Source organism: Camellia sinensis, chromosome 14 (assembly GCF_055761805.1).
Source record: "Camellia sinensis isolate YWXY chromosome 14, ASM5576180v1, whole genome shotgun sequence".
Taxonomy (NCBI): Eukaryota; Viridiplantae; Streptophyta; class Magnoliopsida; order Ericales; family Theaceae; genus Camellia; species Camellia sinensis.
The window spans coordinates 97,483,106-97,549,212 of record NC_138974.1 but is presented as its reverse complement, the minus strand read 5'-3'; the positions used below and the strand labels follow the sequence as shown (position 1 = coordinate 97,549,212).

Here is a 66,107-nt window from a genome sequence, read left to right as displayed (position 1 = left end):
AGAAAAGTTGACGGATGACGTTTGCCGATGCGAGAACCGTGGGTTTAAGCACGGATGGACCAAGGTTTTGTAAGCCGCTGGTATCGACTCGGCGTCGCCGTTGTACCAAAGCTACAAGTTTCCCTTCGAAGCTTATGACACCAAAAAGATTGATGATGAAGAAGAAGATCTTAATCTAGAGAAGGCCTAAATAACAAGAAAAACTTGTATTGTACTTTTTATTCTAACAGAATCCATGTATTTATATTTGTAGCAAGAAACCATGTACCGCTCGAAATAAATATACATTGTGTTTGTTTATTTGATATTGTAATTTGATTACTAAATTTTTCTAATTTTGGCAATTTTGAATTCTAAGATTTATTCCGTCAATCATGCGCAGCATGAAGGACGCTCTGAGTTTGGAGGCTTATTCGGCCAATCGTGTAAAGCACGAGGGCTCCGAATTCAAAGTCTTTGTAATTGTCAAACATGATCAAGCACGAAGGGCACTTCGAATTCGAAGGCTTATTCGACCAATCGTGTCGAGCACGAGGGGCGCTTTGAATTCGGAGTCTTTGTAATGGCCAAACGTGATTAAGCACAAAGGGCACTCCGAATTCGAAGGCTTATTCGGCCAATCGTGCCGAGCACGAGGAGCGCTCCAAATTCAGATTCTTTGTATAATTGTGAGTGTATGTGCTAATATGTTATTAAATAAATAATAATAAATACAGAATTTAATTTGGCGTTGGATTATCAAATATGAGATTAATTAGGCATTATTATTTGGGGCCAAATTAACAGAAATATGAAATTATAATACTAGTTGGGTCAAATTAAAATTAAAGATAGTAAATAAATAAATATAAAAGTAAGAGTAAATAAATAATAATATTGATAACAATAATGATAATAATATTAATACTAATGGAAGTGATAGTAAAATAAAATAATTAATTTTATGTCGGTATGTGATAAAGTGTCATTTAATTACGGATTAATTTGTGTTTTTATCAAACGAATGGGGAATATAATTATTTTAAAGAATTGTGGCCAAAATATAATTACCTCAAGTTAATAAGATAATTATAGATCTAACAAGATTTTAATCCAAATCTTAGGAAAATTGTTATGGACACGTGGAGGGTAAAGGAAAGGCCTGCCTCCTTATAAATGGGGAGGAGATCAAGATCAAAGAAGAAGAAAAGGAAAAAAAAAGGAAAAGAAAAGAGAAGAAAAACGCAAGGGTAGTGGAGATAGGAAACTAAGAAGTAAGAAGGTTTGTGATAGTGAAAAGTAAAGGCTAAGAATCAATTTTAAGATGAGTTATATTATATCTTGAATTAGCATAATATATTTTACGTACGTTTTGACTTACCATAAATTATTTTATACAAGTTGTATTTTATTAGTTATATTAATACATGTTATGTTTTATAAATATTTCAGTTACGTGGATTAATTTCTGAACTCCATTTGTTTAAAATGAAACTCATGAATACGTTTGTTTAAATTTTAAAGAATATTTAACTATGACCTTATAAATAATTATGTTTTGTAAGTATCACCACGGGAGTCTCATGCCTTGGAGGACTTAAATAACTATTGGCTTTTGTTTGGCCACTTTGTGGTCCTCTGTTCGTCATGGATCCATTGACCTCTGTTCTGATTGTCACTTCTGTGAGTTCTGTTCTGTTTTGTTCTGTTCTGTTTTGTTCTGTACCGTGGTTATGGTCATTTATTTATATAATTTTTGTATTTCAGTTTTCTGCCATTTAAGTGATTTATTTACCAAATTAAGTTATGTAAATGTTTTGGCTTAACTATCCATGGTTATTTTGTATTCCCTATATTCTTGACATAATATTTGTTACTCTGCTGTGTGCTTATAGCTGTTACCCTTTCAGGTGATGAGATGTAAGGAAGACCCATAACCTCGTGTAGTGGAACTAGGGATGGCAATTTGAAACCGACCCGACGGGAATCCCCGACCCTGACCCCGATTTGAGCGGTTTTTCTTCGAAAAATACCCCCGACGAGGAGAAAACGATATTTGAAAATCAATCCTCGATTTGTTTCGGGCCGGGGACGGTGATCAGTGTTCAAGCCCCGCCCCAGCCCGGCCCCGGTCCCATCCTCGAATTTCTCCGAAATTAAATTACTTTTATACCCCTTATATATATATATATATATAATAAACCAAACCCTAAACTCGTGCGTCACTGGGTCTCTCATTCTCTCACTCTCGTTCTTCTCTCTCTCTCAACTCTCTCATTCTCGCTCTCACTCTCACAGTCGCCTCTCGTTCTTCTCTCACTCTCACTCTCACTCTCACAGCCACCGACGATCTCACTCTCAACTCTCACTCTCACCGATGCTCCTCCCTTACCGCTGCTGTGCTCCCTCACCGCCGATTGTCCTACTCTCTCTCACACATACGACGGCGACGGCGATGGCTCATCCTCACTTTATCACCGGTATCGCGACAGCAACTCCTCTCCCTCTCACGGTATCCCCTCTCCTCTTTCTCATGATATCTCCTCCTCACTACTCTCTCTCTCTCTCTTTGATTTTTGTTTTTGTTCTTCAGATCTGGAAAATAACGAAGATGAAGATGTTAAGCTCAGATCTGTTTTTGATCAGCGAAGCTCAAATCTCTCAACTCTGTTTTTGATCAGTGACGTTCCTCCCTTACGGTATCTCCTCACCGATCTGCTTTTTTTTTTTGATCAGCGAAGCTCAGATTTGCTTAATGTGTTAAATGATGAAGATGATGATGTAGTTGTTGTCAATGATGTTGATGTTGTAGTTGATGTTCTTGTATTTTTTGATGTTGATTTTTTTTTTTTTTTTGGCCGGGGAGTTTTCGGGGTCGGGGAAACCCGATCCCCGTTAGGGGCGGGGGCGGTGATAGGTTCCCCGTCGGGGATCGGGGCTAGGGCCGGAGAAATTTCCACAATCGGGGATCGGGGACGGGGAGTGTGATCCCCGGCCCCGCCCTGTCCCGTTGCCATTCTTAAGTGGAACCTGTGCAAGAAATTGATGCAGATCCGTTAAATTATTTTTCTTTTCTTTTCTTCCTGTCGTTTTTGTCCGATGGTCAGTCGTTGCATAATAAAAAAATAAAAGCCTATGGATGTATTTTTTTTTAAAATAGTATAATGAAGTAATTTCCTGTTTAATTTTTTCTTATTTCTGCTTGCTCAGTTTAATTTGTTACAAATAGAATAAGTTAGTAAGTTGCGATTCTAACCCTAAGCCCCTGGGGTTGGATCGTGACAAAGGTGGTATCAGAACAATGGTTCAAAAAAAAATACTATTTTAATTTAATCAGGAGGTTCGAAAAGTTATAAATAAATAAAACTATATAGCTAAATAAACATAATAAAATAAAATAAAATAATAAAATAAAATAATAATAAATAAATATTTACCTGCAACATTAGTCATTTTGTGTAAAATCTCATGTTTATTCTGGTGATATAGGAATGTCAGATATTAACCTTGATGATGCACTTTGGAATGAGCTCGGGGCCATTAATTTAGATGAAATTTTAGCAGAGCACACCGCCCCCGTCTCACTTGAGGGTTTGGGAGATTGGGGAGATTCAGGGGACATAATCAGAGGACTTCATCCAGGCCTTGCCCAATTAATGGGTCGGCCAATCTATATACAGGTTGACCCTACCGACGTCCCACATTTACTATGGAGGCAAAGTCGTGCCGATACGCATAGACGTTTTCTTTGATCCACTCGTGTCCTTGGCATTACTCCGGGACATGACCGTCCGCACTATATCATAGGCCCTCTATCCCTAGATTTTGTGGCAAGAAGGGGGAACGTGTACCCCGAGGACTATATTTTTACCACTGTCCCTAACTCGCTGGAGATAATTAATATTCAAAATGTTGACTTTAATAATGACCTATCATATATCGAGACACCTCGCTGGATTGTTGATCGAGCATTTTTGGGATATATACAATCCGTCTCCATTTTCACGGTCCAAGCAGCGTGGATGTGTTTTGGTGTAGTCCAGTTAGGATAGGAATTTGAGTTTTTTATGCAACAATATTTCCTATGGTTGTTTGGCCCGTTTGACCCACTACTCTAGATTTGGTAGAAGAAAACCCTTTTTAGTGCGCTAACCATGAAATGCTCTAATCCTTGTTTTTTTTGTTTTTTGTTTTTTTTGTACTATAGGGATGAGACCCTAACATATTTTGACTTTTGAACAAAGATGTACTATGAATTGTAAAAGTAGTAAAGTTGGTATTTTATATATATATATATATATATATTGTGTTATACATATATATGCTGTGTTATGGATGTAATGTCTCGTTTATTACTTTATAGAATGGCCAATAATGGTAACGGAAGTGAGTCAGCAGTCAGTGATACTGAATCGATGGAAAGAATCATGGAAAGAGCGGTTACTAGCTTTTTGCAAGCCTTGCAAACTAAATCAACAATGGGATTCCGGAACGGCAAGAAGAGCCGGTTACCATAAAACAGTTGCAGTATTTGAAACCCACCATATTTACCGACGGCTCAGACCCAATGATAGCAGACGCTTGGGTTAAAGATATGGAAAAGATTTTTCACGCCCTACGCTGCACCAAAAGATAGAAGGTAACTTTCGCCACTTTCACTTTCAAAGATAATGCACAGGAATGGTGGCTTCTCACTCGGGAGAAAGAAGAAATTGCGACTTGGGTAAGATTCTTGGAAGTATTCTACGAAAAATACTTCTCAGATTCATTGCGGGAACAGGAGACATCTGAATTCATACATCTAAAGCAAGGAACCATGACGGTGACCGAATACGAGAGCAAGTTCACTTAACTCACTCGGTTTGCTACATACCTCATCCTCACCGAAACTCGAAAAGCAAGAAAATTCGAAGTAAGATTGGATACTGAAATTAAATATAGGCTCGAGATCTTGAAACTGCCAGCCTATATAGAAATGGTAGACCGAGCGTACATCGCAGACAAGGGGATTAAAGCCTCGCGTTCCGGAGAACCAAGCCAAAAGAAGCGATTCTGGGAAAGAGACAACAGAAGACCCGATGTTGCGCCTCTTAAAAAGGTGAACACGGGCAAAATCGGTTTAGGCCATTAAGGTCCTACCAACCCCAAGGTGGCACTATTCCAATTTGTCCCATTTGTGGAAAGGCTTATTGGAGACAATACCATCGAGACACGAGAGCATGTTTTAAATGCGATTAAGTTGGCTACTTGCTGAGGGATTGTCCAAAGCTGACTAATCCTACAGCCAGTTTCTCTGGCCCAGTCAGAAAACCCGCAAGACCTGGATGAGAGAGGAAGGACCAAAAATGCCAAGGAAGGGCTTTTGTCTTGGTGCTTGGAAAACCAGAAGTTACCGAAACGTTGTGTCAGGTACACTTTCTGTCAGTGGTCATTTAGCTCATGTCCTTATTGACTCTAGGTCAACTCATTCTTTTGTTGCACCACACTTTGCTACCAAGTTAGCATCAACACCCGAACCATTAGGATATATATTTTTTGTGTCTTTTCCTTCTGGTAAGTCTGCATGTAGTATTGATGTGTATAGATCTTGTGCTATATTCTTAAAAGGAAAAACCTTATATGTAGACTTGATTCCCCTCCATTGGAAACTTTGATGTGATCTTAGGTATGGATTGGCTGGCTGCCAACCACGCCTCCATTGATTGTAAGGCCAAAAAGGTCTCCCTCAAGTTACCAAACTAACCCGAGCTTTTCGTTAATGGGACTTGAGTTTCTAACCCTCCTTGTATTATATCCTCTATGACCGCCTAACGACTTTTAAGAAAGGGTTGTGGTAGTTATATTTGTTATGTGATCGATACACAAAAAGAGGCCCCCATCGTGGATGTGATCCCTGTAGTACGAGAATTCTCGGATGTTTTTCTTGAAGATCTACCCGGTATCTCGGTTGATTAGGACTTGAGTTTCTAACCCTCCTTGTATTATATCCTCTATGACCGCCTAACGACTTTTAAGAAAGGGTTGTGGTAGTTATATTTGTTATGTGATCGATACACAAAAAGAGGCCCCCACCGTGGATGTGATCCCTGTAGTACGAGAATTCTCGGATGTTTTTCTTGAAGATCTACCCGGTATCTCGGTTGATTGGGAAATTGAGTTCACCATTGAAACCCAACCTGGCACACAACCAATATCAAAAGCTCTTTATCGCATGTCAATGGCAGAATTAAAAGAGCTGAGGACTCAACTCCAGGAACTATTGGACAAAGGTTTCATTTGACCTAGTATCTCATCCTAGGGAGCTCCAGTATTGTTCGTGAAGAAAAAGGATGGCACGATGAGATTATGCATCGATTACCGGGAGCTGAACAAGGTCACCATAAAAAATCGGTACCCTTTGCCGCGAATCGATGACCTGCTCGATCAACTTCAAGGCGCCTAAATATTCTCCAAAATTGAATTGCGTTCTGGCTACCATTAACTAAAAGTCAAAACGAAAAGTATCGAAAAGACTTCATTCAGAACCCGTTACGGGCACTACGAGTTTCTTGTCGTGTTTTTTGGTGTCACAAATGCCCCAGCAGCCTTCATGGACCTCATGAATTGAGTGTTCAAACCTTATCTTGACAAGTTCGTCATCGTCTTTATTGATGACATCCTCATGTACTCCAAGTCACCAGAGGCCCATGAGCAGCACTTGTGCACGGTTCTACAAACACTACGTGATCACAAACTTTATGCAAAGTTGAAGAAATGCGAATTCTGGATCACTAGTGTACACTTTCTCGGTCACGTCATTAACAAAGATGGCATCTCGGTTGACCCCCAAAAAGTTACAGCAATCGTGAATTGGCCACAACCTACCAATGTGTCAGAAATTCGAAGTTTCTTGGGTCTAGCTGGTTATTACCGACGCTTTGTGCAAGATTTCTCAAAAATAGCATCACCTTTGACCCAGCTAACTCAGAAGAACACACCTTTTGAATGGACTGACAAACAAGAGTGTTGTTTTCAAGAATTAAAAAGTTGACTTGTGTCAGCCCCTATACTAGCACTCCTACAAGAGCAGATGGGTTCGTAATTTATAGTGATGCCTCATACAATAGTTTGGGTTGCGTTCTCATGCAAAACAAAAAAGTCATTGCTTATGCGTCGCGAAAATTAAAGACTCACGAGAAGAACTACCCGACTTATGATTTGGAATTGGCTGCGGTAATATTTGCTCTCAAAATCTGGCGTCATTATCTCTACGGTGCAACCTGCGAGATTTACACTGATCACAAGAGTTTTAAATATCTGTTCACACAGAAGGAACTGAATATGAAACAACGGCGGTGGCTAGAATTTATGAAAGACTATGATGTAGAGATCTATCACCATCCAGGCAAAGCCAACGTGGTGGCAGACGCACTGAGCCGAAAGACGGCTAGAAGTTTGGCATGTACTCTCGTTTCCCGCAAGATCAATGGACTGCGTGCCAACATAACCGTGGAACCTGCATTAATTGAAGAAATTAAAGCGCGCCAATGGGAAGATAAACTTTTGAAGAAAAAGTACGAGGAGTAAAGGAAAATGCTTGATCTTGATTTCACTATAAGCAATGGGATACTGAAATTCTGAAATCGAATTTGCATACCTGACATCCTGGAACTCAAGAAGAAGATACTGGTGGAAGCTCATAAGTCGAGATTTGTAGTCCACTCTGGCAACACAAAGATGTACCATGATCTGAAGGAACACTACTGATGGACAGGAATGAAAAGAGACATAGCAAGCCATGTCTCCAAATGTCTGCATTGTCAGCGTGTTAAAGTAGAACATCAGAGACCTGCAGGACTACTGCAACCACTCCCTATTCCTGAATGGAAATGGGAGCACATCTGTATGGACTTCGTGGTCGGGCTACCACAGTCATTTTCGAAGAATGATGCAATATGGGTTATAGTAGACCGATTAATGAAGTCGGCGCATTTTCTACCAATCAAAATCATGTACTCCCTTAGTAAGTTTGCCACCTTGTACATCAAAGAAATTATTCGTTTGCGTGGTACCCCAGTTTCAACCGTGTCTGACCGAGACTCTTGCTTCCTGTCTCACTTCTGGAACAAATTACAGGAGGCTTTGGGGACTACACTGAAGTTTAGTACGACTTTTCATCCACAAACTGATGGCAATTCGAAAGAACAATCCACACGTTGGAAGACATGTTGCGTATATACGTGTTGAACCTCAAAGGTAACTGGGATGAGCACCTGCCTTTAGTGGAATTCGCCTATAACAACTATCAAGCAAGCATTAGAATGACGCCGTACGAAGCTTTGTATAGAAGGAGATGTCGATCACTTCTATGCTGGACGGAAGTCAAGGACAGGAAATTGTTAGGCCCCGAGATCGTGCAAGTCACAAGTGAGAATATCCAACTCATCCAACAGCGAATTCGCACTGCTTAGAGCCGCTTGAAAAGTTATGCAGATACAAGGAGACGGGACTTGGAATTTCAAGTAAGGGATCATGTGTTCCTCAAGATCTCACCAGAAAGAGGAGTTATCTGATTTGAAAAGTGAGGAAAGTTAAACCCATGTTACATCGGGCCATTCGAGATACTGGAAAGAATTGGCCCTGTAGCCTTTCGCCTTGCACTACCACTTGAACTATCCAATGTCCACAATGTGTTTTACGTTTCAATGCTTCAACGGTATCTTCGAGATCTAGAATATGTTGTTGATTATGAGGACTTGGAAGTTCGAGAGGACTTCTCTTATGAAGAGTAACCAGTGCCGATTCTCGATCGTTGTGATCAAGTTCTCCGAAATAAGACCATGCCGCTGGTAAAAGTTTTATGGAGAAATCATCGTATCGAAGAAGCTATGTAGGAAACAAAATGTCAAATGCGAGCCAAATACCCACACCTCTTCAAAAATTAAGGTACGTCAAGTTTGAGGACAAACTTCTATTTAGAAGGGGAGAAATGTGACACCCTGAACGTTTAATTAAATATCACATAAATATTTATAGTTATATATAATTGTGAGTGTATGTGATAATATATTATTAAATAAATAATAATAAACACGAAATCTAATTTGGCGTTGGATTATCAAATATGAGATTAATTAGGGATTATTATTTGGGGAGAAATTAACAGAAATATGGAATTATTATACTAGTTTGGCCAAATTAAAGTTAAAGATAGTAAATAAATAAATATAAAAGTAAGAGTAAATAAATAATAATATTGATAACAATAATGATAATAATATTAATACTAGTGAGAGTGATAGTAAAATAAAATAATTAATTTTCTGTCAGTATGCGATGAAGTGTCATTTAATTACGGATTAATTTGTGTTTTTATCAAACGAAGGGGGAATATAATTATTTTAAAGAATTGTGGCCAAAATATAATTACCTCAGGTTAATAAGATAACTATAGATCTAACAAGATTTCAATCCAAATCTTAGGCAAATTGCTATGGACACGTGGAGGGTAAAAGAAAGGCCTGTCTCCTTATAAATGGGGAGGAGATCAAGATCAAAGAAGAAGAAAAGGAAAAAAAGAAAAGAGAAGAAAAGAAAAACGCAAGGGTAGTGGAGATAGGAAACTAAGATGTAAGAATGTTTGTGATAGTGAAAAGTAAAGGCAAATGGTCAATTTTAAGGTGAGTTATATTATATCTTGAGTTACCATAATATATTTTACGTACGTTTTGACTTATCATAAATTATTTTATACAAGTTGTATTTTATTAGTTATATTAATACATGTTATGTTTTATAAATATTTCAGCTATGTAGATTAATTTTTGAACTCCATTTGTCTAAAATGAAACTCATGAATATGTTTGTTTAAATTTTAAAGAATATTTAACTATGACCTTATAAACAATTATGTTTTGTAAGTACCACCACGGGAGTCTCATGCCTTGGAGAACTTAAATAACAATTGGCTTTTGTTTGGCCACTTTGTTATTCTCTGTTTGTCATGGATCCATTGACCTCTGTTCTGACTATCACTTCTGTGAGCTCTGTTCTGTTCTGTACTGTGGTTATGGTTATTTATTTATATAATTTATGTATTTTAGTTTTCTGCCACTTAAATGATTTATTTACTAAATTAAGTTATGTAAATGTTTTGGCTTAACTATCCATGGTTATTTTGTATTCTCTATATTCTTGGCATAATATTTCTTACTCTGTTGTGTGCTTATAGCTGTTACCCTTTCAGGTGATGAGATGTAAGGAAGACCCATAACCTCGTGTAGTGGAATCTGTGCAAGAAATTGATACAGATCTGTTAAATTATTTTTCTTTTCTTTTCTTCCTGTCGTTTTTTTTCTGATGGTCGGTCGTTGCATAATAAAAAAATAAAAGCCTATGGATGTATTGTTTTAAAAAAAATAGTAAAATGAAGTAATTTTCTGTTTAATTTTTTCTTATTTCTGCTTGCTCAGTTTAATTTGTTACGAATAGAATAAGTTAGTAAGTTGCGATTCTAACCCTAAACCCTAGGGTTGGGTTGTGACAAATTAACATGAGAATTACACATAATTAATTAAAATTAATAAGTGATTAATTAAGCTAAGGAATAATTAGTAGAATAATATTATATGTACCAATTGATATACTAACTAGTGTACCAATTGATGATGTAGCATAATTTAAGAAATTTTTAGAATTTGTAATGTGATTAATGAGTGTGGTCAATAATAATGTCATAACTAGTGATAATACACTAGTTAGTAACTAATTGGTACATGTAGCACTACCGTAATTCGTATGTTAATCTAATATGAGTCAATTTAATGAAAGATAAAGAAATTTAATAAAGTCAATTTTATGAGTAGAGTTATTATTTTAGATCAGAAATTAAAAGTTGAGATGATTCAAGAAATCACGAGCTTAATTGAATCAATTTAATACGTTGAACTTTATAAGAGTTTAATTAAAAATTTGATTCAGATTAATAAAGTTGAGAATGATTAAATTAAGTCTTGATTGAGATTAATTATATTAATTAAGTCATATGGTAATTATAATTAATTACGACTAGGTGAGATCTGTATAAATTTGAAATAATTAAATTAAGAAATTAAGCTTAATGAAATTAATTAAAGGGGGCATTTACATAAAAGTCCTAATTTATGAACTTATATTTCATTTAGTCCTAATTAAGATATTTTTGGATCTTCAAGTTCCATTAAATTTTTAATAGTCGGAATTGCTATTCAAATAGTGATTGTTCACTTTCAAACAATGATTGTTCATTATTTACGATTATCTATAAAGGAACATGATGATTTGACATTTATTTTGATTTTCAAAATTTTAAAATATCAACTTTTAATTTTTTTTTGAAAAATTTGAAAAAACTAAATTATTTTTTTGTGCAAAACTAAAAAATTTGTGTCTATAAAAGAGCATGATTATAGAACATTGATGTGCAAAATTGGAAAAAAAAAATTAAAAATGAAAAAATTGATAATGTTCTCGATTTTATTGAATAGTTAAATCAAACCAATAAGTAAAAGGGCAAAAACGTTTAATCTCATACTTTATTTTTTTATCAATTAGCGAAATAATTATCTGAAACATTACTATACAAAATTAATAATGTTCTTAGTTTTAAAAATTAAAAAAACTGATAATATTCACAATTTTACTAAATAGGACTTATTGATTCTAAAAATCTTACATAGCACCTGAATTACCATAACACTTGTAAATAAGACTTTAAGTAATTAACTCATAATTTTAAATCAAGTGTTAACTATAATTAATTAAAATTAAAATGACAATTCTACCCTTATTAATTTTTGACTTTCAATAAATTCTTGTAAATAGTACGAACTTTTTGATTTTTTAATAATTTTTTAATTTTTTAATTTTTTAATTTTTTGAGACTTTTTTTAACTACACGGAAAATGTGTGTATATTTCGGAGGGTACATTCTCGAGAATTTGAGAAGTGAAGGTGTGTGTATTCAATTAATTAACTCTTTTGTTGGGAAAACCTGAGGGAGAGAGAGAGAACCGAGAGGGGGCATCGATCGAGAGAGAGAGAGAGAACTCATGGTGCTGAAGAAGAACAAAGAAGAGAAAAGGAAGACTTCAAGTTTTGTGCTGAAAAATTGAAGGAAGAACTCAAGTGATTCAACAAATTAAAGTTCTAGGTAAGAAATCCAAGCCTAATTCTTGCAAGAAATTTATGTGATAGTTGAATTTAAGAAGTAATTGGGTTCAATTACATGAAAATAGAAAGAAATTAGGAAAAGCATGAGGAAATTTCAACTAATTTAGGTACAAAGAACTGGGTTTAGAAATTGATTATTTGAGTTTGATTTCGGTCATTCTTCATGAATTTCAACTCAATCTCTACATACTTCATGATGTTTGCAAGTTTTGAGACTTTAATTTCATGATCAAAAGAAGAAGAATTTGGAAAATATTAAGTTCATGGAATTTTAAGTTTAAATTTTGGAATTAATAAGATTTTGATGCAAAAGAATTTGGAATATGTCATGTTCTTATGTTTATTAATGGAATCCCAAGTTTTGGATGAAGTTTTGCATGAACCCTAGCTATGGAATCAAGTTTGAGAAGTTGAATTTTTAGGAATTTCGAATCTGTAAAGTCTCAGACCGCTAGAGCGAAGATGTTTGACATCCAGTATTTTCATTTTACAGACCTGAGTTCTGAGAAACTAAGTTCACCGCTCTATCACCGCTCAAGGAGACATCCTATACCAGCCAGATTTTGAAAATTTCCTTATGTTCATATTTTCTTTCTTTTCTTTTTCCTAGCATCTTTAGACATAAATTACATCTAATTAAGTGTTAAATAAGCTAGAAATTAACATAAGTTAATTGATTAGGAAAATAAAGTAAGAATTTAATTAAATTAATTAGAAAGGAAGAGTAGGTTCAATTAATTGTAATTTGTTACTGACGTTTATGTGTATATGCATCATGTAGGTCAGACCATCAGAATGCATTATTGGAATCAAGCCCATTGTGAGTAGTATAGTAAACTTATGTTTCTTAAAATTATGATTCGAAATGCAAACATATTATATGTTTATGAAAGCTAAGATATTATTTTTGTTATGAATAGACATCTTATATTTTTGTGTCATGTATTAAGATGACATCTTGGATTATGTTAGTTATTGGGAATTATGCCAATAACTCTTGTACTAACTGAGTTCTTTGCTACCTGTTGTGGAATATGTTCCATTCCGAAATGCTTTGAGAATGTTATCGCTATGTATATGCTTGCAAGTTCAATTTTATTATCATATGCAAATTATATTATGTTCAAAATGAGCTTGCGCTTGATTTTAATAAAGTTTATCGGTGTTCATTCATTTTCAGTTTACTGTATTACTATTCACTGGCTTTAGCTCACCTCTTTTCCCTATATATATATATATATGTAGGTGAGTAACACGAAGGGCAACATTAGAGTTGCATTTGAAGATTCTTAAGATAGCCTTCTTGGAGTTGTCACTTGGGTGGAGTCTACATTATGAAATTGTGTCTTGTGAATGGTTGTATTTAATTTACTTGTGCGGGTAATGTAAACATGATATATATGTAATATTTTCATGTTAGTTACGCACTGCTCAATGGATAGGTTTGTTTTCTGATTAGTTGTTGTAAAATAAAAAAAAAGACACTTCCGCTTGTGGTCCCAGTATTCTATCAAACATTTGTGTTTTGTCAAAATAGGCCTTTAGTAATCTCAGATTACTGGCCGGTTATCTCTCTAACTCTTAGGGGCAGGTTGGGGACGTGACAGGAGACCTCCTTATATAGAGGAGATTGGAATATGTTGACTCAAAGAAGATTGATGTGTTGTGAACCAAGCTTTTTGCTGGTGAAGAAACCCATCAAATGTAGTCTGAAAGTGCTTTATATTTTGGTCTGAATTTTTTAGGAATAACTTAAAAAATATTTGAATCTAATTATGCCTTTCCCTTTGTATAATTGGTTATCATTACATGGTGCATACATTGGGTTGGTGGCCTTCCTTGGGATTGAAATTTTCTATTTTTATGGTTGTAAACATTGGTCTTCCATAAATAAATATGATCGATATTTAACTCATTTGTCAAATTACCCATTTTTTTTATTACCTAAGGATGTCAGGGGATGGGTGATGTGGGAGTCGATGAGCCATGATATGTTTGGCCAATTCAGGATTGGGAGTAGGCATCTTATGGGTTTATGTGATCATATAAGTGTTTTTTTTTTTTTTTTTCAAAAAATTGAAATATATTTTTTAAATAAATAAATAAATTGTAGTTTATGTGATCATATTCTAACATCTTATCTTCGTTATTTCAGAGTAATAAAAGTAAAATGAAGAAATACGGTTTGCAACTTAGGGTTCCACCATCCCAGCAAAAGAAGCATCCAGCAAGACCTCCCCTCCCACCTCCTCTTGGCTTCCGTGATGACGATGATGATGACATTGAGAAAGAGATTTCTCGCCAGGCCAGCAAGAACAAGGCTCTCAAGGATGTGAGCTGTGTAGAAATAGATATCTATTTTCAAACTGATTTCTTTTTTTCCCCCTATGTAATGTTTGTTTTCTCTCTTTCACTAGATTGAGGAGCAACATAAGAAAGCCTTGGAAGAGGACCCATCTGTGTTTGATTATGACGGAGTATATGATGAAATGAAAGAGAAAGCGGTTCGTCCTTTGGTGCATGATCGTCAAGAGAAAAAGGTAATCTTTTCATATAAGCACTTATCAGAAGCATACCGCATTTGTACTTTTCATAATTTAAACTGAATATTTGGTTAATATTTTAGAATTTAGATCACAAAATCTTGGGAATTGATTTTGAAGAATTAAATCATAATCAATTTGAAAAGTATCCTGAAGTTAATAGGCAGATTCATGATTACTCATTACTTCATTTTGTTTTAATTTCCTAAGTTCTTCATCCTTTTGTTTTGCAACGGAAGTGGGGAGATGGCATGATGATGAATCATTACTCTATTAAGGCGGTGTTTGGGAACAAATTTTTTAGGTTTTTTTTTGTTGTTTTTTTCCACTAAAAGACAAATTGGTTACAAAACCAAAAAAAAAAAATCCAAACAAAATATCACATCAAACTCCATAATCATTTCACTTTTTCTCTTATAAACATCACATCCAACCACAAAAAAACCCAACTATCTTCCCAAACACAAATTTTTTTTTCTCCAATAATATCCTACAACTAAAAAAACCTACAAAAAAATCCACTTCCCAAACACCCACTAAGTTGGTAATGTAGTACGTTACAATTTGTCCAGTTATAATTAAATTTGATGAGAGACATAATAAATTTGACATGTGTAACCTTAGTACCATTATTACAACGACAAACCTGCTCAAAAATTGATGTCTCAACTCACCTCAACTCAACAAGCATTTGTCCCAGTTATTTTAGGCTGGCTACATGGATCCATTTCCTCTGGTTGGTTCTACTCAGAGTCATATCTTCAGTTAAGTTTTTGAGATGAACATGTCAATTTTTATGACTTCAACCAAGCAGTCATTCCTCTATTTCCTTGAGCACCCTCATGTGACTCTTCCTCACAGTGTTAATTGATCTAAGATGCACATGGCCATATCTCTTTCTCTTAGAAGGGGCAAAATCTTTGTACAAAAGCTATAAGTTGTCAAAAAGGCTCAACAACAAAATTGAGCTCTTCTATAAAATCTACAATAGAAAAGGAAGATTAAAAAAGAAAAATCTTGTACACTAAAACTGAAATGTATGCAACAAACACATTTTGAGTGTATGTATTCCCAAATCCTTGTCTTCAAATGTGTATCTGTTTCTTTCTCCCCACAAGCACCACATGATTCCTAGCGGTGCCACCATCCAAGCTTTTGTCTTGCTTCTCAACCTACAACCACTACCTCAACACTCTAGCAGCCTCATAATTGTTGCGGGAATCACCCAACAGACCTAAAAAATTGAGAACAATAAATTCCATAGTTCCTTGGTAAGATCACGATGAAGCAACAAGCTGTCCACTGTCACCTCCGCCTATCTTCAATTGGTGTGTTACTTCTAACTTCTTCCTAATGAATCCATTTCTTATTTTATATTTTCTTGCAACACCGTTCATCTGTAGCATTCTAATATGAATACACTCATTTCAACCACTACATGTACTATTGTTCTTTATAAAAAATTAAACTTGGACATGCTTCGGACACTTGGAGGACACATTCACGTGTCAGTTGCTTAGACATACAAAATAGATTACAAAGTTTGAACAAAATAACTTAGAACTAATGAATAAAAAAAATAACATAGGTTTATATGCATTGATACATCCTCCTTGAAACTTAAGAAATTTGTGTTGTGTTGTGTTGTATTTTTTTTTTTTTTGGTTTTACTTTGAATGAAATATTTATAGATATGACATAAATATAATAAATATATAAAACACTATGGGTTCGTTTGGTTTGTGTTTGTGAAAAATTTTTGGAAAATTTTCTTTACAAATAAATTTTTAAAAGTAATCAAACCAAACAAATTTTTTCAAAAAAATTTCTCAAAACTTATAAACCAAACAAGTTTTCCAAACAAATCTCTCTTTCACACACATCAAATCAATTACTTTTTTCAAAACTCTCTCTCAAAATAATTTTCCAAAACATCTTTTGAAAAAAACCAAACCAAACAACTTTTCGTACTTTTTATCTCTAAAACATATCTCTCAAACACAAACCAAACATACCCTATGTTTTGGGCATAGCCCTTGCGTGTCTGCCATGCTTTTTTTTAAAACTTGTCGTGTTGGCATGTCCAGGTTGTCATGTTATGCGTTCATGTTCTACTTTTAACTTATCTTCATCTTCTTCTCTTTCTTCTTTGTAATTCTCTATATATGTATGCCTTTGAACTCTGTAGTCAGATCTGTTTTAGTTCCTAATTCAACCCTCAAGCATCATAGTTCCTCAACCCTGGCACTCTGACTTGTGAACATAAAAGCTGCAAGGATACTGTTCACAGTGCTCATAACAGGCCCCAAACAGTATCAAAACCTTGTGATTTTATTCTAAAACCTGTATATGCTTTTGTGAACCTAATACAAACCCTTCAAACTCATATTGTTACTACTTTTTCAACTACAAAACCCAACGAAAACCAGCCCCCCAAACCTAGTTTTTCTGCTAATGAACATTAATTTTGGGACTACTAGTGGGAGAGAGTTCCCCTTAATTGTCTTGCAGTTACATCATAATTTCTCTAATGGGAATGCAACTCTCACTGGTGGGTGATCAATCTGATGTAAGATAAATGGTGATATGGGCTATTTGGTATTCAGTTCTTTCTTCTATTTTTCTTTTTCCCGTGTGAGGAAAAGAAGCAAGCTGTGAGTTTGTTTCTTTTTTATTCACTGTCCTTTGATACTTACCAAGAAAAATAAAATTAAAAATTGATGAGCCCTTGATTTTCTGTTGCAGCCGAAGTATATTCAAGCACTGATTGATAAAGCAAAAAAACGCGAGCGAGAACAAGAGATAATATATGAGAGAAAACTTGCTAAAGAGAGAAATAAAGAAGACCACCTCTATGCAGACAAGGACAAGTTTGTTACTAGTGCTTACAAAAAGAAACTTGCAGAGCAAGCTAAGTGGATGGAGGAGGAACGTCGGCGTCAACTTCGAGAAGAGAAAGAGGATGTATGTGTAACTTTCTGTTTGGTCTTCTTGTGATCTAACTTGCAGTTATTTTGCTGATCAACTAGCTACATGATCTTCTGCATGTTTTCATGTCTGGTTGAGTTTAAAGGAACTTATATGTTAATCTGTGGTAAATTTTAATTTTGTTTTAGATCTGTTTTTGTAGGGATTGGTTATCTAGTACATTGCATGAACATTTGAGAGTAAAGAATACGTTTTTTTATGGGAAATTTGATTATCTGGGCTGAACTTTACAATAGCTGAAATCCTATGTACCTGAGAAGTTTTTACACAAATTGAATGTTCTAGGGTCATTAGGCTTGCTGCTTGGTTATCTTCATTTGTTTTTATGATAGTAAATTTGGAGAAAGGAAGATAGATTTCTAACTGCAAAGCATTTGTGTTGCTCTTACGAAGGTTAGAAAATCATTTTAAAGCACTAATACATTGATATTGTGTGTTTGGAACTTAGAACAGACTTCACTATTTGTCCACTGGGTTGAGTAGAAAGTTTTACATGTTACCTGGTGTAACAGGATTGGGCTAGACTTGTGTACATGTATTATTACTATTACTACAAAAGAACAAACTTTCTCCATTTAAAATTTTGTACACTTCTTTTAGATTGGCATATTGTATAAATCCAAGTAGCATGTGCACACCTGAGGGTAAGTCTTTGCTTATGCTGAGCATGGTTCTGATGTGTTCACTAATTCAAAATATATAAAAGTTAGAACAAGTTGCTAGGGTGGCACCCCCTTGCGCTAAACTTAATGGATATCATGCTTCCTTTTTTCATTCATGATAATAAACAGTTACCTTTACCTTTAAGAATTAGTTCAAAATTGTATGAAAACATTGATTTGTAAAGCTTGCTTTTTACAGTAACTTCCATGGTGGATGAAGATACAAATGTTTTTCTCGCTTTCTCATGGGTGTGAATTTTGTTTTTTGTTTTTTATAGTGCGTGTGTGTGTGTGTTGGGGTTGAGGGAGATGTTGAAATTAAAATGCACCACTTTTTCTCTGCTCATCTTTAAAGATTAGCATGCTGAATTTGTTCTGTGTGTCTTGTACGTCTCCTGTTCTGGTTCTTCATATATATATATATATATAAATGTTCATCATGTACGTAGGTCCCCTTTTTGGTGCTTTAAATATGTCTTTTTTGAGCCCATATCAATTTTGAGAATTTTTTTAGGAAGTTATGGGGGAAATGGTCTTGAGGTTTACAATTTCAGCTTCAATAGAGTACTATAAAGATGATTGGTTTTGTGTCATATGCAGTTATCATTGATGGTCAATGATGGAGTTTGTTAATCTATTTTTAAGTTGAAATGTTAACAAAGCAACATAACTGCAAGCAATCTCACATTCTTGTAAAACTATTACCAGAGTAAGAATGAAATCAGGGAAAACAAAAACATACATACATACATATATATATATATATATAGAGAGAGAGAGAGAGAGAGAGGGGGAAGAACTCAAGACTTTATTCTGTGTGAACTGCAACGAGATAAGGGAAGGTATTTTTTGCCTGGAAGATCTTTAGGATTCTTTTTTCTGCATAGTTGTCTTGGTGACTTCTATGTGAATTCTGTAGACGGGGATTTTCTTATAGTCCACATTATTCCCTTGAAAGTACTTGCCGATCTTTGTGAGAGAACTAAGTTATTGGTAATCTCAGTGGTTAAAATCTATAGCAAGCAAGAGTTAGGATGGGTTCCTCAAAAAAAACTCTGCATTCATATAGATGTAGGCACACACATCCATTATGACTTGTGCTGAGAATTGTGTTCATGTGGATTCGTGATCATGGCATGCTAGTGGGTATAGTGGATTTGAATAGTTTCAAGGAATATTGAACATACGGATTTAAGGTCAGAACAACAAAACTGGCTATAGATTTGAATAGGTGTGATCTTTGTTTCAGTCTTGTGTTCTTGTAAACTTGGTTTGTTAGCTAGTGGATGATTGTAAGTATTTTCCCCATTCTAATTAATTGTCTTCTACATGTGTGATTGCTTATTAGTTATTACATCGTGGATGAATTCTCTTACTCCTTGCAAGTTTAAAGTTTCAATTAATTTAAATGCTCATGCCTTTATCAAAATCAAGCGTCTGGTCATCGTTTCTTGAGTTAAAATTTATTTTTTATTCTAAAATAATTCACCACACTATATTTGCACATTTCACAGTGTTGGCTTCTCTTTATGTCCAATTTTTTTTTTTCTTTCTTTTTTTTTTCTTTTTTTTTTTTTTGGGAAGCCTGGTAATTTTGTTATATTGTCTTTGTTCTGTAGACTTCTCGTCTGTTTTTTAACAATATATTTTCTATTTTCTGTCTGAAAGGTTACCAAGAAGAAAGACATGACCGACTTCTACTTCAACCTATCAAAAAATGTTGCTTTTGGTGCCCAAGATGCTGAAACAAGCAAATCCGAGAAGCAGCAAAAAGAAGAGACTCTTAATGCATCTGAAGAAGGACCTCAATTAACTAAGTTGCCCTTGGAGTCTACCAAACTAAGAGAGGAATATCAAGGTGAGGCTTCTAGCCAGCCTGAGGAGAGATCCGAGTCCTTAGTCGCAAAGCCAGTTCTCGATGCTTCCACAGAAGCTGTACCTGAACAGCCCTCGACAGAGCAACCAAAACGCGATCATCATAAGAGAAACGAAGATGCAGTCGCTGCAGCTAAAGAACGGTTTTTGGCACGGAAGAGGGCAAAGTAACAGTAGTTGCCGGTTTATTGTCCCGAAAACAGAGGAAGCTACCTTTTACTCTCTAGCAGGTAATTTTTAATGCCTTTGGGCCATTGTAAGAGTCTCTAGTCATCTAAAACTTAAAAGTCATGAAATCAATTTTTACTTTGTAAAATGTAGTGTTTTTTCTTAATACCAAATTTGTCTTGATATACCTTCTGTGCCAAACTGTGTGCTTAATCTATAACAACTGCAAACAGGGGGACCCGCCAGATATATATGATTTATGATTATCGGGGTCAATACAATTTTTTTAATAATAATCTGTGAATATTGATAAAATAAATGATTTAAATTAGAAATTTAATGAAAACCCAATTGCGGTGTGTGAAATGTGGACAAGTCAAAACTTGGGTCTTGAGAACACTAACCAAGAGTAGCAAGTAGTAGTAGTAAGCAGTAGCAGAAGAGACTGGAGCAGGTGGTCCCCAGCTTGGAATGAAAATGACTGTTAATGTGCCCAGACTGAACCATGTGCCAATTCTCCTCCCAACAAAAAATAAGTGTGGGGAGGGGCCCCATATACACTCACACCCCTCCCTCCCTCCCTCTCTCTCTCTCTCTCTCTCTATATATATATATATATATATGTTGATTGAAATCAAGTGATCATCAAAGTTCCAAAGACTTTTTAATAGTTTTTTGAAGGGAAAAAGACAAATGGAAAAAGAGAATATATATATATATATATATTTCATTTCTTCTCATATCATTTTTTTATATGGTTTTAAATATCATTGCGCTCAAGATATTTGATACATCCTAGTATATTGTTTCATGACTCTATACAGTTGGTTTGATTTGATTGTTATAAAACTCTTTTGCAAATTGCAACAAATAATTTTAAAAAAAATTCAGGTCTTTCCAATACGATATTGTTACACTCTATTGATACCAATTTGTCTCTACATTTTGTTATTTTAAATTTCTTTTCACCTCTCCTTTACTTTTCCTCTATAATTTCTCTATAAATTTAACGTTCAAATATAACTTAAAATAATCTCTGCCAATAAAATTCCACAAGACTCGTGAAAGCTTCTTTTCTTTTTGGTCTGGTTGTTCAAGTTCATTCAATTTTTAATTAATTGCGAGTAGTTCAATTTACCAGAATCCTTGCTAATACCATAATGATAATATTTTGTTATACCATATTGGGTTTATTATTTCATTTATTATCAATATAGTGATGATAGATCACACAATAAACTAAATATTTATTTAAACATTCAGTTAGGTAAAGAGAGAAAGACTGCTTCTTATGAAATACATAGGTCAGATATAACAACCGGCGATTATTGTCAACCTTCTAATTGGTACCAAGCTTTGGCAACCCTAGCGACACTCTAGCCACGAAACTCTAATGATCACCTTAGGCCACCCTATCAACGACCGTCACATTCATCCACCCTTCACTCCAGTTACTATACGTCACAATTCACCAAATGTATTTAATTTCAAACTATTTTTTGTATGTCAAATTTTTGTTTTATTTTGTATAATTTAAAAATAGAAAACTTTTACAACATCATTAGAACGAAACCTTAGCCATGGTTTGGTATAAACTAAAATGAGACTTTTTGGCTGAAATGAGGTTTTTTGATTAAAATAATTACAAAAAAAACAAAATAAACTTTTTAATTTAATAAGACAAAATGTCACATCCAAACCATAATTATTTTATTTTTTCTCTCACAAAACTTAAAAAAACCAAAAAACTTATTCCAAATGAGATTTTTTTACTCCAAATTAAAATAGTTAAAATGTTAAAAAGTCATCTTTCATACCAAACGAACCATTAATTTCTTTCAATAATCCTTCGCAGCTCGAATCTCTCTTCCCCGAATCCCCCAACTGTTCAAAACGGCAGTTTTTTTTTTTTTTTTTCCTTCTTTTCTTTTCTTTCTTCCTTCCTTATGTCTGAAACAGATAGAAGAGTGAAGAAGAGAAAGACAAGAGAGGGGAAGAGGGAATGGAGAGAGAGAGAGTCGATCGCCTCCGCCTCCGCCTCCGCATCTCTCTTTCGAGCTGAATTTCTTTATCAAAGCAAGTGTAGGTGAGATGAAGATGACATAACAAAGGTTGACATCACTTCATTAGTACCAAAGCTTAACGTGACTTCTGTCAACTTTAGTGTCTCTCGGTCTTACAAGCGAAGTCACAAAATTAAGAGCTGCCACACACAATAATGCATATTAGATCAGAGCTATCATTGGAGCTGGAAAGGTGAATTTCTGGACCAAAATGCCAAAAGAGAGGGTCCACAACTGCATACACAGAACAGTGGCCTAATTAATAACATTGCAATTACTAATGTTGGTGGTGATATGTGGCTGTATTGTAGGTGCATTTAACCTTATATATATATTATATATATTCATCATCATCATCACATGAGCCTTGCTTTGATCTTTTTGGAAATATTACACACCCACAGACACAATCACATCATCATCACATGAGTGCTAGGGGCTCACTTGTTAATGTTTATGTCTTATTAGTACACATTTAATAACTCGTTATCAATAACCAAATACACTATATAATAATTGGTTGATTATTCTGTGAAATGATTATCCAAACAACCGTGATATATTCCTTAAAATTAGAATTTTAATTGAGCTTTAATAATGTAAAAAAAAAAAATTAAAAATCAAAAAATCAAAATATCACACCAAATAAAATCTACACACAAATTAGTTGTTTGGTTTGGTTTTTGAGAAATAAATTTTGAAGAAAATTTTTTAAAATTTTGTTTGGCTTAGTGATTTTGGAAAAATAATTTCTAAAATTACTTTCTATCTCTTACACATCAATCAATCACTTTTCCTTTCTCATCTCTTCTTCTCAATCACTTTTTCTCTCACGCACATCTACTCAACTAGAACAAAAATATCAAATCATTCCAAACTCGTATACTCCAAAACTATTTCTAAAATATACAACCCAAACAAACCAAAAAAATTTATAAACCCTTTCTCCAATTTTTTTTTTAAAAATTATCTCCAAAATCAAACCAAACACACCCTAAAACTCTCCCTTAAGCTCTCAAACATTTCTTCTCCAAAATAAATAAAGAGCCGTGCTTCAGACTCCCAGTGGGAGTCGCACCCCAGTGACGTGGCAGCATGGAATTGACAGAAATCATTAAAAAATAAATAAATAAATATTTTTTTTGGACCAATCACACGCGACTCCAGTGCCGCGCTGGGGCCGAAGCTTTTTCCATAAATAAATGACTGAGGTGTCATTTCCTCAGTCATAGGCCATGTGAATTGAAAAATAAATAAATAAATTACACTCAGCTTAAAATTGTGAAAAAAATATAATTAATTTTATAATTTTAATATAATCATATTAATATCTCTTTTAATAAAATTAAATCGACTGAAACTAATATAAATGATGAGTAAATATAAAAATAAATATATATTTTAATAGACAAGAGATGATAATATTATTTTTTTATTCATGTAATTAATGAATTATTAATAAAAAAATAACTTAACAGTTTTGTAAATTAAAATCATAAATAAATTCAATATAATTATATAAAAATTATAACGCTAATCATACGTTTTTTAAACATTTAAGAAAGGTGAATGTAATTAAAAAAAGAAAAAAAAAGACTATCATCCATCACAAAAAGTTCATAAAGTCTAGGGAGAAAGCTCACAGTGGCGTCAAAGGAACTATGGTCCCCTTGATTTTCATTTTAATTTTTTTTTTAAATATAAATAATAATTTTTTTTTTAGAAAAAGAATAATTTATTTTATTTGAGATAAAAAAAGTACTTTCACTATATTAAAATTTGTTTAATTTGATATTTATGAATTATTTTTAAATAAATTTTCATTTATCTTTACGGAATAAAATGTGCGCGATGATTATAGGATCATTTCACAACATATATATGGTCCCTTGACTTTTCAAAAGATTGGCACTGCCTGCTTATATTTTATCTAATTCTCACTTTACAAAATTACATGCATCACTTTTTCTTCTCTTTGCATCAATTTCTTTTTTCATTTTGTCTCTTTCATAGCCTCCATCAATTTAAAAATGGCTACAATTGCACATTTTCAACTTGTCTCATATTCATAATTTAACCCCAGAAAAAGAAAAAAGATAGACGAATTCCGTGATCACGAATCAGTTCGATTGATAAATTATTTGATATGTATTAAAAAATAAATTTTCAAAAGTATTTAAATATAACAATAATGTAGACCACTAAAAAATACACCACTAATAACACTAATATATTGGGCATGACAAAAAAAAAAAAAAGACATAGAAAGTGGGCGGGGTCCACTGTCACATCATTAGTATTCCCGCTAGTGCTTCCAAACATTTTTCATTCAAATAACCGTGAAGTGAGATTTCAATTTCAATCAATAAAATGATATTTTCTTCTTAATTTTTAATTTATCATACAGGAAGAATTGTTCAAATAATGTAAACAAGTACATATTAAATAATTTAAATGTGTACAGATAAAATAATTCAAACAAGTCACATTGCATCAATTTCACTTATAAAGTTAGGATAAACAAATAATAAGTTTAAATGCATAGAAAATTAAACATAGAATAAAATATGTCGACAATGTGCAACTTATATGTGCACATAGAATGAGACACAAATATTCCACAAGAGGTGAGACCTGCATGATGTGGGACTTACTTGTGGGATTCATCATTTGTGAAACATCTATGTCTCATTCTATATTTAGTTTTTGTATTCTGCGTTCCTAACATTGCTCTTTACAAATCAAAACCCGATTAATTATACAAAATTTTTACTAGTCATATTTATGCTATATATTTTTTTGAGCAATGCTACATCGCCTGAATTTTGGCTTACCTAAATCACTTGAATTTTAACTTTTCAGCCGTCCAACCGATCATCTAGTAACAAGGTGACAACTGCGATCGATAAGGTTGAGAACTGCGATAGATAAGTGTTTCACCGATCATTCAGGTAGTCATCTGGCCAGTCGACCGGCATGTACAAATTCAAACGTTCGGACAAACTCAAATTCGAGCTACCAATCATTTTTAATTTTTTTTTGTTACCCCCTATTTTTAATTAATTTACAAACTTACCCCGTCAATCTCATTCACCGTCAAAGCCCATCTCTGGAAACCACTCTGCAGCACATGCACACAAAGGACAGTTGTGTTGCTTCACGATGGCACTGTTTCATTTCCATCAACATCACCCCCAACCCCCCAATCCAATCTCGCATTGTCCCATCCGATGCTCTCTCTCTCTCTCTCTCTGTCTCTCTCTAATTAAAAACACAACTAACTCGAATGCACAAACAGTCGCAACAATACTCTTTTTCAATAAAAAAAAGTCGCAATAATACTCTTCAGTCTCACACAAAAGACCATGGCTTTTTCTTCTTCTACTTCAACTTCTTTACTCTGTTTTCTCTTTATACTTTCTGTCTCCTCAATCACTTCCTCATCACCGACCACCACCACCACCACCACCACCATCCCTCTCTCCCATTTTCACCCACACCAATCTCCACCAGATCCATACTCAAAACTCAGCCACCTAGTAACCCAGTCCATTTCCAGAGCCCATCACCTCAAACATCCCCAAATTGCCCCTTCCACCACCACGCCTATCTCCGCCCACAGCTATGGAGCCTACTCCATCCCTCTCAGCTTCGGCACCCCTCCCCAAACCCTACAGTTCATCATGGACACTGGAAGCGACGTCGTTTGGTTCCCCTGTACCCACCGATACCAATGCAATAATTGCTCCTTCCCTGGCTCCGACCCATCTGGGTTTCCTCTCTTCATTCCCAAATTGTCCTCCTCCGTCAAAATTCTTGGATGTTCCAACCCCAAATGCGGTTGGATTCACAACACCAATGTCACTAACTGCCAAGATTGCAAACCCAATTCCAAAAACTGTACCCAGATCTGCTCACCCTACTTGATTTTCTACGGTAGCGGCACCACCGGAGGATTCGCTCTCGTCGACACCCTCGATTTGCCAGACAAGAAGGTCCCGGGCTTCGTCGTCGGCTGCTCACTATTCTCCTCCCGCCAACCCGCCGGAATCGCCGGCTTCGGCCGAAGTCCGGCGTCGCTGCCGAGTCAACTCGGTCTCAACAAATTCTCTTACTGTCTTCTCTCTAGAAAATTCGACGACTCCACCGCAACCACCGGACTCATTTTGGAAAGTGGGTCAGATTCCGCAGAAAAAACCGCCGGCGTCAGCTACACTCCGTTCGTCAAAAACCCAATTGTCGCCGGAAAAGCTGCTTTCTCTGTCTACTACTACGTGGGTCTCCGGAAAATCACCATCGGAGGCAAAAAAGTGAAGATTCCGTACGAGTATTTATCACCTGGACTCGACGGTAATGGAGGAACCGTCGTCGATTCTGGGTCGACCTTCACGTACATGTCGAGCAAAGTCTTCGATCCCGTTCTGACCCAGTTCGTAATTCAAACAAAGGGGTATTCGAGGGTGTTAGAGATTGAGTCTATGATCGGTCTCAGACCGTGTTTCAATGTCTCCGACACACAGAAGGTGAAGCTGCCGGAAATGATGCTTCACTTCAAGGGCGGAGCAGAGGTGGCGCTGCCGCTGGAGAATTACTTCGTGCTGGCCGGAAATACTGCGGTGTGTTTGGCGGTGGTGACGGACGGCGTGACTGGTCCGGCAGGGGAAGGAGGTCCGGCGATGATTTTGGGGAATTTTCAAATGCAGAATTTTTATGTGGAGTATGATTTGAAGAATGAGAGGTTTGGGTTGAGACAACAAGATTCTTGCAGTTGAAAGTAATTATTGGGAGTTTGGGAAAATTCACAATAACATATTTATCAATTTGAACCCTTTATTTTAATTGGGAATAAATTTTGCAGATCGTTAATTCGTATGAAGATTGTGATTTGTGTAATCTAGGAGAGTTCTGCAACAATGCTAACGCTGAAATGACTACTCCATCTGTTTATTATGTTTTAATTATCATGGAAAGATTATGATACACGCTTTCAGATGATATATGTGCTATATAATTAAAAAATAAAATGATATAATTTTATATTTTTTAAATTATAATTAAAAAAATAATCATAATAAAATATCACATAAGGTATAATTAAAAATTTTATAAATTATAAATAAAATATTATCATAATTAAAAAAACAAAATGACATAGCTAAAAATGTATATAATATATAGGGATTTAAAATATCATAATTATAACTTTTTTGTATTTGATTATCATTTTTTTTATAATTATGATTCAAAAAAGTAAAAAATTATGTCATTTTTTATATAATTATAAGTACATACACCACAGACCTTTTGCATCCGTTTGGGAAGTGGATTGACTTTTTGACTTTTTAGTTTTTTTGATTATTTTAGCCTAAGCTAAAAAGCTTGGTTTGGAAATGGCTCTTTGACTTTTTTGACTTGTTTTATGAGAGAAGAGTGTAATGATTATGGGTTGGATATAATATTTTGTTTGTTATGCCTAAAATAGCCTATTTTATTTTTTGTGACTATTTTAGCCACAAACTAACCTGCCAAACACCTTATGCCACATCCTCTCCCTAATGGTGTTACTTATACATTTAGGGCTTTGGTCTCGTTTGGAAATAATTTTTTTTAGTAATTTTTTAGTTTTTTAATTAAAATATGATATAAAAATTAAAAAAAAAATTAGAAACTTTTTAGTTTTTTTAACTAAAATATGATGCAAAAAAAAAAATTTAATTTTTACGAAAAAAATGTGCAAAAAGTAAAGAAGAAAGGAAATCTTTGAATTTTTTGTATAAGTTATTATTTTTTTAATTTTTTTAGTGACTTTTAAACTTTTAGACTAAAAAATAATATTGCCAAACGAAGCCTTAGGACTGTTTAGATCTCCCAAATAAGTCACCTTTTTCTTTTTAATATATATATATATATATATATTTTAAATATATCATTTTTTAAAAAAAATTCTGATCTGTTTTATGTAGACAAATCTACAAAAGTATAATTTTTTCAAACAATTCTATAAAAAAAAATTTAAAAGTCAAAAAATAAGTCAACAAAATTTACTATTTTTTGTTTATTTTTATCTTTTCTAAATTATTTTGAATTTTTTTTTTAAATTTAGATTTTGGTTCATCTAATCGAATAAAATCTAAAAAGTTTAAACTTCCTAAAAATTTGAAGAAAAAAATTCACACAAAAATAAGGTAACAAAAAAGTCACTATCAAAGCAAACCACAAACACCACTGGTTATATGTCAAGTAAGTTGGACAATATTGGATATTTTTTATTATACTATTTTCATGTGTACAATTCTGTTAAATTTTTTACTATGTTTTCAAATACAATAGTTAGGACCCAATTTTTTCTATATATATTTTTTTAATTAGACTTTTTTCTTTCAGTAACACTAGCTACTAAAAGTTTCATTTTTTTTAAAAAAAGGATAAATTACAAATATACCTCTTGAGATTTGCTTAAAATACGAATTGTCTCCTGTGATTTGGAAAATTATAAATATCTCCCTTTCAGAATTTTTTATTTAGCAGAATTAATTGAAAAAAGTAAAATTTCTATCTGTTCATCTATACAATAATAACATTATTTGAATTATTAATTAAAATAAAATTTTAACATTATTAAAAACTGTTAATTAACTTGATAATTTATTAATAAACCGACCTATTTGTTAAGAAATTAGAAACCTTAGGGGCATAATGTAATTTCTAGAACCACAAGAAGTAATTTGTAATTTAAATAAATCTCAGGAGATGTGTTTATAATTTACCCTAAAAGAAATGTGTGGATCTAATTATTTACTTTTGGGGAACTCACCAATAGGTATAAAATTCAAAATCTATTTAATTTCAAAACAAAATATTTGTACTAATTAGTTTTATATATTTTTAATTGTTATTAAAAAAAATTAAAAAATTAAAGACGCTGTTGCATCTCACTATTGCTGTACTTCTGCCAGACGGTCACTAGAGACTCACCGGAAAGTTCAATATCATTGGGAAATTGTTAGAGTATCGCTGGTAGGAATGGTCACAAGTCAGGTTTGAGACGGGTTTATAAAATCTGCCCTTGCCTTGTATCATATACGAGGCGTGGCAAATTGGGGGTGATGGATGCTGGGTGAAAAGCAGGTTAATTTTATAAGTTGAAAAATGAAAAAGTTAATAAAAATTATAAATAATTTAATATATTACAAATAATAATTTATAATTAATGAGAATTATATTATATAAAATAAAAAATAAAATGAATAAAAATTAATATTAAGTATAATATTTTAGTATTTTAATTTATTATAATAAAAAATAAATAAATTATATATATATATATATATTACATACATATAAATATATTTAATAAACATAATTGGGACGGGATTCCAGTGGAACGGGGCGAGGGAAACAAAACCTTTCCCCACCCCATTTCTTAGTGGGAAATTTTTTTTAAAACCCATGATACAAAAATTTTATAAGATAAATAATATACAATATTTTCATTGTAGTTGGGGTTCCACAATATTTTCATAGAGAAAATTTGACTATGAAAAATTTGTACCAGATTGAGAGAAATTTTGGCCTGACTCAGAGAAACTTCGACATCGACACAGAAATTTCAATTTTCACAGAGAAATATTTTTCTAGTATGATCATAGAGAAATTTCACCAAGGAACTTTAGCTAATAAAAAAATATATCTTAGACCTCTCTTACTACATAAAATTGGAGAGAGATATTTCACCAATTTTTCCCTTCTTAATCGGGGTGGGGAAAATGACCATCCATAATTGTTGGAAATTCATTATAGTGTTATAGATGTCACTGCAAGTCACCGGAATGTCAAAAACGTTCTCTGGACGTTAAGAATATCACCTGAAATTTATCGGAATGTCCAGAATATTGTCCAAAAAAAGAATAAATGAAAAAATTAGAGCGAAAAAATATAGCAAAATGCGTTAAATATTGATAAACTGAAAGGAAAAAAAAAAACCCCGAAATAAGAAGTAACAACAACAATAACAATGGGAAAAAAACAAAGTTATTTTTAAATTTTTGTAGGTCTAAGTAAATAATTTTCTATATTGATCAAACTAAAAGCAAGCTTTGAAACTGTAAAATTGTTACACGTTCAAAATATGATTCTATTAAGCATTTCTTCTCATTAACCAAACTTAAAATATGTTTTGAAATTGTAACAATTTTACAATTTTAAAGCATGATTAATTTCAATACAAAAAAATAAAATAAAATTGAAACTAGAAAATTTTAGTTTAGTTTCCCTCGCTTGTAATTAAAACTCGAAAAAAATTTGTTCAGAAATTGAAAATTTTCTTCATTAAAACAGAAAAAAAGAAGTGCGTAAGATAGAAAAAGTAGAAAAACTAAGAGATCAAAGAAGAAACAAATATAAAGAAAGGATCTAATGTAAATTTGAGAAGATCTATATCAGATTTATTCATCTTCTTCGTTAGAAACTCATTTCCTTCGCTATTGGTGAGGGGCGAAATAAAGAATCGATTGTTGTTAGTGAACCTCAATCAATAGTGGTCATCGATAATTATATATTAGAAAGAGAAAGAGAAAAAGCAATACGTGATCACCGATCTTCAAATATTAAAAAGAGAAATACAAAGAAGAAAAAAAGCGCACAAAACTTATAAATCTACCCAAATAATTTTAGAATTAGATAAAACTATATCCCTTTCGAAGAGGATATACGAGTAATTTGCCGTTAACTTTTTGTCAATTTTTAAACTTTGGAATATGAGTACGGCTGCATAGTTGAGCCAAATATCCGACAAGGAGGTACATTGGGCCATCACATTTCCTACAAATTGCATGAGAGAGACCCAGAGAGCACATTGGCCGACATCACATTCTTGTCTTTCACCCCCGCATCCAAATGCATTTACCCACGAGACTTCTTTCTCATTCTCAAATTGTTGAGCACTCATTGCTGGAAAACAGTTAGGGCTGGCATCCTTCCAAGCCCGGTCTATTATGAATTCTATTTTGATATTTGAATAATTTCTTTATTTACTTATATAAATCACTAAAAAAATAATTCGATAATTGTAATATATTCATTTATTACATTTATCTTAAAAAAAAAAAATGGACAACAAATTAGTTTTGAAAATAGACCATTTATTATTTTAAAGACAAACATGATAAATTGAACATACTATGATGGTCGGATCGAATTAATTTTTTTGTTGGTGATTCAAATAGAAAATCTTACAAAATGAACGATTCAGATTATTAAATAAAATATACGTGATAAAACTCATGGGTCCAGATAACATCCTCTAGTAGAACAGGGTGAAGGGAAAATGCATATAAATATATTAAGTACAAGAATATTAAAATATATATATTATATATATTTACTAAATACAATCGGGACGAGATCTGGTAGAACGAGACTACGCAAGCAAAATCCGTCTCCAACCCAGTTCCTTAACAGAGCGGGAAAAATCGTGCGAGGCAGGGGAAAATGCTATCCATGAGGATGAATTTTGTATATACCTAGTAGGGGTGAACAGTAGATATATCGATCCGCCAAAACCAACCGAACCGAACCGATCCGATTCGCCCCATTTTGGACGGATGCGTGATGACGAGCGGACGGTTACAGATTGATTTTCTCCAATCCGTCAATTTGGCGGACGGATGGCGGATTTGAGATTCCTTTAGCCGCAACCGAACCGCCAAACTGCGAGCACCCCTAATAATTTATAAGACTTTGTGTTTTTAATTTGTTTAAATATTTGGTTTGTGTTTTCAATTGAAAAAGAAATTAAATATTCTGTTGAAAAAAAAAATTCAACTTGAATATATTTTTTGAATTGAAAAAAAAAGAGTATTATTTATCTATATTTTTTGATTTTTAAATCTAATTATATATAGATGTAACAATACAAAGATATAAAATCTTCACTACTGCTCAGCTCATGATTTTGCTAGTTCGAATTGTTTTTATATTTTAAGAATCACAGATTGTAATAATTTATGTAGATGAATCATGCTGTAAATTTTAATATATGGATGAGACATACAGTGATTGTGATATTCTAAAGTTTTAAACTTTCTTTCTTTGGATGAGGCATACAGTTGTAATACTTTTTTAAGTTATTAACTGTAATATTTTTTTTTTTTTTTGAGGAAGTACACAAGTTGAATTATATTAAAAATTTATAAAATTTTAAACCGCCAAACTAATTCGTATCCATCTGCCAAACCGCTAATCCGCTCAATCCACATCCGCTGGATTGACGGACGAATGCGGATTAATTTTCTCCAATCTGCCAATCTGACAAACGAATGACGGATTGGAGGTTCCGTGACCGCAACCGACCCGCGCCCGCCCCTCATACCTAGCATTGTTTTAGTGCATTGCCGTTCTTGGTAGGAGAAATTATTTTCTTGGTCTGGAGTATTAGTGTTTCACTCTACTAACACTAGTCTTACTATTTTAGCACAAACTTCAAATAACAAAATATAATTTACTGGTGGTAGTTACTAGTTGGTATACCATTTTTACCATTAATGAGAATACTGGTGTGAGAGAAAGAAACAGTCAGTAAGTACTATGAAAAAAATAACAATATTACAAATTTAAACAATACCCAAAAAAATATGGTAAATTTACCCATAAATGTTAGTTTTTGAAAAGTTGAACCATTTAGTCTTAAAAATTTTCTTATGCTCCATTTAGTCTCATTTATACTTCATCATGATGTTCATGATGTAAATGAATCTGATGTTTCATTCTATAATTTCAAAATTTATTGAAATCTGACGAACATTAAATGTTTGAAATCTAATGTTTGAAACATTCATCCTATAATTTCAAACATTATTGAAATCTGATGAACATAAGATTTTTAAAATCTAATGTTTGAAACATTAATCTGATGTTTGAAACATTGTAATGAGACCTTTCAGTCTATAAAAAAACGTTGAAACATTGTAATGGAACCTTTCAGTCTATAAAAAAACTTTTAAGACTAAACAGTGTATAAGTTATTAATTTGAGATTTATTAGTACATCCCCCAAAAAATATATCATTTTAGGGAGAACCCACATTTCATTAATTTTAAACTTATACCATACACCTCATTTTGGTATAAAATTCAAAACACGCATTCAAGACATAGCATTTCTATCAGAAAAATAATAATAATAATAAAAGTCTGCTGTCATATAATCTCCAAAATGTCATTTATTCCTTTAAATTTTATTTTAATCAATTCATTCCTAAAATTTTAATAAAAATGCGAAGTGTACAAAATTAAAAATGCCATATACGATTAACATTCATCTTGCATGTGATGTAAGGCAACACTTGAAAATTGAAATAATATCCCAACCACACAATATATTTCATAATTTCTCGCTCTAATTTGGTGTACTTGACATTACCAAAAATTTAATTTGAGTCAAATAAGAACAAATTATATACAACTGTCTACATCATTAACAAAATAATAATAAAATTCAATAATGCTCCATAAAAAATGAGTTCTGTCATTTTAGCACCCAATATTTAAATTTAATTAATTTCAACACAAAAACAATATTTCGGCTTCTTGAGTACTCAAGTAACCATAACAAAATGACCATTTAAAATTACGGATAAATTACAAATACACCCCATAAAATTTGCTTAAAGTACAGATTGCCCACTATAGTTTATAAAATTACAAATACCTCATTGTTAGTATTTTTTATTTAACAGAATTAACTAAAAAAAAGAAATTCATAATTACTCTTCAACACAATAATAAATTATCTAAATTATTAATTGAAACATTTATAACATTATTAAAAAAATTTAATTAACTTGATGATTTATTAATAAAATGAATTATTTGTTATGAAATTAGAAATCTCAAAAGTAGAATGTAATTTTCAAAACCACAAGGGATGATTCATATTTTAATCAAATCTCAAAGAGGGTGTATTTGTAATTTATCCTAAAATTAAAAAAAATCCAAGTGACACCACCAAACAAAAAACATTATCATAAAAAAAAAACTCTCAAAACAGCCACTTCTTAGATAACACCCCAAAAAAAAAAAAAAATTTCCAATTTTCACAACAAAACATTCCCCAACAAAACTCAAAAAACCGTTACCCTGTGATCAATCATAATCAACTAAAAAACAACTGTTTGATTGTAAGCAAAGACTAACTTGTCTAAATTACCTAGAAGAGTACCTTTCAGTGGAAGAGGTCCTTGTGTCCCTCGAGTTCCAAGGGTTTGGAATGTATTGGGCTCTTCCATGGGCCTGCATTGATGGGCTGGCCACCGGAGATTGATTCCGCCGCCACACTGGTATGTACCGGCCTCTTCCATGGGCCTGCATTGATGGGTTGGCTACCAGAGATTGATTCCGCTGCCACATATGGCTTGTATTCACTGTCAAGCCCTGACCACATGGAGGGGCAGTCATTGGGCTGTTTCTAGACGGCCACAAATTGGTGTTGACTGACTGAGCTCTTCCATATGATTTGAATCCTTGTCTTGAATCCGATATCTTGAATCCGATATCCTCAGGTCCCCGATATCATGATCAAGTCTCTCGCCATGTCCAACTGGGAAGTTTGTAGAACTTCCAATGTGTTCACTGGAACCATGATAAATATTGTTGTTCGGCTTTCCTCTACCCGCACCCCACCCTGAACCGGCACCTTTATGTATCAGCTCAGGAGATGACTTTGCTCCACTATGAAATCCTTGAATCTGTGCCCTTCTGTGAAATCCATGAATTTGAGCCCTACAAAAATCATTGTGGTCGATAAAAAAACGTTAAGAGTGAAACAAGAAAGTAGGAAGTATAAATCACAGCGAAAAATAATAGCAAAAAAAGGGAATTGAAAAAAACCTGTAATTGGGCCTGCTGCCCTGGCACTCGTGCCATAGTTGTGTTTCCACGATGTCAGCATCGTTTATTGTCTTGAAAAAATTATAAATAGTGTCACCACAAATAAAAAGTTGACGTAACAAGAAGAAATGAACTGAAACTGTCAATTGTATGATTAACAAAAGCACAAATTTACCCTACAGAGATCTTGCTCGGAGCAGGGTAAGTGAATTTTTTTTTTCTTATGGAGCCTAAATCATTGATGACATGCCTTAACATGTCATACATAATTATCAGAGCATTTTACAAGAAAATAGAACCGAAGATTTAATTATTACATTACCAGATACGACAAAGATAATAAATGATGACTGATTAAAGTTTAACTAATCAACTTAAACATGTGATTTCAAAAACTAGTATATACCTTCTCCGGGGGTTGCACACCCTCAAGTGGACGAGGAATGTGTTGGCAGCCATTAGGTAACTCGTAAAGAACACATCTGCAAAATAGAATGGCAGAACAATTTAAATCAAGAACCTCCCAGCCCCTCCACAAGAGAACAAAAGAAAAATTTAATGAATTATTAAATTCAGCTGAAGTATAGTTTTTGACTTACAAAACATTGTCATTTCGACTGTCCTTATCCTCCCGGGGGCTAATAAAACCACTGATTCCACATCTGGAAAAGAAGTATATATTGAATGATTAGCTCATAAAAAAATTTAGATGTTTACTACAAACCGCTCACAAAAGAGCATAGATCATTTTGTTCTATTTCATGTCCCATCCTCTATCTCATACTATTTTTATAGTTACGTCATCAAAATAAAAGACTAAATATATGGGACAAAAGACGATACAGAGAGTGGGAGAAATAACTCAATGCCCTCACAAAATTAAAATAGCATTAAATAAAAATATAGTGTGGTTGATTTCAAATTTCTGGATTCAATTTTCTGAAAATTGAGTTTTTTGTTTTTTGTTTTTCATACGTTTTCTTTTTTTTTTATTTTTAGTGAATATTTTTAAAATTTTAAGCAATTCTTTTACTTTTTTAGATGCGCCTTACTTAGATGTATCTAAAAAAAATATACATATATATATTTGTAAAAAAATATTTAAAAAATCAACAAATACACAAGAATACGAAAATTTATTGAATTTTTGTATTTTTTTGATATATTTGGCATTTAGTGAATATTTTCAAGTTTTTTTCACAAATATTCTATTTTTTAAGTGTATTTATGCTAGATGTATATAAAAAATAAACAAATTACTTAAAATATTAAAAAAAATTCAGTGAAAATTAAAAAATATGAAAAACAAAAAATTTTAATTTTCTGAAAAGTGATTCCTAAAAAGTAAAATCAAACAAGCAAATTAGACACATAGCTTGCCAATGTTCTACATTTATGACCATCGACGACTATCCTATTTCATCATGGATACACATAAGCTCCCTTCCCATCCCTAAAAACCCAAGAGAACATCATAAGTTTTGACTAGGACGCACTAAGGCCTTGTTTGGTGTAGTCTAAAAAAGTCAAAAAGTCACTATTCTATTTGAGTAACATCATCTTATTTAAGTTACACCACCTCTCTACCACATCATTTCAAACCCAACCCATATTTCACAAAAAGTCGAAAAGTGCACTTATTTAAATCATTCCAAACTATCCCTTATATTTAGACAAAAATCATACCAATAAAATCAAATTAAGGAATGTTAATCACATTAAACACTAGAGACAAGTTGTTCCACCCAACATTATAGACTACGTGGATGAGATTGATGTTGAACAAAATATTTTTTTTAATTGTTACGAGATTTTCATCAAATAAAACCTTGTCCTAACATAAAACGGTGTTCTAGTCCTAGATGCTAAAAAAACAAAACGTTTGGGAACCAAACAATATATACAAAAACTTGGACCAAATATTTAAAAAATAAGAAACAGAAAGAGCGAGAGACAGAGAGAGAGAAGATACTCCAAAATAAAATGATTCAAATTATAGCATTTGGGAATTGTGACTTGAATGTCAAAAAGCTTACTTGAAATTCTTATCTATCGATTCCTTGACCATTTCTATTCGTTTTCCTGCACACTGCTTTTCATGAAGGGAAAATATTTGAGATCGCAGCACATTAGAGCTTCTCACAAATAGATAATCAACCTTAGTCGAGTTCCTTAATTCTTCGTCGACCTACAAATAATTAATGACCGCTCAACATAAAATCAAAATTGAAACAAACAAAACGTTAAGAAACGAGCAAAAATCACTATATCAAGAAAAGATTTTCATACCCCTAATTCCACCACTAGTTTTTTCATCTGTGATAGTAAGCGTTCTTCATCTATAAAAGGAAGCTTGCAAATTGCCTACAAAGGACAACAATATTTTTGAAATATTACAATGAACCTTAGCGGTTTATGATAAATAACCAATGGATAAAACTAGATTTGAGGTATCATAAAAAAAAATTAATTTAAGCGAATCAAGAAATATTAGCAAACCTGCCACATAAAACGTTTTCCATCTTCATCGAATTCAAAATCTACTCACGGAAGACATAAGCAACAAACAAAATACATAATCAACAAAATCTATCGTCTAATCAACAATGTACAACCAAATCAAATTTCTAAGCAAATAAAAAGGCCTTACCAGTAGGATAAAAATCTATTATCTCAGACTCTTCGCTAGTCATGAGTGCTCGAAAGGCTCTTGGAAGTGCATGAGCACTGTTGATTTACATTTCCCATTATGCACAATAATACAAGTAAAAGTTTCAAACTGAAGAAATTAAAGCCCAGAAGTACCTTCTTGGTGGCAGGACACCCATAAGTTGATAAAAAGGTTTAAACGGTGAACCTTTCTGAAAGATCACTTTCACTTGAGAAAGACCCCTGACGTCCGAAGCAAATGGACTGTAGTGGTATGGATAAAACCTAATGTAAAGTTCAAGTGTTGATCTTGTCATTAAAATGAACAACACAAGACTCAAATCATAATATTCATTTTAGTGAAAAATGTTATACCATGTCCATGAAGGAACTCCGGAAAAATAATACTGAAGCACCCAACATAAACCTTCAGTATATTTCTGAACCTACACACAATTAACAAAATAATTAAATAAGAAAGATCAGTCCAAAACTGCATGCAAAAGCCTATGGTAATCAAACAACATACCATTGCTTTCCTCATATTTTCCATATCCTCTTTACTTTCGGTACAAAATTTCTCCTTGTAGTATCTTTCTTTCCAACCTATGGAACCCAATCTCACCTGTGTAATATTTTCACGATTCAAGTTATTAGTCAAGATTTAACCAATGCTAGACATTTTTTGAAAAGCTACTGAAATAAAGTAAATTTTAACATTAATACATGTCCCAAACCCAAAAGAAAAAAAGAAAAATTCAAAGGGCGGAATAATACCTTGTCCACTCCAAAACTTCCACTCTTGAACAGGTCTGACTTGTCGCGAATGTATTTCTTCAACTTTTCTTTCAATTCCTTGGTGTTCTGCAGAATCTGAATCCATAATACCAAGAAGACGATATCACAAATAATAATGTGAAAAATATCTAAATAGAAATGAATGTATAAGAGTAACATTTGACAAATCAATTAACTAAAACACTATGGATTTTTTCCTTTATCTTTCCTTTTTTTTGGCTCCGAAATTAATAAAATAGGCATGAGCCTACTTATTCTGCACCAAGTTGACGGCCCAACAATTATCAATTTATCATTCAGTATGACAACATAAAATGGTTACTAAAAGAAATATATAGCAGGACACTTGGTAGGAAAAAAATTCGCCTACTTCCGAAATATCACGAGTTGAATTTGCAGCTCCATTTGATGATGCAGACTTGATCCTGAGATTTTTAGAGATCGGAGATTTCCCATTTGCAGCACCATGGCTGTTTCTCCCATTGACTTCCAAATCAAAACCCAGATCTTCTTCTTGTTCTTCTTGCTGGACAAGAAATAAAATTTTATTTAGTTCAAGATATGCAGAAACAAATAAGCACATTTAAAGGCATTAGTTTTGAAAAATAATTTAATCCAAGAGATTGACAATAATTGATACTAACAATCTCCGAAGCTTCAGACAGGAGCCGTCTGAGTTTGCGATCTCGCAATTCTGATCTTTTCATGAAAATTCTTTCCTCGTATGCACCAACCAAAAGGATGAATTTCTCGACCCTTTTTAATTTTATATAGCGTGCTTTCTTGTCTCCCACCTGCTCACAAAAACAACAAAGGGAGGCACACTCATCCTTCCAAATTCTGACTATATTAAGGCATAATTAAAAGAAGATGTATATTATTACCCATTGCATGTCAACTAAATATCCTCCCAAATTTTTGAACTCGTCTTTGTATCCTTCCAAATTCTGACTATATTAAGGCATAATTAAAAGATGTATATTATTACCCATTGCATGTCAACTAAATATCCTCCCAAATTTTTGAACTCGTCTTTGTATACATGCATCAGTAAGTCGATTGCACCCTATTAATACATTCATTACAGAATACATTAAATTTGTCGCATTTGATCATATAATGATATATGTAACTTTTATAGAAGGCACAAAAAAAATATAACAAAATAAAGTAAAACCTCATGAATTGACAAGGTAGGCATGTGGGGTAGAAAATCATTCCCAGTAAAGATGCACATGAATATGAAGTCATCGATTATCCTCTCAAGATCAATCTTTATGTTCTGAGGAGGATCTGAGATTTTAAGATCAAGTTCTATATATTCTCTAAGGATCCAAATATGTAGAAACTGCAAAAGTAGAAGGAAACAAAATCAAAACATTGACCATGAACGGTGCTGGTTTGGTTTAAAACTAACGAAAATTAAATAAAATACCTGATATGGCCTTTTTATCAAAGATGACTTTCCGCCAATAGACTGATGACGCTGTTGAAACCATCCTTGGGACCCTGGCAAACCAGATTCTGCTTGTCTAAGGCTGGTTTCAAGTACTAATTCACTTGCCGGTTGCTGCTCTTGTATTAGTACATCCTACAATATTTACCCAAAAGGGAAGAAAAAAAAGCTTAAACAATACTCAGCAAGCAGAGTAAGCAAACATGAACTAATTGTTGATGATATAAATATCTAAGAACTTCAATTTTAATACGTGGCCGTTTATCAGGGCAGGCAATAGATCCTTCCTTTCTCTAACAGTTCAGACTATAACACGAGTTGGTTGTTAACAATTTAATACAATTTATGAATTCGTCTACATACTACATTGAGAACGGTGCTTTAGATTGGTAGCAGAGTTTTAAATACCGGCCAATATGTAACAGGATTTTGGATAGCCGATAATGTCTGATATCGGCCAACATATAATGCTTTCAGTGATACCAACACGTATTCCAATACTATTATTTAAAACCATGTTTGGGAGAAAAATAGGATATATTATATGGCCCGATATGGTATAGCGCCTTATGATGCACTAAAAATACATTAACTGAAATAAACACAAATCAGTCAAAAAAATTGTGATCCTCATGGAGCCATATGAGTTGAAATGAAAGGAATTCTCACTAAATCAAAGCAATGGCAATGGTTTAATCAACATATACCTCTCTCAAGATTGAAAAGTGCAATTCATGTGTTGCCAAGGCAAGCATAATTAAATCTGCATCCTGTATGTCGATAAATGTAAATTAAAATTCAAATTAATTGAAACTAAGCAAACAAGGATAAAGGTTAAATCCCCAAAAAACACATACAACTCAAATGAAACAGAACCGGGGAAAAAAAAAAAAAAAATAGAAAACAAAACAAAACAAAACAAAAGGTTCCCATTATCCCATACCAAGCCATAAAGGCAGTGGTGCGTATTTGGATCATAATCGGGACCCGCACTCTGTAGCCGTATGAAGGACATAATTTTGTGTTCCCCCTCACCAGGAACATTGGCATCAGAAAGAATAACCTACAACATAAAATAAGACGGGAAATTTATCATTTAAGATTTTTAATTAGTAGATATAGCTGAATATATTTGTTCAAAACCAACAACGGAAACTATAATGCATATCCAACCTTGATACCCTTCCAACAGACATTATCTTTTAGGCGTTGATTAATATAAACTTGGAGAGCAATCGATAATTCATGCATGAAAACTGTCCCCGGTGTTATGATGTTGGAATCTGAAACTTCAGATTCCTGTTTTGGCAACACTTGTTTGCCTTCCATTTCAAATTCCTTTCTTAACCTGTTTTCCTCGGCTTCCTGAATAACAACATATGAAAATCTTAATACTATATAAACCGAAAGCTTTTAAGCTTAAAAGATATCTATTTTTTTAGTAAAGAAAACTCACAGCAATTTCATTATCCTTTGCTGTCCGGAAACGCCTTGTTCGTTGCTGATTCATTTTTGCTCTTGGTGCGACACCATCTGAATGAAAATTACAATAGAAGTTATTGAAGCTATAAAATTCATTTTTCTTTTCCTTGAATCTGCAGAATGCTGTAATCCTACAGATCTCAGTGTAAGTATATGACTATAAAAAAAAATGGTACAAAATTATTGTCTTCAGAAATAAAAGAATTTTAGCATTTTAATGAACATTTGTAGTTTGATCACTGCGAATGGCCTTTCTGAAGAAAACATATCTTGATCCATAGATCATCCGATCAAGAACTATTTGGCTGCTGAAAAGAAATAAGCTTAAAACAAGAGCATTCACTGTCATTTTCATTTTTTGCTTTGTGTTCCTGGAAAAAAAAATTCCTGATGGCCAAAAAAGAAAAATTTCTTCTTCTGGAAACACTTTTAAACTGTTTGATCCTTGATAAGATGCCGCTCTTTTCAATTTAAGGTGTCAGCTCTTTTAATACTCAACACACCCCTCACATGTGATTAGACTCTCCTACTAAATGGGCCAAGTAGCACGTGCAAATAGTATACTAATGATGCAGGCAATGAGAATTGAACATAAAAAATCTATTGTCTCATCTGATACCATGTCAAAAAAGCTCGAAAGACCAAATTTGAATGAAAGGCTCTCGCACATTAAAATCCCCAAACATATATGTCCATCCATTCAATTATTAATGGCCATGTGTTCTAGTTGTTCCTATTTTTTTCGAAAATGATTGCATGCTCTGAAGCCCATGACCATGTGGAATTCCCGAAATATTTAATAATTACACCTCACACGCACCAAAACCAAGTGTACTCACTTTGGTAAATATTGGGTGTAACAGTGATAACACATTGTAGTATTGCCATCAAATAAGCAATCTTAATTTACGATAGGGACCACAATATTGTTAAGTTAGTAAAAGACAAGATTTGTCCACTAAAATCTTGTGTAACTTTTTATTGGTCAATATTTTTACGTATCAATTATAAGTTAACATACATAAAGTTACAAAAGATGAGCACGAGACAAAATATAAATATTACAAAGGGTTATGAAAGATAATAAGATAAAGATTAAATTTTAAACACTAACTAATGTTATCTAACAAAGTAGAAGAATAGCTTACCAATGGCCATGTACAAAAGCTTGCGAGGCCGTACAATGGAAAAAAGCCTATCAATGTATTCACATATGTTGTTGAATACTTCTTGGAAAGTTTTTGGTGGTGAGGGCTGAAAATACACAGGAAGAGAAATTGAAGAATAGAAACAAATTAAAAGCACCACTGTGTATAAAGTAGCTGCAAATACAGGCCTCGTTTGGCAAGAGGCTATTTTAGTCAATTAGCCAAAAAGTTACTAAATTAGCCAAAAAGCCAACAACCCATACCAAAAAGTCAAAGATTCTCTTTTCTCTCTACTTTTTGCACATCTTTTTGTAATTAGCCAAAAAGTCATCCCAAACATACAAGTTTTTTTTACCTACCTTTTTAGCCAAATAGCCAAAAAGTTACTAAATTAGCCTGCTCCCAAACGAGGCCTGATTATGATTATACATTAATTAATATGCAATTCAAGGTTTTTCTGGGACTAATATCAAGCATGATATATGAAAATTAGAAGTATAATAGTAAGGGTTAAATTACATTTATCACCTGATATTTGCAAAAAATAAAATAAGCATGACAAATTTGACATAATCACACTAGTTTTTCTTCTTCTAATAAAAACTAAAGCAACCAAAATTAATACAAATAATGTGTAAGGACAAGAATAATAATGATAAAATATGTATTTTAGTATAAAAAAATATGATATTATCATTTTTGTCCATCCATACAATTAACAAAGTACTAACACATTACTGATGAAATTGAAACTAAATGTTATGTGAATTAAAAATAGGATAAATTACAAACACATCCCCTGAGGTTTACTTAAATTACAAATTACCCCTGTAATTGTAGAAATTACATTATACCCATAAGATTTTTCATTTCACAACAAATAGATCCTTTTATTAATAAATCATCAAGTTAATTAATAATTTTTAATAATGTTAAAATTTTATTTTAATTAATAATTCAGATAATTTTATTATTGTGTAATTGAATAGTTAGAGATTTCACTTTTTCAATTAATTCTGTTAAATAAAAAATCTGACAGGGAGATATTTGTAATTTTTCAAACCACAAGAAGCAATTCATATTTTAAGTAAATTTGTAATTTACCCTTAAAAATATAAGAGAGCTTAGTATAATTATACCAAATTTGTCGTGCTTAATTGATTTTTTTATTTTTTATTTTTTGAAACATAAGATATTGCCCAATAATAAATGTTAGTTTGAATTGAACTAAAAATACTTCTCTTTTCTCATAGTTAATCATTACAACTGTGTAATAGAGAGGATTTCCAAATTCTAGTATCTAGGCTTGTATTTTCATTACAAATTAGAGTTTTAAAGATTGTTTCATATTTACCGTAAGCCTATGTGATATTTTGAATACTGATATATTGACCAATACTATTCAATATAGATTGATTCATATACAGTTATTGAAAGTATCATGTTATTCATACAAAATCCGAAGTATTAGTAATGAGATATGGTAGGATGGAATAATCACAAGTCAGTAAAGTGGGTGATTGGGAAGTGGGTTTCTTGTAAGTTTTTTTTAATTGTAGGATATTATTGGAGAATTTTTTTTTTTATATTTGGGAAAATAATTAAATTTTTTTATGGTTGGATGTGATGTTTGTGTTAGAAAAAATGAAATAATTATGAGATTTGATGTAATATTTTGTTTGGATTTATTTTTTTTGATTTTGTAAAATATTTGTCTTTTAGTAAAAAAAAAAAAAAATCTAAAAACCAAGTTCCTAAACACTACAAAGAAAATAGAAACAGTAACATATGCAGGCAAGAGGTGGTTTGGGATGATCTAAATAAGTGTACTTTTTGATTTTTGAATTTTTATGAAATATGAATTGTGTATGGGTTAAGTTTGAAGTGACGTTGTAAAGAAGAGGTGATGTGGCAAAAATACAACCATATGATTTAGGGGTGATTTGGAATGTCCTAAATAAGTGCTCTTTTTGACTTTTTATAAAAAGATATGTAAAAAAAATAGAGAAGAAAGAATAATTGATGTGACCGAAAAAAGATAAAAAATGTGGACTTATTTAGTCTTCCCAACCAGGAGTTAAATAGGATAATGATTTTTTACTTTTTTTTTTTTTTTTTTTTAAATTATGCCAAAGGCCTAACTATTATACAATCACAAATCACAATGGCACAACTCAATATTAGGACTCATAACAAACAAACAAAAAACAAAAAACAAAAAGGATGATCGACATACATGTATATATGTATACTATACATAGAGTGCAATACACAAGAGCAAGCTGTGAATAAGATGCATATATATACATATAGAACAACTCACAATATTACGGGACTCATAACAAACAAACAAAAAAATAAAAACAAAAAGGCTGATCGACATACATGTACACATGTATCATATATACATATATATATATATATATATATGTATACTATGGTGTTTGGGAAGTAGGTTTTTTTTAGTTGTAAGATATTATTAGAGAATTTTTTTTTTTTTTTTTTTTTGTGTATTTTGTGTTTAGATGTCATGTTTATGAGAGAGAAAAAGTGAAATAATTATGAAATTTGATGTGATATTTTGTTTAAATTTGTTTTTTTTTTTTTTTTGATTTTGTAACTAACTTGTTTTTAGCAAAAAAAAAAACCCAAAAAATTTGTTCCCAAACACCGCCATAGAGTGCAATACACAAGAGCAAGCTGTGAACAAGATGCATATATATATAAATAGACAAGAAGGAAAAGAAGGGATGATTGATATATACGTACATGGTCATCAGGATGGAAACAAGGGTGTATGATACCATTCATGTCAAGATAGAGGTTATCATACTCTATCCCATTTGGGTTTACTAAGCTTGTTTCTATTTTTTCTTCTTTTTCTTCAATGGCGTTCACTACAATCTTTGGGTACTTGTTCACTAACCATCGATAAAACGACGGAACTCCCATATCTCTCTCAGAGTATATGCGCAGCAGTAACAGAGAGCTCAAAAAATAACACAAAAAGCTTACAAGCAAGTGTAGGGATTGAATAATGCTATCTGCATTATTGTAAACTAAGGAATGATGTGATGTATTTTTAAAAATTTATAATTTATATAATAATCAAATTTAATAACAATATTATAATATTAATTAACATAATTAGTAGACATATTATTATTTAGAGAGGAAAACAGAGAGTACTACGCAAGTGCACAAAGAGCGAGAGAGGGGGAAAGAAAGATTTGTTGTTGGATTGTAGTGATTGTTTGAATATTTTAAATAAGTATATTTTTTGATTTTTTATAAAATATGAATTAAATTTAAAATAATGTGATAGAGAAATGATATGATTTAAATAAAATTATGTGATTTAAATAGTCACTTTTTAATTTTTTTAATATTTATCAAATAATATCTTAGGAGTTTTTTGGGGTGTCCTAAATAAGTGTATTTTTTATCTTTTTAGACTAAAAAGTTGAGAAAAAAAATATGAATGTTTAGGTTAATTTTTTAATTTTTTATTAAAAAAATGTGTACTAAAAAATTATATAAAAAAATGTATAAGGGAATAAAGTGATGGAATAACCCGTACGATTGGAAGCCTAAAGGGCACGCAGAACGGGCAGTGTAGGAGATTGATTCTCTACTTTTCGAACATAAATTGGTCAGTCTGTTCAGTCCATAGGGGCCACCACAGGTCCCGTTTTACTAATCGGAACCGTTCAATGTGTAGAACTCGTCGAGTACTATACGCTTTTAAAAAATTACGTTGATTGGATATCGATAGCTATTTGATCGTTTAGTTTTTTGGTTAACTGTTAATTATAACGCCGTCCATTTTTATATAAAACTGATTTGATCATATATTTAGCGATATCCAATAGACGTGATTTTTTACAGGTGTATAGTACTAGACGAGTTCTACATATTAAATAGTTCAGATTATCAAAACGGGACCCATAATAAACTCCCACGGGCCCAACTCTACGATCCAATGTAGTGAATATTTTACTATAATTCCCTACCTCCCTGACTCCACCATCACGTCAATACCAATCTTGAAGCTTTTTTCTGATTTGTATTAATATATATATATATATATATATATTATTTTTTTAATATTCTTTTAATAAATAATGATAAATTTTTAATTTTTTTTAATAATTTTTTTATTTTATAAATTTTTAAACCCAAAAATGCTAGAGGCCTCAAAAATTTTATCAAAAGTTTTATCAAATGTCTCACATAGATGTGGTACCCACATGTGAGACATTTGGTAAAACTTTTGGTAGAATATTTAGGGTCTCTAGCATTACTCTTTTAAACCAGCCCGTAATTTGACAACTGGTGTGATGTGGCGTGCTGCTGCAGACTCCGCATGGTTTCGAGGGAGTGGGAAATGATTAGCGGAGTTTCTTAGACTATATTTGACGGTTAAACTTCGCCCATCATCATCATAATATTCGCTGGCACCTAAATAGATTTTTCACAAAGGAAAATGATTGGTGGTCCTAAAAAAATTGGCCCTAATACCCCTAATTTCTATTTTTGGAAACTGTTTTTTTTTTCTTTCTTTTTTCCTTTTTTTTTTTTTTTTTTTTACCTAAAATGACATTTCGGGGCATTCGAGCCCCGAAGTCTCGGGCCCTCAATCAGCGCTGTTTCACAAAATAGTCAAAGAAAGATAAATGGGAAAATTAAAAAAAAAAAAAAATTGTAAAGTCATGAAAAAAAAATTCACTAGGTTTTGTTTGAATTTTTTAATTAAATTTTTTAAAAATCGAGTTTTTTAATTTTTGATAAGTATTTTTAAAATTTTAAATATTTTTTATCTTTTTAGATGTACCTTACTTAGATATATTTAAAAAGTAAAATATTTTAAAAAATTAATAAATATATAAATACAAAAAATGTATTAAATTTTTATATATTTTTTATATTTTTTATATTTAGTGAATTTTTAAAAGATTTTTTGTAATTTTTTTACTTTTTAAATATATTTATGTTAGGTATGTCTAAAAATTAAAAAATTACTTAAAATATTAAAAAAAATTCAGTAAAAATAAAAAATATATGAAAAATAAAAAAATAAAATTGTTTAAAAAATATTTTTTTTAAAACTCTAATCAAGCAAAGTAATTATTATTTTAATTGTTAAAATTAATAAATTTTATTATTGATTTAAAGAAAAAGTAAACGCAGAAATACCTAAAGTAAAAGACAAATAAGAAAAATGTTTCAAATTCTCTTTCTCTCGCACCTCCTTTGACCTCCTTTCTCTCTCATTGGCTAATTTTTTTTTTTTTTTTCTTTCTCCTCCAATCACAACCCGTCATGTGTGTGTGAAGATAATGGAGGTGGTAAGTGGAGGGGGTCTCTATCAATGCTGGACAAATAAATAGGTATAAATGAAGTAAGCTTAGATAAGAAATAGGTATCAATAAAGTAAAAGACAAATAAATAAAGCAAGTAAACAAAGCAAAATAAAAGTTGGTAGTAAACTTAGGAGATAGGTATCAATAAAGCAAAAGACAAATAAATAAAGTATATTACAATTTGTTTTCTGGAAGCAGTTTGAAAGCATGGCTTCAAAACACATAACTTTAAAATTACAAATTCAGAAATAAAATTGTTTATAAATTATAGAGATTGAGAGATTTTTGAGAGAAAATTCCTAGATTTCCAACTCTGCTTTCTTCTTGACTAAGGCCATTAATTAGATATTTTTTATTGGGATTGGATATCTTATTTATTTTAAAATTTTGTTTAATGGTTAATAATTAATTATGAGTTGGGAAATTCAACGTTCAAATTCAACATTTTTATTGACATATAAAGCAAGGCAAGATCGTGAAGATTTACTTTTACTAATGATTTTATTGTTTAATAATTCAAGTAATTTTTTTTTTGCACATTTCTATTAATTTGTTATTCATTTGAATAGGTCTAGACTTAGTAAGAATTTAGTCGTTCATTAAAATTTTTATTAAAAGGAGGTGTGACAACATATTTTTTCCTATGTCAAAAAGTACTAGGCAAAGTAGAACAAACGGTAGTTTATAAATTACTTTTAAATTGTGCAATTTTTGAAATAAGAATAGGATCTACTGATTGAGATTAAACTCTTTTGTATTTGATTTCTTCTGTGAGGAATTTGCGTTGTTTGGTTAATCGATTAATAGATTAGGATATGAAACATTCTTTTAATTGATTTAACTTTTTTACTTCAGGGGGAGTTAAAAATTTAAAAATGACTGTTTGACCAAAGACTTGTATTGTTATACCATAATTAGTAGTGATAAATGGGTATAATAAGAAAATAAATAGAGAGCCTAAAATGACTTTATCTGTCATGTTTCTTACCAAAACAAATGATGTTTTAAAGCAGACATTATTTTGACAAATATGAACTTTGGGTAATTTATATTTAAAATATGCATTTGACTTCCATTAGCAGAACTTAACTGTTCTCTACTTTTATAATAATATTTTGTAGGGATTAAAGGGTTGTTTGGCATATTCTAAATAAGTGTACTTTTTAACTTTTTATGAAATATGGGTTGAGTTTGAAGTGATATGGTAGAGAGGTGATGTGACTTAAATAGGATAATGACTTTTTGACTTTTTTAGGAGATCCTAAACCTAGCCTAAGCCCTATTGAATACAATTTAAATCATCGCCTATGTCTATTAGGGCCATGACTTCGATTTCAAAATTATTAATAACTAATTTGACTTTTGAATGTCATTTTTAAATATTAATTTGATTGATCATATTTAATTGATGACTTTCTTGATTATCATTGTCACTTTGAGATTTAGCGGATTGATTATTAAAGATGACATGGTTGTGATTATGACTAGAACTAGATTTATCTGAGAAAGAATCATTATTGTGTTGAAAATCATTAAGACTTTTATTAAGTATTAATATTGTTGTTTTGTCTTCTAATGATTTGTTTGTAATTTTTAATTCTTTAATAGTTAATTTAATTTGATTAATTTCATGTTGTAAATCTTGTAAAGCTATTTCTTTTTGTTTATCTTTTCAGAATAGTTCTAAAGTAGTCGTTAGACTAATTGGTTTATCCTAATGAGTTTTTTTATTTTATTTTATTTAATAGAGATGTTAATGGTGTATTTTCTTTTTAATTCAGAATTGTCTAGTTTACTAATTAATTCAATTAAGGAATCCTCTTCTTGTTAGGATTTACTAAGGACATTGATTTGTCTACAACAAGTATCATCATATCCTAATTCAATTTGATCATTATCAGTATTATCACTGCAAGTATCACCGGAAAGGCTATTACTAGTTTCACTAGTTGAAGGGTTAGATGGATGAGGAGATTGATTGGTTAATTTGAATATTTCAAATATTTGATATTGATATTCTTTAGTAATTTGTAATTGAGTAAGTTTATCTTTTAATTTTTCTTTAAGTTTTCATTTATTAGAGTAATGACCATTTTTACCACAATTATAGCAAGTAACATCTTTTGTGGATGTTGACTTCTTAGAATATTTAGATTTCTTGTGATATTTCGGTTTAGGTTTATCATAATATTTATCAAGGGATTTAGAAGGTGAATATTTTTTACGATATTTATATGGTTTGGGGGAAGATTTATTTTTCCTATGTTTTCAACATGATGGTGTTATAGGAGGTAGGGGTGTGCGTTGTGCAAGTTGGTGCGGTTTGAGAGAAAAATAGAAACCGTATGGCGGGTGGCGGATTGATAAAATTGTCACTAGAATTTGTCATTTTTCTTATCAAAAACCGGCGGTTCGGTTGGCAAATAATGGCGGATTTGCCTTGGCGGTTCGCGCGGATTGGCGGTTTATAAAAAATATAATTCAAATTACAAAACTTAAATCAAAGAGTAAAAAAAAGACAAGAGATACCGTGATGTTAAGCATCTTGCGAAGCTTTCTTCTGATGCAGCAAGTGTAGCAACATGGCTAGAAAAAAAAAAAGATTGAAAAGTGAATTGGAATCCAACATTATTTTGGATTATTGACATCTTGAATTCTCCTCGAGCAGTAATGTAATACTATATTCTAAGGTATAGAACAACAAGCAAACTTAAGTAAAAAAGAATTTTTAGAATCTTATTAAACATGATTTAATAGCGGTGCGGGTCGGTGCGGTTTGGAAGAAAAATAGAAACCGGCGGATTAATAAAAGTGTCACTAGAATTTGTCATTTTTCTTACCAGAAACCGGCGGTTTGATTGGTAAATAATAACGAATTTGCCTTGGCGGTGCGATTCGGTGCGATTTTGGCGGTTTCGGCGGTATTATGCACACCCCTATTAGGAGGTAGACCATATTGTTCGCAGAAATTATCTAATTTATTTTAGCTTTATGTTTATCCCTTGCAGTTTTTTGACTAAGTTTTATATCAATACACATTTTTAATCTTTCTTTTTGAATGGTACTAATGATATCTCCATAGATTAAATTATCACATTCAATGATACCAGTAGGTTGGCTAAGAACATGTCTAATCTTATGAGCAAAAAAATTAAGTAATCCATTAATGAATTTTTCTTTCCAAAAGGATTTAGTACAATCATCTCGAAGCATTACTCTAAAAGTAAAAACATCTTTATACCATCGGAAATCACTTAATATAAGGCAAGTTAAATTACTAAATTGATTATGGATTCGAGAAAGAACATTAGTAGGTTTAATTATGGTAGATATTAAAGTATTAATTCTATTAGGTTTAGTCATTCTTATTTCTTCATCAAAAATAAGGAATTCATTTTCATCTAGTTAGACTGCATGTTGAATAGTGTCGCACATATCACATGTGAGATATTTGTCCCACCATGATTTAAGCATACCAGTAAAACCATAAGTAAGTAGAGAGACTATCTTAGGCTGAGTATAATCAGGATAATTACTTAGATAGTTATTTGCTACCATGGAAATATGATTTAATTTTTGAAGAATTTGATTTTCACTAAGACCATCTATGTTCCATTCATATAATTTTTTGGCAAAAACAGAACATTGATTATTAATATTTGTTTCTTCAAATTGAAGATCCGGAGGAGTATGTTTAGTGTACCAATTTTTAGTAAGAGTAGTAGGATTAACTTTTGGATGTACTATTCAATTAAGATTAATAGATTGAAATTGTCGTTCTAGATGACTAATTTCATCATTAGTAGATCTCTCAGAATCACTATTAATATTTAATGGTAGTTGTTGTGTTAATACGGTAATTCCCTTTTCTTTGGAAAGGGTAGAGAACTTAGTAATAATTGTTCAATAGTAGTAGTATCTTAGGTGACTAAACTCAATCTATTCTTAGTGCTAGGAAGGTTAATAAGTGGTTTTTCCAAAGTTTAACGTATGACTAGTTGAATAATCATCAAAAGTAGTTTCAATTTTATCTAATTCTTTACCAATAGTTTTTAAATATTGATTTGTATAATTATTTTGTTCAATTACTTTTTTAATTTCTGATTCATCACCAGGAAGCTTAAAAGGAGAGCATGTAGGATTGATCCTTTATGTTCAATGAGGATGGTTTTTAAAGGAGAATGACTAGAAGAAACTGTAGTATCAGGGGTGATTTTTCATTGAGTTTTTGTAATAGTGTTTACGTTTTGATAATAATTTTCAAGATAATTAAAGAAATTGACTTCAGTACCTATTTCACTCATAAATTTATACCATTTTCTAATGATTTTGGATTGTTGTTGTCCATTGTAATTAGCCTTATAAGCTTGTCGGTTTAATTTATTATTTTTAGACTTAAATTCAGCATGGAGTTTATTAAGATCGGGTCTAAAAGGTTTACAATTGGTTAATAATTGAGGATTAACAGGAGGAATAACTTCAAAATTCGTTTGAGTGGGTGACTCTTAAGATGTGGTGGTATCTTCTTTATGAAGATGTGTTTGTGCCGAATAAACAGGTTTACTAATTTGAGATATAAAGGAATTATCTATGCCTTTTAACTTACTATTACTTGTGTGTGAAGGTTGACCAATGTGAAGTTGTCTATCTTTTTGAGTAAATTTGGTACTAAAAATTTCATCGTCGTTAGTAGGGATACTAGAGGTACTATGACGAGAAGATTGACCACAATTTAGATGATTAAAACGTATATAGACAGTACCATCATCGTATTGTTGAATTTGCCGAATATCATTACTATCAGATTGGTATGGGTGAGAATAATTTTCATTAACTATAATTCAATTATCTGGAAGAGTGACTGCGTTCCAACAAATAGTGGTAGGGACATCAATATTGGTTTCATTTGTACTTCCTTGTATGACTACGATTTTATCTTTTAGGCTTTTAACTAAAGCATGAACATCAAGATTAGTTTTTACACATTTATAATAAATACTGTAGATTAAAGCAAAGAATGAGCACCACAAAGCATTTTAGTGAATGCACCAGAAATTTGGATATTTAATGTTAAAGTTTTTAATATGTGAGGATCATGGTAAAATCAGGAAAACTATTGAAATGGACAGGTCCTTTATGAAGACTAGATTCCATCATATCCATTAAACTATCATAATAATTAATAAAGCGAGCATCTCGTAAATATAATAAGACAGAAGAATTACGTCGTTAAGTAGTTAATGGTTTAATAGCAACTTGAATTAAGCCTATATGAATAAAATTATGACCAGTGGGTAAATGGTTTTTGATTGACTCTTTATTCAGTAATTGACATGTTTCTTTGATTTTTGTTAAAGCATAAACTTTTTCAACAGTTTTTACAGGTAAATCAATATTAAAAGATGACTTTAAAAAAACTATTTTTATAGGTTTCTTTAATCGGTACTTTTGGGATGTTTCAACTTAAATCTATTTTTGAATCTTGAAATTCACGTTCTTCTTCGTTTACTACTGTATCAGGTATAGGAACTAAAGTTATAGATCTAGAACTGACTGAAGAGTTGTAATGCCCCAAATTTCTAGCCCAAATGATAATACAACAATCATGGCTCTTTCAAGGAAAACCGAATATAAATCTCCAAACTTACATTACATGATACAATAGTTCTTCATGCAACAATACATTAATCTAATAACAAGTAAATAAACAAATAAATAACCCCAAGGGTTTACAAGTTTCCAAGGCTTGAGCCTAGTTACACAAAACGGTTATTCAAACCCACACACATACAGCCCTTGGCTTACACACTGAGTCACAACAAAATGAGAGTCTTGTACTCTCAACACACATTTCCTTGCCTTTAGTTAGGCGGCATCACCACATCTTTTCCTGCACAAAATCCCGTACGGTGAGCATAAAGCCCAGTAGGAAATCCTTAACAAAGTATATACATTTTATACAAGCCTCAAGAGATGAAATGCGCATGCCATGCTATGCCCCTTTTTAAAGATAAATCACATTTTCATCTTTTGAAAACCATCATGCTCAATGATGTCATGCAATTTCAATTGTTCAAAACTTAACAATTTATTTCAAGGGCGGTAAATACGACTCTGGTAATCTCTAGGTCAGTGTCTGTAAGTAGACTATACAAGTACTACCAAATTGTCATTTTTACCGGTATTAACTGGAAGGCTTGACACCTATTTGCACGGGTTTTCGGTCTTTCACCCCGAACTCTCAGGCCAACTTATTCAATATCATCTACACCATCTATCAAGACTTACCAACGTATTTATCCCAAAACCATTTCATGAAAACTTGTTTTTCAACATTCTTTTCTCAATGCAAGTTTTCAAATCAATTTTCAAAGTTTAATGTAATCAAATGAATTGTTATGTCAATAACACAAGATAAATATAAATACTTTTATTCCAATTCATCATTCAAGGAATAACACAATTTCATCTTCTTAAGTATCCTTAATAATTAGTCATTTCAAGACTATTTCAATGTTTTGAACAATAATTTCCAAAATGAACAACAATTCTCATATCTCCTGAAATTCATCATTTATATAAATATAAATAAGAAAATTTTCAAACATTCATTTATTTTGAGATACAAAATAAATACAACAATATCGTTCATGGATTTTCAGTCTCTTTTAAAAAAAATCCCTAAATTTTAGGTTTTCTCACCAAAACTATACAACTCAAATCCTTTGAAAGAAAACCTTCCAAAATCATCTTTTCTTCAATCAACAAAGATCAAAACCCATAAGATCATTTTAAAAGAACAAGAGACAAACCCATTTTCAAAATTGCTCAACTTTTTTAATCAACAATCAATTTTCAAAGCTATCGAAAGATGATTTTGAAAATCATATAGATCTTGCAAAAATATATATATAACTCTAAGAAAATCCCTACCTCAAGTTTTGAAGAAGAAATGAGATGAAACCCCCAAAATCAATGGTGTTGAAACTTGATCTTTACCACATACAACGAAGCTCTTGAAAAGTTAACCAACTTTGATGAAGAACTTATGGCAGAACTTTAATGAATCTTGAGAAACCAAGGTTTTGATCCAATTTGGCGTAGGGAAATGTAAAGAGAAAGGAGAGGAAAGGGTTTTTAGAGAGAGATATATATACAAAAGTGATCTGAAATATCAGATTCATGAACTGATATAACATGGTCTGCTCGAGCGTGGATAGCCCCGCTCGAGAGTCAAATACACTTTCCCAGTACTTTTGTAGACAGGTCAAACTTCTGAAACCAAACATTCTCCGCTCGAGCGCATAAACGGCTGCTCGAGCAGACAAGCAGCTTCGAATGCATTTTGTATTTTTGCTTCGGGGGGCGCTGCCTCTCGACCCCGCCAAGGGGCATTGCCCCCTAGACCCCCGTGAGCTGACCGGACAGCTCGATCCCCGACCGGTCCAGTCGAAGTGGAAAAACATGAAAGAAGGATCGAAACCGGGATCACTACAAGAGTTACTGCGGAATAATCAACTTATTTTCTAAATGCTGTAAATTGGTTCAACAAGATCTAAATTCTTGGTTGACCTATCATATTTCACATACTATGTGTTTGCACATACTCTCTCCGAGATCCCTTTTATCCATCAATGGCCTAACCTAAGGACTTACAAAGGATATGAGACGAAAGGTGGGTGGCTATTACCAAAATGGAAAATGGATGATAAGTTGAAAAGAATAAAGAAAGCGTGAAACAATTATACAGAGATAGAAAACAGAAGGATTACAGAAATAACTAATCCATAAGCTAACATCAACAAAATTGGCTCTGAGATTTTTTGGTTTAGGTTTATCATAATAAAGAGTGAACGTAGAAAGAAATTTCAATAACTCTTTCACTCTTTCAAAATTTTATCCCTGATTTCTTTACTCGAGAATTTTTACAGGAGGGAAAATAGTGCCTCATGCCTACTCCTTATTGTTCTACACACAAGTTACAATTCAATCGATATTGAAAAATTATTCGTCATTATGCTTTTAAAATATCCTACTTACCTTCAATTTCATCAGATTAGAAGTCACCACAATCTAATTACCCATTACACTAATCTGCTTAATTTTCATCTTGATAGGTTAGATATCCTCAGTGGATGCTAATCTAGTTATGCCTCTTTCATTACAGATGACAAGTCGCAAACCTTCTACAAAACCTCTTGCCATTGTGCCAACCAGTCAATCTATGGTTGCACCTCCAATTGATCTAGTCAACCGGTACCAAATTCTTAGTACCATTTTGAAACCTAGTTACATCTCTACACTTGCTTCCGATCCCTTTGCTTGTCAGTCAATTACACAAATGCGTCCTAATCATCTTATCCAGATCTACCCTAAGAACAGACTATGTTCTTAAACAGTCATTCAACCTTTTTTTATTTTTTATTTTATAAAGAACCAATCCATAAAAACATTAACAATGTCCTTGATTTAGTAAAATCATATTTCCTTGCTGGATGGCATTTCACTCCCTCCCATCCAGACAAGTCAATTACTTTTTACAAATATTTTCTATTCCATCACAAGTCTATAATCATTAAACCCATATATGATCGAGTCAATATTAGTAAAATCATCTACCATTCATTATACATACAGAATATTGTATCTCTTGATGAATGGGGTCTCCCCTTCCTACTTTGCGATCTTCCTAATTACAAGATACAATACAATTACTATAATTACATTGATGCCTGGTTCAAGATCCTTCTCCGCCAAAATGAGTCATACAGTCATTCCTGATTTTTCTCTTTTGATAATAAATTCAAGTCAGAATTCCCTCCTGGTTTCTGAGATGGTGGTCTCTATATGGTGACATCACATAAATTATTCATGTTGATTTAATGAAACAAGTCACTTATTTCTCTTCAGTATACAAATTGAGTCAATATAAAAGTCAATTCCCTATATTGCTCCATTTTATTTCCCAATATAAAGTCCCTTGGATATTTAAATAGCATTACAATTTTTTCGAAAACATAGTCAGTCGACAACATTTTGTTAAATGCTGAGATGCATTCAAAGCCCATCGCATTATTGAACAAGTCCAACAAGAATTTCCAGTCAACATTCATGCTCCTACTCCCGCAATGGTCAAGTCCTTTTAGCAGAACCCAACTGCTTCAGTCACTCAAGGAAGCCCATTTTCTCTTACAACAGTCAGACTTGGAAGCCTAGCACCCAGTACTGAACTTTCCAAAATCCAAGTCATCCAAGTCCAAGCTCAAAGCAAAGCCCAAGTCCAAGACCAGTAATGAAGAATTAATTCAGATCGCAAAATTACTACTGGCCCAAGCCAAGTCACGAGATGAAGAAGATGCTTCAAATGAATCAGCCTCATCAGAAGCATCTACCAGTCATGATCCATATGTTCCACAATTTCAAGATGCTCAGGACCCATATGCCTAAATCAGTCATTAGATTCCATATATACATCAGTTTCAATCACCACTCTTACTTTGAGAAAAACTATTGATATATATATTGATTCCCCATCAGTCAACTGTGCAATCACGCCTCTCAACCGAAAGTAAATGAACAGTGAAAAAAGTCACTATTCCCTATTCACTATTCACTCAAAGACAAGTTCAGAACAATTAAAAGCAAAGACAACTTTCGGTCAATCACCGAAAGTAGCAGACAGCACCCATGTGCCTCCATGTGCTACTTTTTGGTCAGATTCCCAGTTTACAAGCATCATAGTCAGCTACTTCGCCTATAAAAGAGTCTTCTTAGTCAAGAAGAAGGTAGAGTTGGAAATCTAGGAATTTTCTCTCAAAAATCTCTCAGTCTCTGTCATTTATAAACAATTTTATTCCAGTAAACAAATTGTAAGTTCTATTTTGCTTTGTGTATTTGCTTTATTTATTTGTCTTTTGCTTTATTGATACCTATCTTGTCACGACCCGAACCCGCCCCTCTGGGTTAAGGCCATAACCAGCTAGTAATCACGAGATTACCTACGGCCTCAAACCAAATAAGACAAAACTCATCAGAGTAAAAGGGGCCAAACGAAAGCAATTTTAAAAACTTTGTCCATAGAGCCGTGCTTATATGCACATCATAACATTCCAGACATACATATGTTAATAACTCACAACAGAAAGTATAGTAACATAAGTACTGTACAGACAGGATCATTCAAACCTAAGTCAGCCAAGCAAAACTACATACAGACGTATTGAAAACTTTGCCAACCTGACAAAATGTAAATACATGACAAAAGGGGCGAAGACGAGTCTCATGCGCGAGACACAAGGGCTGACTCTCTCAAAACCTTAGTTGTTCTGTACAGACTTCACTGAGGCTGGGTCTGGGCTTCTCTTGGCTCACCTACAAACACATGAATGAGCGTGAGCGATAGCCCAGTGAATAATATCAAATAAAGAAAATACATTGGAACAATGTACATCAAACGGCTTTGGGCCCAATTTACATTTTAACTAGTATATACATACATAGACACATGTAAGTTAAGCAGCTGAGATTCCAAACACATCATACGGCCTCGGGCCCAATTCATTCGTTTCATTGTCAAACTATTACTCGTGTCAAACTGGCCTTCAGCCTTTTCAAACTTTCATATCAAACTGGCCCTTAGGCCTATTTACACTTTCGTGTCGAAACGGCCTCTAGCCCATTCATCCATGTCTTGTCAAAACGACCTTCGGTCCATTCATTTATGTCAAAACGACCTTCAGTCTATTCATTTGTGCCAAAACGACCTTCGGTCCATTCATTTGTGTCAAACGACCTTTGGTCTATTCATTTGTGTCAAGACGGCCTTTGGCCCAATCACTTATGTCAAAACAGCCTTCGGCCCAATCATTCATGTCAAAACGACCTTAGGTCCATTCGTATATGTCAAAACGACCTTCGGTCCACTCATTTCTATCAAAACGGCCTTCAGCCCAATCATTCATGTCAAAACGGCCTTCGGCCCAATCATTTATGTCAAAACGGCCTTCGGCCCATTCATTTCTATCGAAATGACCTTCAATCCATTTATTTCTATCAAAACAACCTTCGGTCCATTCGCTTACGTCAAAACAACCTTCGGCCCATCTATTCGTGTCAAAACGGCCTTCGGCCCACTCATTCATTTCTAAACGACCTTAGGTCCATTTATTTCTATCAAAACGACTTTAGGTCCATTTATTTATATCGAAACGACCTTCGGTCCATTTATTCGTTCATGTCAGACTTTTGTCCACAATCCCAATTAGCAACTTATAAAGCTTATAAGGAAATAAACAGTTAGACATTGCTAAGCTTTCAAATATCGATATTACTCACAGTGATCGGCTTGTGGATTTGTCCTGGAGCTTGACCCTATACATTTTATGAACACAAAAGGGTCACTAACAGTTCAATCCATTCTTTAATTCACACATTCCTTTTTAGGCTTCATTCTTATCTCTTTAATTCAATTACAATGCTCAAAGTATGTCTAAGAGTGCTTAGAAGTGAAAGAGAACGGAAAATAGAACATAGAATGCACTTTCAGAATTTCAGAAAACAGCGTCCCCGCTCGAGCGTGGACTTCCCCGCTCGAGCGGGCCCTTAGGGCCTGCAAAAGTACTGGTTACATCAGAAATACGCTCGAGCGTCAAATAGGGAGCTCGAGTGTGAATTACCCCGCTTGAGCGGACATCAAGTCTGCAAAAAGTACTAGGAGCACGCATTTCCCGCTCGAGTGGCAGGTTCCCCGCTCGAGCGGACCTTAAAATTCTGGAAAACCCAGAATTGTGTTCTTGAGCTTCACTTCGACTATCAACCAACAATTTATGCATGTTATGGCTCAAATTACTCATAGACATGTACTAACATGGTACAAGCATGATTTACAACATATTGAAGCTCAATTTCATAATTTATTTGCATGCATGTCCCAAAATATCATAACCTTATCACCAACATGCTCAAATTCAAACATTCAAGATTTATACTCCCATGATTTGTACATGCATGCCCTTTTTGACTTCATATTCACTTCAAATAATGTAATTAGTGCTCATTCCCATAAAATTTAACAAAGACAGGCTTGCATGTGGGATTACACTACCAATCTTTCATAATTTCACAAATCACATGCTAGATTTGTGATTCCATGGGAGTTCATTACATGCATGCACATATCAAGCCTCAATTTCAACAAAATGATCTCAAATCATGCTCTTGATCACAAACAACCCTTGAACACACAAGATTACACATTAAACTCATGAATTCAAGAATCAATACTTACCTAGAGGCTCAATCTTCACAATTATGGCCAAGTCTTGCACCTAGCCTTCCCAATTTACAATTTACAAGCCAAAATACACCAAGATATCTCCTTTCCCTCTCAAGGTCGGCTCCCTCTCTATTCCAAGACACAAAATCTGGTTTTGAGCTCAAATGTACAAATTGAGTGTATGTGGCCTCTCACATAAAGTCCTACTAACCATTACTTAATATTATTAAATAATTGGGCACTAAATTCATCAATTTAATCGATTTAATCTGACCTGAATCAATTTTCAATTAAATTTCACCGTAGGCTCTAAAAATTATGCCAATCACAATGGCATCATCAATTTCGGGTTCTGTGGCCGATAAGGCCTCCACTTTAATTTCCAAAGCGGAAAATCAAGCAGATATTACTACGGTGAACAGATAAAAATTCAAAATCACATATTTTCACATAATGGTGCACCAAATCATATCAAAACACATAATCACATTCATATTAAGGACCAATTAATATATTACGGAACAGGGGTATTACATATCTCCTATTTGAGTTTACTACCATCTGAGTTCTAATTTCCCGCTGCGTTCACTCTTTCTTTTAAAAATTTATACTGAATTTTCATTTTTTTATTTGTTATATTTTTTTTTATAATAAATTAAAAACAATTGATTAGTTTATAATAAATAAAGATTTTCACTAAAGTGGTTGAAAAAATTAAAATAGTCACAATGATAAATGGGAAAATTATTAGGAAAATAAAATTGCAAAGTGGTTGAAAAAATTAAATTAAAAATTATAAGGATTTTTTTTAAATGTCTAGAATACTAATCAGTGTGTTTGGTTTCAGTTTTTGAGTTCAGTTTTTTGAAAATTAAATTTTTTGTTTTTCGTGTTTTTTTGTTTTTAGTGAATATTTTTAAAATTTTAAGTATTTTTTTTTAAACTTTTTTAGATGCACCTTACTTAAATGTATCTAAATAATAAAATATTTGTGACAAAATATTTTAAAAAATTAATAAATATACAAAAATACAAAAAAATGTACTGATTTTTCATTTTTTTTTTGTGTATTTTTGGAATTTAGTGATTTTTTTTCACAAATATTATACTTTTTAAGTATATTTATGTTAGGTGTGTCTAAAAATTAAAAAAATTGCTTAAAATATTAAAAAAATCAATGAAAACAAACAAATACGAAACATAAAAATGTAAACTTTTCTGAAAAGTGTTTTTTGAAAATTAAAACCAAGCAAAGTAAATGTTGGTTCGGGAATTGACTATTTCAATTAATTTTTTGACATTTTAAGAATATGTAAAAAAATAAAGAAAATTATGTAACAATTTATAATAATTTTTTAACCATTAACAAGGCCTAAAAATAGACTAAACAGAATTGAAACAAATGGTGTACACATCAATAGAAACTTTTTCGTATTGAAGCATCCCTAAGAGTTGTTGTTACCCTATTTCCAAACCGACCAATATATAAGGCTGTTTTGGTAAAATGCACAAAAAGTTAAAAGTAAGTTTTAAATTTATTTTGAATCATATTATCTCTCATATAAAATTGTAAAAAAAGTCAAAAAATTAAAAAATCAATTTGTAACCATCTTCTCAAAACAACCTTATAATGAAAGTTGTACTTTTCATGTGAAGTGTTTTAAAATTGCACTAATGTTACATGTATCAATTAGTAAATTAATTAGTGTATCAATTGATGATGTGATATAATTTTAGATATTTTTTATATTTATAATTTATATAATTAATGGGGTCAATAATAATATCATAACTAGTGTTGATACATTAATTAGTATACTAATTAATGCATATAACACTACTTATTGTGCTTTTCATTGGAAATGTTCTAAAATTGTGTCATGTGTATGTGTAAAAATGTGCCATGTGTCAATTATCTCTTTGAAGCCAAACCATGGCAAAACTTCATAATTAACAATTAATGCGCATCATAAGTATTTCACAATTTTCAGTAATCAAAGGACCCCTATCTCTTTGTTTTCTCAGTTTTCATTTCGTTACAAATGTGCACTTTAGGAAGTGGAGGAGGCAATAAAAATTTATTTTGAGTATGTGATTTATTTTAATGGAATATAAAAGTTGTCATTTTACTTTCTATTATGAGTTATATCTATTTGGAAAAGTTATTAGGTGTTCCTAAAATACGATCACGTAATTTTCCAGTGGTGTTGTGATTTGTGTAGAAGATAGGGCTTATAATTTTGCGTTGAGTGATTAGAGAACAAAAGAAAACATAAGATATAATAATTAATGGAGGAATATAGACATGTAGCGCTCAAGGAGTACCCAATAATTTTTCCTCTATTTGTATGCTTCGTTTCTATGTTCAGTCATCTGGTTCTATTTTGGTTGTATTCAATTAGGTAATTCTTCACTATTACATCTATTTTGATTTATCGCGAACTTGTCTCTACGTTTCTTGGAGATTAAGGTTATGATATGAATTATTGTGATAAAATTATTTTCATTATGAATGAGAGGGTAATTTATATGAAAATTGGACCGAGCTGGGTAATGGGCTGTTATGGGCCACAGTACGAAGGGCTGAGTAAAAAGGCCATAAAGTTATTCCGGTCCAAAAGAGGCTTGAAGTTACTCCGGTCCAAAAGAGGCTTGAAGTTACTCCGGTCCCAAAGGGCTTACGGTAAGCTCGGTTGTCACACATGAAGTTATCCCGGTTGGGACCACGGTATTGGTTATCCCGGTCTAGACATACCATGGTTTGCACCGGGAGAAACCGGGGTAAGAGCAGTGAATGGAAGAGCCGAGCTAAAGTTAGCTCGATCTAGTCTGCGGCTTAGTATAGCCATGCTTATCTCGGTCATATTGGAGTCTGACCATGGTAAGACCATCTCACTTGGTTTAAGCAGTGAGGAGGGTGTTGAAGGATAAGTATTATCTGTCGGGAGTATGACTTCTAGGAGGACTCTACATGGAGGAGTAAGAGTCCTAGTAGGATTGTGCCACGCGGAACCTATAAAAGCTCACAACATCACCTATGGAGAGGTAACACAACTTTGATTCTCGAATACACAGAGCTTTTTGTCTATTTGTCTATTTTGCTGACTTAGGCATCGGAGAGGTATCCGGCACACACCCGCCGGCTAGCTCACGTTTGTGTTTTCAGGGAATAAAGCGACGATGTACGAAGGAGCGAAGACTTGATCAACAGGATTATACGGGAAGAATATTTCATGCCCGTACAATTGGCGCCGTCTATGGAAAAATTAGACTAAAACAAAACCTCTTGATCAAGCTTCCTCTTTAGAAGCAATGGCGCACAACGAAGATTTGCCGCAGTCTGCTATCGACGGACAAACACCAGAGGGGGGTGCAAGGCGCGAAGGCCTACCTTCTATCTCTCCCATGGCGGACTTGGAGCCACAGCGACAAAATCCCAAGAGGGATGTAAGGAGGAGGAGGCGGACTAACAGCCCCCGTCACTCTCATTCACAAAGTCCTGACAGACAAAGGCGAATGATTGATCCTCAAGTTCTGGAGGACCGCGTGAAGGAGCAAGATGAATTGATAAGGAAGATGGCGGCGGACATGGAGGCCATGAAGCGCTAGATCAAGGGAAAAGGGGTGGCGACAGGAGAGGGGCGCAAAGGCAATGCGCCTCCTCGCCACTCAGAAAATCGTAGTAGGCATACCACAACCTCACGAACAGAGAGTAGAAGCCTCAGGACGAGCGACACTCAATCAAGGACTTCCAGAACTCGTTACTCCAGGTCTGAGAGAACGAGATCACTAAGGTCTTACACAGAGGGAAGTACCTATTGGCCCCCACACACGCACTATACATTATCCAGGCAAGCATAGTTGCCTAGATCGTCCGACTTACGGACTGTGCTTGAAGAAAAGGCGCGACAGAAGGAGGATGCTAGGATGCGCGATCCATACAGAGTTTCAGCCCTTCAGCGGTTGGCCCCTCGGACGCATTGAAGTGTCGAGGCTGGGATGCCAATACCGCACCTTGCCTACGAACCAACAGATAAAGCGTTGGCAAGACTCCATTGCTCGCCGTTCGTTCTGGCAATTGAGAACGCACCATTACCCTCAGGCTTCATCCAGCCTAAATTTACCACGTACGAAGGGAAAAACAGACCCTTACATGTACCTAAGCCACTTTCGTCAGGTTATGGCAGTATACCGACGGAACGAAGCTTTAATGTGCATCCTCTTCCCATCAAGCCTTGGTGACCTAGGCTTGACTTGGTTCGAAAAACTTCCAAAAGGCAGCATAGCCTCCTGGGCGCAATTGGCGGAGGCATTCGTTACTAGGTTCAGAACGAACACCAACACCCCGGTGGAAATTGATCAACTGCTCTCCATCGATATGGGCAAAAAAGAGTCATTAAAATCCTACAATAGCCGCTACTAGGAGACCTTCAACCAGATTGGGGACTGCCCCACCAATCTCGCCATCGCACAGTACAAAAGAGGCCTTCCAGTCGGGAACAGACTAAGGGACTCAATCACTATGGCACCGCCTCTCACAATGGAGGCCTTAATGGAGAGAGTGCACCAACACATTCGGGTAGAAAAAGATGGCGCTCGTGCTAAATCAAAGTCTAGCACGACCACAGTACCAAATAAAAAGACCGCGGCAAAAGTCAAGGCGGTAGAACGTCCGAACAAAAACGGACGAGGCAGGTGGGACAACGGAGAAGACCGGGATAAGAGATGGTTGAGAGTTCGCACTGCCATTACCACGGTATTCAAAAAGCCAATCTACTGGATTCTAAGCGAGATACATGATTAGCCTTTCGTCAGATGGCCTGCCAAGCTAGGAGAGGCTCAGAAGGACTACGACGAAAGATTGCGGTGCACCTTCCATAAAGAAAAGGGGTACCGCACTGAAAATTGTACACCATTGAGACAACATTTAGAGAAGTTGGTGGCAGCCGGTCACCTGGACAAATACATTGAAGGAGAGGCGCAGCCAGCCCCCCAGAATGACAACCACCCAAACGGTATGCCAATCGACGCCCCACCTCAAGGCGTGATCAACGTAATTCATGGAGTATTCGAACCTGAGCACGTATGCGAGCTCAGGGGCATGATAAAGAAGGCTGAGCACTTAAGAAATGTACTAAGTGCCCAACCTACCATCAAAAAGGGGAGAACAGAGGCCACGAACGACATGTCTTTTTTAGACAAGGACTTGGAAAGCATATATTGCCCTCACAACGATGCACTGGTTGTCACCCTCCGCATCAAGGACTACGACGTCAAGCGAATTCTGATAGACCAAGGTAGCTCGTGTGAGATAATGTACTACGACACCTTCAAACAACTGAAATTGGAGGACAAAGACCTAGCACTAGCTGTATCCCCCCTGATCGGATTCAACTCAATGCCAGAATGGCCAGTTGGCAAAATTATCCTGCCAGTCAGGGCAGGAAGCGTGACAAAACAAGTGGAATTTTAAGTGTTGAAGGTCCCTTCCACTTACAACATAATCTTGGGAAGAACATGGCTCCATGCCATGAAATCAGTAGCATCATCCTACCATCAAGTAATGCGGTTCCCCAACGAAGCTGG

At 33.2% G+C, this 66,107-nt stretch overlaps 3 protein-coding genes across 9 annotated transcripts; 2 read left to right on the top strand and 1 right to left on the bottom strand.

The window, feature by feature from the left end:
• The first annotated feature begins 11,895 nt into the window (after window positions 1-11,895).
• LOC114302138 (uncharacterized) lies at window positions 11,896-20,589 on the top strand. Of its 6 annotated transcripts, none has more exons than XM_082906607.1 (7): window positions 11,909-12,148; window positions 12,950-12,988; window positions 13,414-13,548; window positions 14,324-14,500; window positions 14,586-14,708; window positions 17,457-17,675; window positions 20,030-20,589. In XM_082906607.1, exons 3-7 carry the CDS (start codon window positions 13,522-13,524, stop codon window positions 20,405-20,407), a joined length of 924 nt encoding a protein of 307 aa, XP_082762733.1. In that variant the 5' UTR covers window positions 11,909-12,148; window positions 12,950-12,988; window positions 13,414-13,521; the 3' UTR covers window positions 20,408-20,589. The 6 variants fall into 6 exon arrangements, with proteins under 6 accessions (XP_082762736.1, XP_082762733.1, XP_082762737.1 ...); XM_082906608.1 differs by having other exon boundaries at window positions 11,916-12,148; window positions 12,955-12,988; XM_082906610.1 differs by lacking the exon at window positions 13,414-13,548 and having other exon boundaries at window positions 11,896-12,148.
• A 4,361-nt stretch (window positions 20,590-24,950) lies between these two features.
• On the top strand, window positions 24,951-27,447 carry LOC114302134 (putative aspartyl protease At4g16563). Its single transcript, XM_028247113.2, has one exon. It carries the CDS (start codon window positions 25,833-25,835, stop codon window positions 27,237-27,239), a length of 1,407 nt encoding a protein of 468 aa, XP_028102914.2. The 5' UTR covers window positions 24,951-25,832; the 3' UTR covers window positions 27,240-27,447.
• A 7,014-nt stretch (window positions 27,448-34,461) lies between these two features.
• On the bottom strand, window positions 34,462-46,119 carry LOC114306030 (5'-3' exoribonuclease 3). 2 transcript variants are annotated; one of them, XM_082906598.1, is made up of 23 exons: window positions 45,654-46,119; window positions 42,885-42,990; window positions 41,711-41,787; window positions 41,428-41,619; window positions 41,198-41,317; window positions 40,962-41,024; window positions 40,234-40,389; window positions 39,976-40,146; window positions 39,787-39,864; window positions 39,443-39,592; window positions 39,169-39,324; window positions 38,778-38,873; window positions 38,530-38,625; window positions 38,376-38,446; window positions 38,157-38,285; window positions 38,002-38,078; window positions 37,851-37,891; window positions 37,641-37,715; window positions 37,388-37,539; window positions 35,951-36,013; window positions 35,758-35,833; window positions 35,352-35,422; window positions 34,462-35,243 (listed from the first exon to the last, which is right to left on the bottom strand). In XM_082906598.1, the coding sequence occupies exons 1-23, from the start codon at window positions 45,834-45,836 to the stop codon at window positions 34,916-34,918; spliced, it is 2,727 nt and encodes a 908-aa protein (XP_082762724.1). In that variant the 5' UTR covers window positions 45,837-46,119; the 3' UTR covers window positions 34,462-34,915. The 2 variants fall into 2 exon arrangements, with proteins under 2 accessions (XP_082762724.1, XP_082762725.1); XM_082906599.1 differs by having other exon boundaries at window positions 34,462-35,219.
• Between the last annotated feature and the right edge of the window lie 19,988 nt (window positions 46,120-66,107).

Coding starts and splice junctions, on each gene's coding strand:
- LOC114302138 (XM_082906607.1), top strand. CDS start 13,522: ATGGTTGTATTTAATTTACTTGTGCGG. Junction 14,501..14,585: donor AGAACAAGGCTCTCAAGGAT/GTGAGCTGTGTA, acceptor CTCTTTCACTAG/ATTGAGGAGCAACATAAGAA. Junction 14,709..17,456: donor ATGATCGTCAAGAGAAAAAG/GTAATCTTTTCA, acceptor TTTCTGTTGCAG/CCGAAGTATATTCAAGCACT.
- LOC114302134 (XM_028247113.2), top strand. CDS start 25,833: ATGGCTTTTTCTTCTTCTACTTCAACTTCTTTACTCTGTTTTCTCTTT.
- LOC114306030 (XM_082906598.1), bottom strand. CDS start 45,836: ATGGGAGTTCCGTCGTTTTATCGATGGTTAGTGAACAAGTACCCAAAG. Junction 41,620..41,710: donor CAAAGGATAATGAAATTGCT/GTGAGTTTTCTT, acceptor GTTGTTATTCAG/GAAGCCGAGGAAAACAGGTT. Junction 38,286..38,375: donor GGAGTTCCTTCATGGACATG/GTATAACATTTT, acceptor ACTTTACATTAG/GTTTTATCCATACCACTACA.